The 71122-nt window shown below is 45.6% G+C and overlaps 3 protein-coding genes and 1 long non-coding RNA gene across 7 annotated transcripts; 2 read left to right on the forward strand and 2 right to left on the reverse strand.

Annotated features, from left to right (window-relative positions):
• Nucleotides 1–8783: 8783 nt before the first annotated feature.
• Nucleotides 8784–9272, reverse strand: LOC310647578 (small ribosomal subunit protein uS11-like; the record flags this gene model as incomplete). Its single annotated transcript, XM_083374907.1, has 1 exon — nucleotides 8784–9272. The coding sequence occupies exon 1, from the start codon at nucleotides 9237–9239 to the stop codon at nucleotides 8784–8786; it is 456 nt and encodes a 151-aa protein (XP_083231033.1). The 5' UTR covers nucleotides 9240–9272.
• Nucleotides 9273–20711: 11439 nt separating this feature from the next.
• On the reverse strand, nucleotides 20712–26354 carry LOC310647750. The gene is made up of 3 exons (XR_014493931.1): nucleotides 26287–26354; nucleotides 21882–21980; nucleotides 20712–20741 (listed from the first exon to the last, which is right to left on the reverse strand). It is a non-coding gene; the product is annotated as an uncharacterized lncRNA (long non-coding RNA).
• A 161-nt stretch (nucleotides 26355–26515) lies between these two features.
• LOC310647607 (mitochondrial-processing peptidase subunit alpha-like) lies at nucleotides 26516–28618 on the forward strand. 4 transcript variants are annotated; one of them, XM_083374952.1, is made up of 6 exons: nucleotides 26516–26588; nucleotides 26718–26914; nucleotides 27000–27079; nucleotides 27421–27503; nucleotides 27826–27912; nucleotides 28294–28618. In XM_083374952.1, the coding sequence occupies exons 1-5, from the start codon at nucleotides 26542–26544 to the stop codon at nucleotides 27884–27886; spliced, it is 468 nt and encodes a 155-aa protein (XP_083231078.1). In that variant the 5' UTR covers nucleotides 26516–26541; the 3' UTR covers nucleotides 27887–27912; nucleotides 28294–28618. The 4 variants fall into 4 exon arrangements, 3 of the variants coding, with proteins under 3 accessions (XP_083231078.1, XP_083231079.1, XP_083231080.1); XM_083374953.1 differs by having other exon boundaries at nucleotides 28349–28618; XR_014493897.1 differs by lacking the exon at nucleotides 27421–27503 and having other exon boundaries at nucleotides 28349–28618.
• Nucleotides 28619–42689: 14071 nt separating this feature from the next.
• LOC310647859 (small ribosomal subunit protein uS11) lies at nucleotides 42690–43191 on the forward strand. Its single transcript, XM_083375424.1, has one exon. The coding sequence runs from the start codon at nucleotides 42723–42725 to the stop codon at nucleotides 43176–43178; it is 456 nt and encodes a 151-aa protein (XP_083231550.1). The 5' UTR covers nucleotides 42690–42722; the 3' UTR covers nucleotides 43179–43191.
• The last annotated feature ends 27931 nt before the right edge of the window (nucleotides 43192–71122 follow it).

Raw genomic sequence — 71122 nt, forward strand, 5'->3', positions numbered from 1 at the left:
TCTTTTCCCCCTGAATGGATCCTTTGATGTACATAAAGGTTGCTCCTCCGACTGAAGCAATTTCCACACTACAGACATTTATGTGGTTTCTCTCCTGAGTGGATCCTTTGATGTGTATAAAGGCTTCCCCTCCAACTGAAGCTCTTTCCACACTCCAGGCATTTAAATGGTGTTTCTCCTGAGTGGATCCTTTGATGTGTATAAAGGCTTCCCCTCCGACTGAAGCTCTTTCCACACTCCAGGCATTTATGTGGTTTCTCTCCTGAGTGGATCCCTTGATGTGTATAAAGGCTTCCCCTCCGACTGAAGCTCTTTCCACACTCCAGGCATTTATGTGGTTTCTCTCCTGAGTGGATCCTTTGATGTCTATAAAGGCTTCCCCTCAGACTGAAGCTCTTTCCACACTCCAGGCATTTATGTGGTTTCTCTCCTGAGTGGATCCTTTGATGTGTATAAAGGCTTCCCCTCAGACTGAAGCTCTTTCCACACTCCAGGCATTTATGTGGTTTCTCTCCTGAGTGGATCCTTTGATGTGTATAAAGGCTTCCCCTCTGACTGAAGCTCTTTCCACACTCCAGGCATTTATGTGGTTTCTCTCCTGAGTGGATCCTTTGATGTATATAAAGGCTTTCCCTCCGACTGAAGCTCTTTCCACACTCCAGGCATTTATATGGTTTTTCTCCTGAGTGGATTCTTTGATGGCTATAAAGGTTTCCCCTCCGACTGAAGCTCTCTCCACACTCCAGGCATTTATGTTCCTTCTCTCCTGAGTGGATCCTTTGATGTCTATAAAGGTGTCCCCTCTGACTGAAGCTCTTTCCACACTCCAGGCATTTAAATGGTTTTTCTCCTGAGTGGATCCTTTGATGTGTATAAAGGCTTCCCCTCAGACTGAAGCTCTTTCCACACTCCAGGCATTTAAATGGTTTTTCTCCTGAGTGGATCCTTTGATGTCTATAAAGGCTTCCCCTCCGACTGAAGCTCTTTCCACACTCCAGGCATTTAAATGGTGTTTCTCCTGAGTGGATCCTTTGATGTGTATAAAGGCTTCCCCTCTGACTGAAGCTCTTTCCACACTCCAGGCATTTATGTGGTTTCTCTCCTGAGTGGATCCTTTGATGTCTATAAAGGCTTACCCTCCAACTGAAGCTCTTTCCACACTCCAGGCATTTATGTGGTTTCTCTCCTGAGTGGATCCTTTGATGTGTATAAAGGCTTCCCCTCTGACTGAAGCTCTTTCCACACTCCAGGCATTTATGTGGTTTCTCTCCTGAGTGGATCCTTTGATGTCTATAAAGTCTTCCCCTCAGACTGAAGCTCTTTCCACACTCCAGGCATTTATATGGTTTTTCTCCTGAGTGGATTCTTTGATGGCTATAAAGGTTTCCCCTCTGACTGAAGCTCTTTCCACACTCCAGGCATTTATGTGCCTTCTCTCCTGAGTGGATCCTTTGATGTTTATAAAGGTTTCCCCTCAGACTGAAGCTCTTTCCACACTCCGGGCATTCATACGGTCTCACTCCAGTATGGATTCTTAGATGCTTGTTAAGATCTCCATTTCTTTTGAAGGATGTTCCACATTCCGGGCACTGATATTTCTTTTCTCCCTCCTCGATTCTGTGGCGTTTCCCGAGTCTCCCGCCTCTTCTGAGGGACCCTCCGCCCTCCAGGCCCGTCTCGGGGTCTCCGCCCGTTTCCCGCTCCCCGCTCCTCCCTCCAGGCGGCCTCCTTCGGCTCATCCCTTCCGCGCCTCCCCGCAGTCTCCTCCCGGGGCTGCTCCGCGGGGCCTCCTTCCTTCCTTCCTCCGCCGGGCTCGCCCGAAGTCCTGCAGGGGCGAAGGGGGAGAGGCGGGTCAAGGCTTCGTCCCTTCCCCGGAGGGGAGTCCCAGCCCCGCCCGGGGAGGAAAGCCGAAGCCTCGGCCTCTCAGTGAGACTTTCCGGGCAGGCCTCCCTCTCAGCGCCCCTCCCGCCAGACCAGGCCTCGGGCTCCCCCTCCCCCCTTTCTCCGCCAGAGAAGAGCTCGGACTGCGACTCCCGGCATCCCTTGTGCCCTACCTGGCTCCGAGCCAGTCCGCGGCCGAGTCAATTAAACGCCTCAGTTCGGTTCGTTCCCGGAAGTGGAGGCGGGACTTCTCTGCGCGCCCTTTTGGTGGTTGCTCTTCCTCTTTCGCTTGAAGGGACCGCCCCTACGAGTCTTCTTGCCAATAGCCGCCCTCGCCAGAGCGACCAATCGGCGTCCTCCTTGCATCCATCAGCTACATGGCGCCTGCGTAGTAGCGAAGTCTCTCCCCAGGCAGGGCGGGGGGGAGTGGGGGGGCTCCGGCCAGGCCCCCCCGCGGCCCCCAGGCAGCCCCCCTCCCGCGCGGGGGTGGGAGCCGATGGGGAGAAGGGCGGGAGAGCAGCCTTCCCGTATCTGGGGGGCGCCCCGAGGAGGAGGGAGCCGGGCTCGTCCCCGAAGCCCCCCGAAGGCGGGAGAAGCAGCGACGGAGGGAAAGCGAGCGGGGAGGAGGGAGGAATTTCCTGACAGGGAGAAGAATTAAGCAGTGGAACTACCTGCCACCAGAAGCTGTCAATGCTCCAACACTGGAAGGTTTTAAGAAGAGACTCGACAGCCATTTGTCTGAAATGGTATAGGGTCTCCTTCCTGAGCAGGGGGCTGGACTAGAAGACCTCCAGGGTCCCTACCAGCTCTCATCATCATCATCATTTATTTATTAATTCATTTACATTAATTCTGTGATTCTGATCCTGATCTCATGGACGAATCTGCGTTTTGGCTCTCCAGAGCTTCTGCCCCTCCCTTCACTCGCTCTGCATTCACACTGGAACCTCTTCGTGCATGGGGGGGAGGGGGATATGCAATTATTGTTTGACTTTAAATATTTGTATTCATCTCATGATTTTCCCAAATGTTTTTCTTGGGTTTTTTTCTCACATCTTCTGCCCTGCCAAAGAAAAAAGGAGGAAAGTGGGGAGAAGAGATGGTCCCATAAACTGGCCTTGAGAACCACCTTTCCCATTGAAGTCCCAACTAACCCTAATCAAGATTACTTCCCAGGACAGCCAATGATGTCCAGGGCCAGGCTGAGAGTCCCCGGCTGGAGAAGGTTCCCAGTGGACACCCTTCGGGCGAGTCCCTGCAACAAGCCTCAATGCCAACATATGAGAGCAACCAAGAGCAACTTCTGTGGGTCCTCTTCCCACTGCTGCCCTGTTCAAGGCTGGAGAGCTGCAAACTTAGGCCCGGGACGATGAAGGCCACGCCAGCCCTCCAGCTCCGGTCCCCACAATCCGCGGGTCCTTCCTTGCACTTGCCCAGGAACTGCCAGTGGAAAGATCTTTGAGGGACCCGCTGAGGTCTTTGTTGAGGGGGGGGTGCGGAGCGCCATGGCTTTCCCAGCCCTGGAGATGAAGTACAGCTGAACAGCAACTCCCCCACTGGCCATCAGGGGCAGCCAAGGATGGGTCTTGGCGCCACCTGCTGGCCCTTGGGAGCACTGCAGCCCAGATACGCTCAGCCCAGTGTTTCCTTTGGAGGGCAGCTATTCCTCTCAAGGAGGTGGGGCACTGTCTGGCCCTAGATTAGAGCTCACAACAACCTGCCCAGGTAGGCTGGCAAATGCACTGTAGACGCTGAATGGCAAGAAAGTTGCGATTTTATACTTCAGCACAACGTCTTGTTTCAGTTCACACAACAACACAATTTCTTCCCTAGGATCTAACACCCCATTCACACATGCTAAGTGTGGCAGTGTTGACAAGGGCTGGATTTCTGGGGCTTTGCCTGTTGTCCAAGACCAGCCTTCCTTACTTCCTGCTTGAGTTCCAGCCGGCCTCTCAGCTGCCCCTTTTCTGGGCCATCCTGGCTGCAGCTGAGACCCTGAAGGAGGAGAAGGAGCCAGAAACTGTCCTCTCCTAAGAATTCAGATCAGGGCCATGAAACAGAGGCCAAGAATTGTTCTGATCGGTTCTGCTTTGCTCAACCTGCATCATAAATACTGTGCCCGGTTTCGGCCCCTCAAATTCTGTGCAGAAGAGTCAAGGACAAGGTGAATGGTCGAATCCTCCCATTGGAGCAAAAAGTATTTAGGGGTACCTTTTTACCAAATAATTTCAATTTACTGTGAAATCCATTGACACTGATGCAATTAAACAGTATTGACAGATCCTTCATAATGCATTGAGTGTAAATTTTGATTTATGACTTTCTTCTAAATAAAAAAATAGCATGGAAAATCAGGTGCTTCCTTTGATCAGGCAGCTTGGAAGGCACTAGAGCTGTGAATTTGGAACCCTGGTGTCAGAATCCATTTATATTCCATTCCTAACTCCCTATGTGTGCAACCCTAAATCTCACCCTGTTACTGGATTCTGCCATTCCCATTAATTGGCTATCCCTATCCATTAGATGGAAGGTTGTTTATTCAGCCTGCCTGGAGGCCATCATCAAAGACCAGGGAAGAAACTTTGAACTGAGAAGAACAAAGAAAGAGGGAGATGAGCAATTCTGGTTTATCTCTGATTGGAATTTGAAGGGGAGGAAGCAAAAGTTGAAAATGCATTGAAGTTCTCTTTTCCCAAGAAGGGTTTTGACACATGAAACTTAACTGAACCCGGATTGACCAAATGGACTGAAGGTAGAGGTTTTTACTCGGGGACACTTTAAACGTATCGATCTGCAACACATTTTCCAGATCCTGTCCAGTTGCCTTCCGGGTGAGATTCAAGGTACTAGTAATGGTGTTTAAAGCCCTACATGGCAGGGGTCCGGAGTACCTTAGGGAACACCTGCTGCCGGCATCGACTTCCCTCCGCCCTGTGCGTTCCCACAGAGGGGGCCTCCTCAGGGTGCCACCGGTCAGAGAATGTCGACTGGTGGCCCCCAGGGGGAGATCCTTCTCTGTGGGCGCCCTGGAGCTATGGAATCAGCTACCGGTTGAGCTCCGGACGGCGCCCAATCTTCGCTCCTTTCGCCGCGAGCTAAAAACATACTTTTTTGAACAAGCTGGCCTGGCCTGATGAGGGGATTGGGGGGGGTTGTTATTGTTATTTTATTGGGTTTTTAGATGTATTTTAGTATATGGGCATTTATTTATTTTTTTATTTAAAAAGTTTTACAATACATTTTGACTTTAATCCCCCCTCCCCCACCCCTCTCCCTCCCCCCCCACTCCCTCCTCCCCCCCCCGACTTCCCAGAGCTAAATACAGGGCATAAAATCAAAAAACAAACATAAACACCCCTATGTTATCAACAATAAACTATAAATTCTATCTCTCTCTAGCTCATATAAAATGAGTACAAACAATATTAATATTACAAATAAAGTAGAAAAGAAAAAGAGGAAAACAGAAAAATTTCTTTACTCAAAATAAATTTTCTTAATCCCAGTCCTTATTCATATTAATTTCAAAAAAAAAAGAAAAGAAAAAAAACTTTCACCTGCTATTTGCATTCTCCCACCTTTCTCTAATTTCCAAACAAATTCTCAGTTACGCACCAAAAGCGCTTATCTCTGTTAATCTTAATAATCTCCAACCAAACTAAACTATAATCAAAAATAGTTCTTGCATGTATCACGCCAAATGTCTCACAGTTCCAAATCATCCTTAAGTTCAAATAAAAGTTCAGATAAAAAGAGTATATATATAAAAAAATTTAGGCAATCTCTAAGACAACTTGTTGTTAATTAGGAGCTTACATACCCACTCTTAGTTCAACACATACTTTAAGTCCATAACCCTAATATACTTTTCTAGCAAGCAAATAACATCAATCTTAAATTGTGTAAAATATTAAAAAAAAGAAAAAAAACTTTCTTTCTCCTCTATAATAATTTTTCTCCGTTGACATTCTAATCTAAAAATTTAATCAGCAATCTTAACGCCCCAAAACTTTTGGAGCACCTCTGTCATGACCCCCAAAACTTCTTTAGACCGCTCTCCTCCTACATCTTCACTGTAAGCACACTTTGAAGATTCCATAACTTTCTGCTGGTCTTGCTCTCGCTCTCGTCTCGCTCTTCTTAGGGCGGCGCGCGTCATCTTCTGGCCTCCTGCAGCAACCGATGAAACTGTAACATAACATAAACATTTAAGACTTCCGGTGGCGACGCGACGTCGAAAGACAGCCGTTTTCGGGCTGCCCGCTCCGCAGCTGTGTTTTTCCATCGTAAACAGCACCGATCAGCTGTTTAGATGGATTTGAAGCCCCCTCCTCGGGAGAAGAGGAGGGGGTGAGGCCCCAGGTAGGGGTTGAGCTCTCCGGGGCTGCCTGAGCTGAGAGCTTGGGCGGCTGAAGGATGAGCCCCCCCGAAGCCTGGGTTGCTCCGAGCTGCGCAGCGCCTCTGCTCTGGGATTCTTGGAGCAGAGCCAGGCGTTAGCAACCACCCCTGCCAAAAGGAAATACTTTTGATTATCAAGATGCAGGCAGAGCGGTACAGGAGGTCAAGGTGAAGTGGACTCTTTATTTTTACTCTCTAGCTCAATGGATTTTATAGCTTTAAAGTGAAAGTGCGTAATAAGTGAAAGTGGGGGAAGATGGCGGCTAAAACTTCTAAAGCTCTTTGGAATGCGGGGGCTTCCCTGGTGCAAGAGACCTCACTGCAAGCTTTGCTTCCTCCTGCATCTCCCCCGGTATTGACGCTTAAGGATTTACAAGACGCTCTTGGAAAGCATGCACAACTGATGTCTGATATGATGGATGAAAAGTTGAAAAAGCTGGAGGAGAAATTGGAGGAGAAAATGGAGAAATTGGAGAAGAAGATGGAAGAGAAGCTGAGAGCAATGAGGGTGGACATCTTGTCTACGGTTGAATCCGTAGCTGAATGTGTGCTACAGCTGGATATAAAAGTGGAGGATCTCAGTCAAAAGAACTCTATATTAGAAGCAAAGGTATTAGAAAATGAAAATATAAGGGATAAAGTGGACGAAGAATTGAGCCTTGTTCAGTATAATCAGATGCAGTATGCTATTAGAATTAGGGGTTTAAAGGAGAATGGTAAAGAAGATTTAAAGCAGCTGATTTCTGAGGCTCTGGAAGGGGTACTGGGCCAGTCAGCATCTGAAATTGAGGGAAATATGGACAAAGTTTTTCGTGTAAATTCATGGATTGCAAGACAGAGGAAGTTACCCAGAGATGTGGTGGTCTATTTTACAAAGAGAGTAATTAGAGATGAAGTCATTCAAGCTGCTTATGATACTAATTTGGTAGTGGCTGAGCAAGAAGTTTTGGTTTTAAAAGAGATCCCTCCGAAGATCCTAAGGAGAAGGAAAGATTTTGCATTTCTAGTACAGGAACTTAAGAAACGTGATATTAAGTTCAGATGGGAGATTCCAGTTGGGTTGGTGGCGACGTACGAAGGTAAAAGACATCGTTTGGTTACTGTGGCTCAGGCACGTGATTTTTATAGTAATGTGTTAAAAGCAACCCCCCTATCATTTTTGGAAGCTGCAAAAGGATACGGTGTGGGAAAGTTTCAAGATGTTGCAGATAGACAGACAGAGGACAATGGTGTCGGAGGGGATCAAGTATATGGGCATTTATTTAATCTTGTTTTAACTTTTGTAATTCTGTATTTTTATTCTTGCCCTGTTCACTGCCCTGAGTCCTTCGGGAGAAGGGCGGTATAGAAATATTATTAAATTAAATTAAATTATCCACTGTCAACCATGTTTTAGTAAAAGTTCCTGTTTGGACAATCCTGTCTCCAAGAGTTCTTTCCTAAGATGTGGATTGGGGTGGGTCCTGACACCTGATCAGGTCAGCCAGGCTGTTGCTTGGAAGCTGCAGAGCAGGTTGGTGGAACTGGTTTCCTGGGTAAAGAAGGAACTTTTCCTGGGGTATCCAGCAGGGGTGGTGGTGGTGGAGAGCACTCTTGGATTTTTCTATATGAAAAAAGAAAAAAAACCCTCAGGTGTAGGAAACCTGTGATATTTCCACCTTAGGCTCACATAAAATGGCGCAGGTCGGACTCAGGGCAGAGATAAGTTTCGTTTCTGTTCATAAGTTGCAGTTTACCAGAAATCAGATGACCCTGCTACGTGCAGACGGACAATCCCGTTGGAACACGTACAAGAAAGTAACAGAAGAAAGTAACAGAAACAATGACATTCCATACATGGCTATAGCTGAAATGTAACCATTGGATAGCTGCTTGTTGCTTGTGTAGGATTGTATTTCAATAAAAGAGAGCTGAGGACTTCGGTCTGGGCCCTTATCCCGAGAACACTCAGAGAGACGTGTCCTCATTTATTGGCAAGTTCATGAGGAGCCCACCGGGTGCGAAAAACCCGCAACTGGTGACCCCGACGTGATCCACCGCGAGTGGATATGTCTCTTGACGGTCTCCATACTCATCGCCTGGAATAGGCTGTGCACCCGATCTCACCTCGTGAAGATGACGATCCATTCATGAGTATGGGGAACAAATTTTCTAAGCAACAGGCTGCGCATCTGAAAGAGCTTGAGGAAATAGTCAGAACTTCTAATATTTTACTTAAAAGTAGTGGCAAACAATTACCAGCAGTTTCAAAAAAGGATTTGAACAGCCTGGCGAGTCTTAATGGAAAGTTTGTTGATTCATGAAAAGGGAAAGAAGCCTTTTCAGTTTCTCCGGCTTCCCCTCCTTATGAGGAACTTGTTCATCTGGGAGAAACCGTGCAGGGCACCTCAGCTGCGGCTCCCAGTGCCCCTCAGGCTCAGCCAGAGTCTGTTAAATCATAACAAAAAGAAGGACTAGTGGCGGCTGCTTTTCGACAAGCTGCAAATACAACAGCCACTATTTTACAGATGACGACCACGGCGACCGCCCTTTCTACGAGTGCTGTCAGAAGGAATGGGGGTAACATCCTCAATGCGCCCAATCTTCATGCCAGACCGAGCCAAAGCCCGGAGAGCTGACTGAGCTCCAGGTCCAGGAGTTTTGGTTCTATTTCCACCCGTAGCCCGCAGTTTGATATGAAGGGCAGTGATTCCCAGCTCCTTGCATCTTTGTGCTACGTCTTGGGCAGCCAGCATAGCGGCATAAGGAGAAGACTCATCCCTGTCGGCCTTCACTTTCATGCCACCAGTTACTCGGCAGATAGTTTCCTTGCCAGACAGGTCAGTTACATGGACAAATGTATCATTGAAGGAAGCAAAGATGTGGCAAACTCCAAACACATTTTCTCCTTCAGCAACCTGTGGTCCCAAACTTATAACCTGCTCTTCCTTCTTTTCCTTACCCTTACGGGGAGCCATTTTCGAACGTCTCTGCAGGCGGCAGCCAGCACCGGAAAGCGACAAGCTGCACAGACAGGACAATTGAACATGGAAGATTTGTCACCTTGTTATCCTGTCAATTTTTTGCCAGCACCAGCAGCCGGAGGTCAACCAATCCAAGAGTATACAGCCTTGCACTATGAATTGATCAAAGAAATAAAAGAAAGCTGTTTCTAGTTATGGCATTCAATCTAACTATGTGCAAGGATTTTTAATAAGTATAGGTAGCGCTTATACCATGTGTTTAATTGACTGGAAATCTATAGCTAACATGGTTTTGACTCCATCATAATATGTTGTTTGGGAATCTGAAAAAAAAGGTAGAAAAAAAGATTCTTGCTGGGCTACCTCAAGGAGTCAACAGAGATCAATTATTTGGAACAGGGCAATTTGTAGCAGCCACAGAACAGGCAGATTCTCCTAGAGACGCTTTTCCTGTCATAAAAGAAGCTGCATTGTCTGCCTTTTAAAAAGTGGATGATAGCACTTCAAAACCAAAATTATCTTTTTCAAGAATTTTTCAGGGCCCTAATCAGCCCTATGCGGAGTTCGTAGACCAACTCCAGCAAGAAATTGCAAGACAAATTGACAATGAATATGCTCAAACTGAATTGATAATGAAATTGGCTTATGAAAATGCTAACGAGGACTGCAAAAAATTATTAAAACCAATCATTTCTATGCCAAATGCCACTCTTGCTGACTATTTAAAAGCATGTCGCATAGTAGGCACAACGGCTTATTCCATGGATGCCTTGGCTATGGCCCTTAATAACGGAGGCAATAGACCCAAGGGAAATTGTTTTAATTGTGGCAAACCTGGACATTTTAAAGCGCAATGTCGGGCGCCTGGAGAAGGAGCAAAGAAAAATCAAAATAGCTCCTCTATTAAGCCAAAAACCAATGGGAGCATTGCAGCTAGGACTCCCAAATCCAAATTTAATTCCTCAAAATTATGATTTAATGATCATTGATTTAAAGGATGCATTTTTTTCGATCCCATTGTGTAAAGAAGAAAGACAACTTTTTGCTTTTACATTGCCAGTTTTTAACAATTCAGAACCTGCCCAAAGATATCAATGGAAAGTTCTGCCTCAAGGCATGCTTAATAGCACCACCATGTGTCAATGGTACGTGGCAAAGGTGTTGCAGCCATATCGTGATAAGCATCCACATTTTTTGGTTTATCATTACATGGACGATATTTTAATTGCAGCACCAGGGCCCAAAGGAACTGTCATGGCCACTTTTGATTTTTTAACAAGGATTTTAAATCAGTTTGGTTTTTTTGTCAGTCCACAAAAGGTTCAACATATGTTACCCTATTCCTACTTAGGCCATAAGCTTTTATCCACAGCGGCTTATCCCCATATTCCAAAATTATTTTTGCCATCAGAACCAACATTGGTACAATTGCAGCAATATCTGGGAACCATTAATTGGGCAAGACCATATTTGTCATTGACAACATCAGACCTATCTCCATTGTTTAATGCCTTGACCTTAGGAAAGCATCCAGCAGACAAAATTTGTTTGTCAGAACAACATATTAAAACTTTGCAGTTAGTAAATGATGCCTTAAAAAAGGTCTGGGTAGATCGTATGGTTATTGATGTTCCTTTTGCTGCTAATATTTTAAACACGCCTGGACTATTTACTGCTGATATCGTTCAATGTGCTAACCAATTGAAAATTTTGGAGTGGATTCATTTATCCCATACGCCCAAAGTTTCTATTTTAACCAGAGAAGCCCAATTGGCTCAATTGATTTTTAAAATTCATCACCGAACGAAAGCCTTGATTGGGCTGGAGATAGACACTCTTTTTGTGCCTATGTCTTTGCAAATTTGGGAATCATTTTTTCAAACCTCAAGTGAATTGCAATTTTCCTTAGCTGATTGGCATGGCAACGTTTCTTGTCACCCACCACCCGATTATCGTTTGCAAATTGTTCGCACTGTACACATTGACTGGTTGTCACCCTTGTCTCCTCATCCCCTACATTCGGCTGTCACAGTTTTTGCAGATGGGAGCAAGGAGTGTGGCGCCTGTGCCTGGTTGGAGCATGGTCAATGGATAACCAAGCAAACGACACCCCAGCGGTCAGCTCAAAAAGCTGAATTAGCTGCTTCAATTTTGGCCTGTGAAATTTTTTCATTTCAGCCTTTGAATCTTATTGTGGATAGCCTTTATGTTTATCACACAATTCAAGTGATTTATGGCTCTTATTTATCCCCATCCATTCAACCAGATTTGTTACAACTTTTTTTAACCTTGCAAAATTTGCTTTCTGAACGCCAACATCCTGTTTTTGTTACTCACATTCGTAGACATCAGCCTTTCCCAGGTTTTTTGCAAGAGGGAAACAATGTTGCAGATCAGGCTGCCTCCGGACCTTCGGCCTGTTCTTTGCAACCCCTTACCCCCTGGGAAAGTCATTTTTTGTCAGTCCACAAAAGGTTCAACATATGTTACCCTATTCCTACTTAGGCCATAAGCTTTTATCCACAGCGGCTTATCCCCATATTCCAAAATTATTTTTGCCATCAGAACCAACATTGGTACAATTGCAGCAATATCTGGGAACCATTAATTGGGCAAGACCATATTTGTCATTGACAACATCAGACCTATCTCCATTGTTTAATGCTTTGACCTTAGGAAAGCATTCAGCAGACAAAATTTGTTTGTCAGAACAACATATTAAAACTTTGCAGTTAGTAAATGATGCCTTAAAAAAGGTCTGGGTAGATCGTATGGTTATTGATGTTCCTTTTGCTGCTATTATTTTAAACACGCCTGGACTATTTACTACTGCTTTTAGTGGCGTCAGTCAGTGGTGTTAGAACAAAGCTGAAAAAAGTCACAAACCATGCTGTCATCTTTAATGGGTGCTGCAGTTGTGTTTGTGGAGGCATGATACGGACGAACATGACGACCGGGGATCCACAGCACTTTGTCTGGCAGTTGAACAGCTGCGTAGCCTCTGCCCCAGGTGATAAGGTCAGCGGGGCCTTTCCAAGTTAGGTCTGGAAGTTGGCGATACCACACTTTGGGTTTAGGCTGATCTGCAACTTGAGATGAAAAATGCCGCTCTGCAGCTGTGGTTAAGGGATGGCCAGTCAGGTTTGAAAAGTTCAGAGTGTAGAGGCAAAGGTTAAGAGTTTCTTGCACTGCTGGGAGGTTGGGGTTTCGTTTTCCCCTGTTCTGATTTATATAGCGATCTAAAGCATGTTTCAAGGTTTGGTTAGCTCTTTCCACCAAGGCTTGGCCTTGGCTATTATATGGAATTCCAGATGTGTGTGTTATTTGCCAATGATGACAAAATACTGCCATGGCTTGACTGCTATAGGCAGGGCCATTATCTGTTTTGAGTTCTTTTGGACATCCCAGCACTGCAAAGGTCCGAATACAATAAAAGCATCAATTGAAACATGCAAATACTTCCATGGGGCAAATGGTGCATATTGTGTGACATCCATTTGCCAAATTTGGCAAGGCTCCAATCCCCTTGGATTAACACCCATAGGGATTGCAGTTGCTTGTTGGCTGCAGTTTGGACACTGCTGGCGAATTGCCATGGCTTGACTGCTATAGGCAGGGCCATTATCTGTTTTGAGTTCTTTTGGACATCCTAGCACTGCAAAGGTCCGAATACAATGATTAATGACATGTTTGGTGGCTTCTCCCCTTTGGGGGGTGGCCATGATGAATCCTGAAAAGGTATCAATTGAAACATGCAAATACTTCCATGGGGCAAATGGTGCATATTGTGTGACATCCATTTGCCAAATTTGGCAAGGCTCCAATCCCCTTGGATTGACACCCATAGGGATTGCAGTTGCTTGTTGGCTGCAGGTTGGACATTGCTGGCGAATAGCAGTAGCTTCTGCAGCGGTGATGCCAAACTGCCTCTGCAAAGCTTTGGAATTTTGATGAAAATATGAATGACTTTCCCAGGGGGTGAGGGGTTGCAAAGAACAGGCTGAAGGTCCGGAGGCAGCCTGATCGGCAACATTGTTTCCCTCTTGCAAAAAACCTGGAAAAGGCTGATGACTACGAATGTGAGCAACAAAAATAGGATGTTGCCGTTCAAAAAGCAAATTTTGCAAGGTTAAAAAAAGTTGTAACAAATCTGGTTGAACGGATGGGGATAAATAAGATCCATAAATCACTTGAATTGTGTGATAAACATAAAAGCTATCCACAATAAGATTCAAAGGTTGAAATGAAAAAATTTGACAGGCCAAAATTGAAGCTGCCAATTCAGCTTTTTGAGCTGACCGCTGGGGTGTTGTTTGCTTGGTTATCCACTGACCATGCTCCAACCAGGCACAGGCGCCACACTCCTTGCTGCCATCTGCAAAAACTGTGACAGCCGAATGTAGGTGGTGAGGAGACAAGGGTGACAACCAGTCGATGGGTACAGTGCGAACAATTTGCAAACGATAATCGGGTGGTGGGTGGCAAGAAACCTTGCCATGCCAATCAGCTAAGGAAAATTGCAATTCACTTGAGGTTTGAAAAAATGATTCCCAAATTTGCAAAGACATAGGCACAAAAAGAGTGTCTATCTCCAGCCCAATCAAGGCTTTCGTTCGGTGACGAATTTTAAAAATCAGTTGGGCCATTTGGGCTTCTCTGGTTAAAATAGAAACTTTGGGCGTATGGGATAAATGAATCCACTCCAAAATTTTCAATTGGTTAGCACATTGAACGATAGCAGCAGTAAATAGTCCAGGCGTGTTTAAAATAATAGCAGCAAAAGGAACATCAATAACCATACGATCTACCCAGACCTTTTTTAATGCATCATTTACTAACTGCAAAGTTTTAATATGTTGTTCTGACAAACAAATTTTGTCTGCTGGATGCTTTCCTAACGTTAAAGCAGTAAACAAAGGAGACAAATCTGATGTTGTTAAGGACAGATATGGTCTTGCCCAATTAATGGTTCCCAGATATTTCTGCAATTGTACCAATGTTGGTTCTGATGGCAAAAATAATTTTGGAATATGGGGATAAGCCGCTGTGGATAAAAGCTTATGGCCTAAGTAGGAATAAGGTGACGTGTTGAACTTTTTGTGGACTGACAAAAAAACCAAATTGATTCAAAATTTTTGTTAAAAAAATCAAACGTGGCCATGACAGTTCCTTTGGGGCCTGGTGCTGCAATTAAAATATCGTCCATGTAATGATAAACCAAAAAATGTGGATGCTTATCACGATATGGCTGCAACACCTTTGCCACGTACCATTGACACATGGTGGGGCTATTAAGCATGCCTTGAGGCAGCACTTTCCATTGATATCTTTGGGCAGGTTCTAAATTATTAAAAACAGGCAATGTAAAAGCAAAAAATTGTCTGTCTTCTTTACACAATGGATAGAAAAAAATGCATCTTTTAAATCAATGATCATTAAATCATAATTTTGAGGAATTAAATTTGGATTTGGGAGTCCTAGCTGCAATGCTCCCATTGGTTTTTGGCTTAATACAGGAGCTATTTTGATTTTTGTTTGCTCCTTCTCCAGGCGCCCGACATTGCGCTTTAAAATGTCCAGGTTTGCCACAATTAAAACAATTTCCCTTGGGTCTATTGCCTCCGTTATTAAGGGCCATAGCCAAGGCATCCATGGAATAAGCCGTTGTGCCTACTATGCGACATGCTTTTAAATAGTCAGCAAGAGTGGCATTTGGCATGGCAATAATTGATTTTAACAGTTTTTACAGTCTTCATTAGCATTTTCATAAGCCAATTTCAACAGGAGTTCATTTCGGGCATATTCGTTGTCTATTTGCCTTGTTATTTCTTCCTGCAGTCTATCCACAAATTCTGAATAAGCCTGAGTGGAACCTTGATAAAGTTTTGCAAAAGACATTATAGCTTTTCCGTGAGGATCATCTATCTTGCGGAAAGCTGCTAAAGCCCCTTACTGTATCAAATTAAAAGCCTCCCTTGGGCTTGGAGCCTGTTGGTCATTCGTAATGAATTGTCCCGTGCTAAATAATTGATCCCTATTTACCCCTTGGCGTAATCCAGCAAGAATTTTTTTCTCTATTTCTTTTTTATACTCAGATTCCCAAACTACATATTGTGTGCAATGGACTTCCAGTCTACCAAGGCCATCACATAAGTAGCGGCCATGGAAACAAAAAGTCCTTGTACAAAAGGCGATTGAATGCCATATGAAGCAACGGCTTTTTAAAGATCTTTCACTACATTCCATTGCAGTCCTTCATATGTGTGAACAGCATTTCCTCCAGCTGCCGGAGCTGGCTGGATGTTTACTGGATAGCAAGACAAATCTTCCAATGTTAGCTGTCCTGATCGGGCGGCCTGTCTAATAGCATTTGCCACCATTCCTTCTTTAGGATAATTGTTAATTACTTCTGGCTGAGCCTGAGGAGCACTGGGAGCCGCAGCTGAGGTGCCCGGCTGAGTTTCTCCCGGCTGAATAGGTTCCTCATAAGGAGGGGGAGCCGGAGAAACGGAAAAGGCTTCTTTAAGTCCCTTTTCGTGGATCAACAAACTTTCCATTAAGACTCGCCAGGCTGTTAGTATTTTTGGAAGTGCTCGAGGAGGTTTGTGGAGCCATTCTCCAATTTTTCTCCAAGTCCCTGTTTTCAACGAGCCCTTTTCCGGATAAGCCGGAGTATTTTCCCAAATATATTCCATCAAGGCAATCAAATCCTTTTTTGAAACTGCTGGTAATTGTTTGCCACTACTTTTAAGTAAAATATTAGAAGTTCTGACTATTTCCTCAAGCTCTTTCAGATGCGCTGTCTGTTGCTTAGAAAATTTGTTCCCCATACTCACGAATGGATCGTCGTCTTCACGAGGTGAGATCGGGTGCACAGCCTATTCCAGGCGATGAGTATGGAGACCGTCAAGAGACATATCCACTCGCGGTGGATCACGTCGGGGTCACCAGTTGCGGGTTTTTCGCACCCGGCGGGCTCCTCATGAACTTGCCAATAAATGAGGACATGTCTCTCTGAGCGTTCTCGGGATGAGGGCCAAGACTGAAGTCCCAAGCTCTCTTTTATTGAGATACAAGCAAGGCACAAGCAACAAGCAGTTATCTAATGGTTACATTTCAGCTATGCAATGGTTACATTTCAGCTATAGCCCTGTATGGAATGTCTTTGTTCCTGTAACTTTCTTGTATGTGTTACTTTCTTGTACGTGTTCCAACGGGATTGTCCGTCTGCACGTAGCAAGGTTATCTGATTTCTGGTAAACTGTAACTTACGAACAGAAACGAAACTTGTCTCTGTCCTGAGCCAGACCTGCACCATTTTATGTGAGCCTAAGGTGGAAATATCACAGGTTTCCTACAGCTTTCCACACTCCAGGCATTTATATGGTTTTTCTCCAGTGTGGATTCTTAGATGGTTTTTAAGATCTCCATTTCTTTGGAAGGATTTTCCACAGTCCGGGCATTTATACGGTTTCTCTGCTGTATGGATTCTTTGATGTGCATAAAGGTTTTCCATCAAACTGAACCTCTTTCCACATTCTGGGCATTCATACAGTTTCTCTGCTGAGTGGATTCTTTGATGTGTATAAAGGTGTCCAGCCTGACTAAAGCTCTTTCCACACTCCAGGCATTTATACGGTTTTTCTCCAGTGAGGATTCTTTGATGATTATGAAGGCTTCCCCTCTGACTGAAGCTCTTTCCACACTCCAGGCATTTAAATGGTTTTTCTCCAGTGTGGGTTCTTAGATGCACTTTAAGGTTTCCATTTATTTTAAAGAATTTTCCACATTCCGGGCACTGATATTTCTTTCCTCCCTCCTGGATTCATTGGTGTTTCCCAAGTCTCCCGCCTCTTCTGAGGGACCCTCCGCCCTCCAGGCCCGTCTCGGCATCTCCGCCTGTTTCCTGCTCCACTTTTCATTAAAAATCCTACAATGTGATTTCCTGGATTCTTTCCCCCCATTTTGTCTCTCATAGTTGAGGTATATCTATGATGAAAATTACAGGCCTCTCTTATCTTTTTAAGTGAGAGAACTTGCACAACTGCTGGCTGACTAGATACTTTTTTGTCCCACTGTATGTTGTTAAGTGAGGAACTTGTGACTTTTGCCCCATTTTACGACTTGCCTTGCCGTATTTGTCAGCTGAATCAGTGAAGTAGTTAAGTTACTAACATGGTTGTCAAGTGAATCTGGCTTCCCCATTGACTTTGCTTGCCAAGGTTGCAAAAGGGGACCACATGATCCCCCCATGCTACGACTGTCATAAATATGAACCGGTTGTCAAGCATCTGAATGTAAATCACATGAGTAGGGATGGTGCAATGGTCATAAGTGTGAAAAATGGTCATAAGTCACTTCTTTCAGTGCCATTGTAACTTCAAACAGTCACTAAAAGAACTCTTGTAACTCGAGGACTGCCTGTACTTCCACGTAAAGTAAAATCAATCTTGCAATATTTTTTATGCTTTTTCATAACCAATGAAACCAATATTAGAAACCAGTTGAGCATTTCCAGGGCAGACGATTCTTCAGTGGGGTGAGATGCTTTATTTTGGATTCAACAGTTCCCACATTTATCTCCCGAGTTTGCAAGACTTTAGCAGACTGAATATAACTTTAGTGTGAACCAGAAACACAACAGTGGGCTAGTTTTGGAGATTGGATGCAGGACAATTTTGATTTTAGTGGGTTCCATTTGGGGGGCTATTATGGGCTATTTTTAAAGGGCTGTAGAGAGAGTCCTTGACTTGCAACCCTTTGTTTAGTGACTGAAGTTACAGCAGTTCTGAAAAAAGTGACCTGATCGGTTTGGACAATTGTGAGCGTTGCGGATCCCCATGGTCACGTGACCAAAATTCAGGCAACTGGCGTGTATTCCCGACAGTCGCACAGTGCCAGGCTGACGTGTTCTCCCTTTATATAGGGTCTCCTGCTTCAGCTGGGCATTGGACTAGAAGACCTCCAAGACCCCTTCTACCTCTATTCTAAATTTGAATTTCCCTTCACTGATAACCTGTGTCGGCTCTGAACTGTTCCCAGGAGCTAATTCCAGCTGAAGCATCAAACTGTGAAGAACAGCCCAAGTTATCAGCAAAAATATGATCGTTGTTGCATCCCGAGCATTTCACTATCACGACTCCATGATGATAAGCCACCCTAGAAATAGTTTTCATGGATCGTATCCCGCATACCTAACAGAGAAGCCAGGATCCACTCAGGGATGTTCAGAAGTGGCTCTCTGGGATATCCAAGGGCAGGGAATTTGGGGGACGTGCCCATTTATTTAGGTATGACTTATTTTGCTACATTTGGTGGATTGCCCATCTCCCAATGACAGAGTGGCTTACAAAAGAGAAAAATTACATAGGAAAAATTCATGTATTATAAACCACAGGTACTATAAACCAAACACATCATGTATTATAAATCAAAGCTCTCTATGATTCAGCCAACAGCCTAATCCCCCCGCCAGGAGGAAATCTCCTCTTCAAAGACCTACAGAATATATCAAGCAGCCATCGCTTCCTTTCCAATTCCAGTCCCTGCCATGCTCCAAGTGCTAAAGAGGCTGGACCTCAATTAACCTTTTTCCAGACCAGCCATTAGTCAATTGAGCAGGCAACCCATCCTCGGGTCAATCCCAGACACCTTCAAAGCATTTTCTGGGCTGCAACAGATGGGGCTGCTTCTTTTTTAAACTTTCCATTGCTAGACATCATCTCTTGTGTTTCCTGGTGGTCCCCCATCCAAGCCTAAGCAACCTTTCCTTCCCAAGTCAGCCAAGGCTGCCCAGGTACAGACTGAGAGTCACCTGCCTGGAGAGGTTCCCCGGTGGAGTCCCTGCAATAAGCCACAGTGGCAAGGGAAGCCCTCACACATGCAGGGTCTGCTCAGTTTGCCAGGTTAAATCGGCATGCACTGAGCCTGTTAAACAACGCCAGGGGTCTGGATGTGCAAAGCCAGGAGTGGGGAAGCAGGTCATGTGAACAGAACCTTGGGTACCGCTGCGTCCCCCTTCAGGTTGCTGTATGTCAGAGGTGAGGAACGACGGTTTTTTTATTATTTGTGGACTTCCGCTCGCAGAATTCCTGAGCCAGCATGGACAGTATTTGGCTGGCTCAGGATTTCGGGAAGTTGAAGTCCACAAGTCAAAAATTGGCCATCGTTTTAATCTAGGGGATCGCCCAGTTCGTCCCTTCCCTTTTCCCACTGACCGCCTGCAGAGGGCGCCAGGAGTCTCGCTCTGTTCCGACACTTGCAAAGAATGCGACAGCGAGCTCAGTTAACTTTTCCTTCCGCCTGCTGGAAAGATGGTGCCTTCAGCCTGCAGCACTTCCGCCCGGCACAAATATGGTGCCTTCCAGGACTTCCACTCACAGGTCTTCTCCGCTGCGGTCATGGATGATGAAGGCCACACCACTTGCCCTTGTCCGCCCGGACAGCCTTCTAGCTCCAGCCCCCACGATCCCTGGGCTGCAGGAAGCGCCAACGAAGGAATCTTTGAGAGAGCCACTGAGCTCTTTGTTGGGGGGGGGCGCCGTGGCCTTTCCCGGCCCTCGAGATGAAGTACAGCCGAGCGGCAACCCCCCTACCGGCCATGAGGGGACAGCAAAGGACAACTGTTGGCGCCACCTGCTGGCCTTTATGCTCGGTGATAGGAGGGGACGGGGAGATTGCCAATGCTATCGGTCTCCATGCTGCCACTGCCCGTCGCTATGCCTCGTGGGTGGGCAGGGCTGGTCCTGGTGAAAGGGAAGCCTCGTGGCTGCAAGGCTATTTCAGCAAGGGGACCGTGGAGGTGCTGGTGGGGGTTGCCCTGATCTACAATCTGGTTGCGTCCATCAAAGCCAGAACCTGCTCAGCCTTAGATCCACGGGACAGCCCTAGAACCAGGAAGCCGCCCCACCACCAGGGTGTGCGCACAGGAGATGGCCAGTACCCTGGGTGAAGTCAGCCTGTGGGGCAAGATAGCCAGGAGACTCCACTTGCGTGTGCACCCAGTAAGCAGGGCAGGGAACGTTGCTGGTTTCAGGGCTGCCCTGTGGATCTAAAGCTGAGCACGTTCTAGTTTTGATGGACGCAACCAGGTTGTAGATCAATGTCTGGTTGGCCTGGGGTGGTCTTTTGTTGTTCCAGAGCAGGTCCCCGGGACAGACGGATAACATTGCAGGCTGGATGTGGCCCGTGGGCCTTGTGTTTGACATGTCTGCTCCAGAGCTTGAGATATCGTGGCCAGACCAGTAAATTTTGATTTGATTCACGCAACACTACTCTCTCCATAGCATCTAACACCCACATTCACATTTGCTAAGTGTGGCAGTGTTGAGAAGAGTTGGATTTCTGGCTGTTGTCCAAGTCCAGCCTTCATTACTTCCTGGCTGAGTTCAAGCTGGCCTATCAGTTGCCCCGTCTCGGTGGCAATCCTGGTTCGAGCTGGACCTGCAAGGTCCCTTCCAAGTTTCAGAGAAGGACAAGGTGAATGGTCGAGTCCCCCTGTAGAAGCAAAAAGTTAGGGGTACCTTTTTATCAAATCTCAATCTACTGTGAAATCAGTTGAAACTGATGCAATTAAACAGCACTGATAGTTCCTTGCATAATACATTGGCTGTGAATTTTGATTTATGACTAACATTCTTCTAAATAAAACAAAATGGCATGGACAAAATCACTGCATGAAGCCTTTGTAGATTTTAAACCAACATTTGAGAGAAATCTTGATGAACATGGCGAATACAGTACAAAGGGATGTTACTTTTTCTCATTCAGCATTTGTATGAAATGTGCTAATCAACCTGGTACCTCTTCAGTCTCCCAGGGCTGTATTTAGACCTCCACGCTCTTTACGTAGCAACTCCGCTGCTCAACAGCTCATCTGATCATTCTCCTGCTTACACCTGTGTCAATCCCTGGGCCCTACTTCTCCTCCTATATGCTGAGGATATGGATCGTATCTCACAAAGCTTTGTTGGCCTTAGAGTCTCTTGTTTCTGCTAAAAAGCTTTATAAAGATAAGGGAACTACTGAGAGCATCCAATTTACAAGAGTTTCAGATATCTGGGGATGGTCTTACATGGTGCTGACATTTGGAAAACCCATTTAGATTATATCAAACAATGACATCCCCAACCATGAAGGCCAAATTAGCTCTAGAGTCAGTTCCTGCCATGTGGACGGGCATTGGGGGTGGGGTGGGGTGTGGACAAAGGGAAAATTTGTACCTGATGGGACACTTGTTCCAATTAGAAGTTCATTTAAAGGCAACTTATTAATCTCACAAGGAGGTTTCCCTTAATGAAAAGAGGAGCACAGGACACATACAGTAGAAAAAGTACAAAAGAATATGTAGCATGTTTCCTGAGTCCATCTTGAAGTACACATTCTGTATGTTCCTTTTTGGATGGCAAAGCTCAGACAGGGACTGCAAAGGATGTGTACAGAGTGGGCTTGAGATAACATGCAAAAAACAAGATCTTAAATTAGAAAGATAAGCTTATGGAATGCAGGAAACTGGATCATATATTATTCCTTGTGTTAATTGAAAAGGATAAGCAATAGATAAGGAAAAACAACCAATTTCGGGATGGCATGTAAACTGTTAATGTTTAACTGCTAAAGCTATTGTTTAAGACATACATATATGAGTGAATGTTAACCAATAAAGAACACAGCTGCTCAAGATTCGTGTGAGTCTCCTTTCATACTACAAGAATAGTTGATTGGATGGAAGAAATCCTGTTAATCAGAAACGTGGACAGTAAGTTAAACATCCCATAATAACCATTTCAAACCATTGTATTAAAAGGAGAACGTTCACATGGGAAAAGGCATCCAGAGCATGAGCCACAGAAATCTATTGTGAAAAGGGACATTTTTAGGCAGCTGAATCTTCTAGCATGTACAACTGAAAAAGTCCTGTGCTATTCAGCCTGAGAGAGTGCCTTGTTTTGCAGTTAGAAAGTTACAAGCACCTAGATGCTAAGGCAGAAACCTTCTATATTACAAGGTTATCACAAAAACATTAAAGTTACAAGAAAGTGCAACCAAGTGCAAGAAACCCGTTGCTTGGCCCTCAGCAAGGACTATATTCCTGCAACACAGAGGTCTTCACATGAGGCAATGGTTATGGCCCGCATAAGGAGAGAAAAGGGTAAATAGACTCATTAATTGATTCAGTAATAACCAAGAGTGCAGTTTGTCCTCTGTGTTGAAGGAGGGAGTGTGCCAAAAAGTACGGAACTATTTCAAGGGGAAAATTAACCCAGGAGAGAGCGCTCTGATTTCTAGGCCCATGGGAAGAACATTTCAGTAGTAGCTTCTGAATCTCAAAATGAAATCTCAGCAATGAGAAGAAATTGTGATATGAGTTTGTGGAATTGAATACACTTCTACTCATAAGATTTTGTACTCCTTGAAAAGTGTGTAAGATTCAAATTCAACTATTAGGCATCACAGAATAGCAGAATCATTAAACAGAGAGTAGCAATAAAGGGAGCAGTAAAATGTTGTCACACAAAGGATGAGATGGCAATGAACAGTAAGTGTTCACACCTTCCAAACTCTAGACAAATGGTTTTTCTCCTGTGTGAATTCTTTGATGTTTACGAAGACCACTATTTTCAGTAAAGATCTTTCCACACTGGAGGCATTTATACGCTTTCTCCCCTGAATGGATCCTTTGATGTACATAAAGGTTTCCCCTTAGACTGAAGCTCTTTCTACACTTCAGGAATTTATGCTGTGTCTCTCCTGAGTGGATTCTTTGATGAATGGAAAAGGTGCTCTTTCCACACTCAAAGCCCTCCAGGCATTTATACATTTTTTCTCCTGTGCTGATCCTTTGATGTCTTCGGAGGTGTCCAGCCACAGTAAAGCTCTTCCCACACACCAGGCATTCATATGGTTTTTCTCCAGTGTGGATCCTTTGATGGATATAAAGGTGTCCTATCCGAGTGAAACTCTTTCCACACTCCAGGCATTTAAATGGTTTCTCTCCTGTGTGAATTCTTTGATGATTAGAGAGATCTCCCCTCTGACTGAAGCTTTTTCCACATTCCAGGCATTTATATGGTTTTTCTCCTGTGTGGATCCTTTGATGATTACTGAGTTTTTCACCATTAATAAATCTCTTTCCACATTCGAAACATTCATATGGTTTCTCTCCAGTGTGAATTTTTTGATGTTTATAAAGGTTTCCTCTCTGACTAAAGCTCTTTCCACACTCCAGGCATTTATGCTGTTTTTCTCCAGTGTGAATTTTTTGATGTTTATAAAGGTTTCCCCTCACATTGAAGCTTTTCCCACATTCAAGGCATTTATACGGCTTTTCTCCTGTGTGGATCCTTTGATGTATATAAAGGGTGCCCCTCCGACTGAAGCTTTTTCCACAGTCAGAGCATTTATGCGGTTTCTCTCTTGTGTGGATCCTTTGATGGATACGAAGGTGTCCCGTCCGAGTGAAGCTCTTTCCACACTCCAGGCATTCATATGGTTTTTCTCCTGTGTGGATTCTTAGATGCCTTTCAAGATCTCCATTTCTTTCAAGGGATTTTCCAAACTCCGGGCATTTAATTGGTTTTTCTCCAGTGTGGATTCTTAGATGATTTTTAAGATCTCCATTTCTCTTAAAGGATTTTCCACATTCCGGGCACTGATATTTCTCTCCTCCCTCCTGGATTCTGTGGTGTTTCCCGAGTTTCCCGCCTCTTCTGAGGGACCCTCCGCCCTCCAGGCCCGTCTCGGGGTCTCCGCCCGTTTCCTGCTCCCCGCTCCTCCCTCCAGGCGGCCTCCTTTCCCGGAGTCCACGTCGGCTCATCCCTTTCGGGCCTTCCCCGACGTCTCCTCCCGGGGCTGCTCCGCGGGGCCTCCTTCCTTCCTTCCTCCGCCGGGTCGCCCGAAGTCCTGCAGGGGCGAAGGGGGAGAGGCGGGTCACAGCTTCGTCCCTTCCCCAGAGGGGAGTCCCAGCCCCGCCCGGGGAGGAAAGCCGAAGCCTCGGCCTCTCAGTGAGACTTTCCGGGCAGGGCTCCCTCCCAGCGCCCCTCCCGCCAGACCAGGCCTCGGCCTCCACCCTCCCCCTTTTCTCCACCAGAGAAGAGCTCGGACTGCGACTCCCAGCATCCCTTGCGCCCCACCTGGCTCCGAGCCCGTCCGTGACCGAGTCAATTAGGCGCCTCAGTTCTATTCGTTCCCGGAAGTGGAGGCGGGACTTCTCTGCGCACCCTTTTCCTGGTAGCTGTTTCTCTTTCGCTTGAAGGGACCGCCCCGAAGAGTCTTTTTGTTAATCGCCGCTCTCGCCAGAGTGACCAATCCGCGTCGCCCTTCCTCAGCCAGCCAGGTGGCGCCTGCGCAGTAGCGAAGTCTGTGGATTTGGGGGTGCCGTATAACGTCTTAACGCTGCTGCCCCTTTGGGGGCTCCATCCCCCCCCCCCCGAGGGTGGTAGCTATGTCTCTTCCTCAATCCTGACTCGTCCATCGCAGGGCAGGGAGACTGAAGCTTCTGCGCCGGATCTTGGCCCTTCCTAGCACTGCCTTCCTCTGGGCAGAGGGAGCTCAGAGTCGGCTCCTGGGGTGCCAAGAAGCCCCTCGCCCAGCTTGGGACTCCCCGCCCTGAGTGCTCTGATTGTGACTACTTCCACATATAGTAAAATCAATCTTTTACTTTTGCAATAGTTCTTATGCTTTTTCATACACCTAACTCTACCCTTCTCTCTTTGACCCTAATAAAGCTTTGATTAGAAACCAGCTGAGTATTTCCAGGGCAGAAGACTCTTCAGTGGGGTGAGATGCTTTATTTTGGATTCAACCATTCCCACATTTATCTCCTGAGTTTGCAAAGCTTTAGCAGACCAAATTTAACTGTAGGGTGTACCAAAAGTACAACAGTGTCATTTTCTTCCCTTGAAAAGCCAAACTGTGTCCATGAGGTGGAAGTTTGGGGACTGAGTTGGAATACTGGCTGGGAACAGAGAGTGGAGCAGTTTTTCTACCCAACTGGGCTAGTTTTGGAGATTGGTTGCAGGACAGTTCTGTTTTGGGGGGTATTATGGGGTGTTTTTCAAGGGCTGTAGAGAGAGTCCTCGACTTAACACCATTTGTTTAGTGATTGATGTTACAGCAACTCTGAATAAAAGTGACATGATCAATTTGCACAATTGTGAGCATTGCAGATCCCCATGGTCACGTGACCAAAATTCAGGCAACTGGCGTGTATTCCCGACAGTCGCACAGTGCCAGGCTCACGTGCTCACACTTTATAACCTCTGCAGCTGCCGTCTGACAAGCAAAGTCAGCGAAGGAAGCCAGATTCGCTTAACAATGGTGTGAGTCACTTAGCAGCTGCACTAACTGGCTTAAAAACTGGGGAGATGACCTCAAAACTATAGCAAAAAAAGGTAGTAAAATGGAGCGCAACTCACTTAACAACGGTCAGCAACAGAAACCTTTGGTTCAATTGTGGTCATAGGTGTACAGTTTCGGGTCAATATATCAATCTGTCATGAACGATAACTGCAAATTACATCAGGGGCAGCAAAATTATTGTGTCAGTCAGCCCCCTCGCCTCTAGTTGCAACCCTAGCCCCTCCCTGCCCAGATCCAGCTTCTCTCTGGCCCCTTCTCTCCCCAGGACCCCTTTGCAAAACTGCAGCTGAGGGAAGGGAAATCCCTCCAACGCCTCTCCCCTTAACACTTGGATTTTTCAACCTCTATTGCCCACACAGGCAATATCCTCCCTATCTCCCATTTTCCTCCCTATCTCCCCTTCGGAAGGGGCTCCTGTTGCTGCCGTGGCCAGCGTGTCCTGAGACACAGCCCTCCAACCCTGGGCTGGCACCTGTCTCATATTGCTAAGCACATTTGATTTGTGCTTAGATTGTAAGCCACCCTGAGTCTTCGGAGAAGGGCGGGATATAAATGGGATTAAAATAAATAAAATAAAATTTCCTCTTCTTCCTGCAGCTGACTGGCAAAACAGTGCACCTGCTTGTCTGCCAGCACATTTGCAAGTTAACCCCCCTCCCTCCACTCGAACTCCTTTCGTCACCGGAACGTTTTCCAGGCCATTCCGGGCGGCTCCAAGGGCCACTCTGGGGCCTCCTCAGCCGTCCCTCCCCCGCCCGACCAGGCCTCGCGCTCCGCCCACCGCCACTCCCGGCATCCCCCGGGGTTCACCTGCCTCCAGGCACTTCCGGCCCAATGCCGGAAGCGGGGGCGGGACCCTCACCTCCTTCCCGCCAATCGCCGGCGCCGTCACCCCAGCAACCAATCGGCGTCCTCCTCCTCCTCCTCGGCGAGTGAGATGGCGGCCAGCGCGGTGCGGAGGGGCTTTTTGGGCCCGGCGCGGAGGTGAGTCGAGGCCTCGGCCTCGATTTTCGCGTCCCCCGGCCGAGGGGACTCCTGTGGGGAACGGCCTCCCTGCCCCCGGGGCTTCCTTTCGCCCTCCCTCGCCTCAGCCTCCCCCTCCTCCCGTTGCAGGCTGGCCGGCTCGCGGCGGTTCAGCAGCGGGGGCGGCTACCCGGGCACGCCGCTGACGGCCCCTCTGCCGGGGCTGCCCAAGCCCGCCTTCGCCGGCCTGGACGGGCCGGAGGGCTTCGAGACGGAGGTCAGCGCCCTGGAGGGCGGGCTGCGCGTGGCCTCCCAGCGGAGGTTCGGGCCCTTCTGCACCCTGGGCGGTAAGGGGTGTGGGGGGCGGCGGCGGGGGGCAGCGGGGCCAAAGCGAGGCCGAGAGCTGACCGTCTCCCCCGCCCGTCTGCCCAGTGCTGATCAACTCCGGCTCGAGGCACGAAGCCAAGTACACCGGCGGCGTTTCCCACTTCCTGGAGAAGCTGGCCTTTTCCGTGAGTGCCTTTCCCGGAGGGGGGTGGGGAGGCGAAAGGGTCGGGCTTATGGCCAGCCTGCCGGACGGTCAGCGAGGCCCCCAGGCAGGCCACCTGTCCCCCGCCCCTGCCCCTGCCTGCTGGGCTCTTGGCCCGAGTTCTGCTCCAAAAGCTGCCAGCCAGCCTCGGATGCGTGAGGGCAGGGGTAGGCCGCCTTGGCTCTTTCGTGGCTTCCACGCCCAGAATTGCTGAGCCGGCTCAGAAAAGAGCCAAGGCTGCCTAGCCCTGTACTAGGGCTGAGTTGCCTTTTATTTTTGCCTCCTTGACCCGGTTCCTGCTTTCTCCCTCCCTTCTCCGTTTAGTCTACGGCCCGGTTTAGCAGCAAGGATGAGATCCTTCTCACGTTGGAGAAGCACGGAGGCATCTGTGATTGCCAGGTGTCAAGGTCTGTTTCCTGTCGGGCATCCTTCGACAAAGCCGAGCCGAGCTATGTGTGGCTTTTGACTGGAACCTGTTTGACGTATGGCGTCCTTTTTCCTAACTCTGTCTATGTGGAGATTCTCAAATTATCCACGTCGTAGTTACTGAAAAAGCATCTTTGGGACTTTTCCCGGCTCCCGTTTTAGCATGTGATCTGTCCTTCACAGGGAGGCTAAGGGGAAATTCTGTCATTCGAGTTTGCTTTGAGTGATGCCATTTTTCACACCCTGGGTGGAGGCGACCATGCCACCCCAGTAGAACATAAAACCAATTTGCTCTTCTTTCAGGGATACCACAATGTACGCTGTTTCTGCAGATAGCAGGGGCCTGGACCCCATGGTCAGCTGATGTGGTTCTCCAGCCCAGACTGTCAGGTAATAATCTAGTTCAGATATATATGTATGTACAGAAGATGCCGTGACAATCTCACTTGGCCATGTGTGTGTGTGTATGTATATATAGAGAGAGTGAATATGTGTGTATGTGTATGTATGTATCTATATAGAGAATACATATGTGTATATCTGTATGTATGTATATCCCCTCCCCCAACACACACACACTCTCTCTCTCTCTCTCTCTCTCTCTCTCTCTCATATATATATATATATATATATATATATATATACAGTATATATATATATATATATATATATATATATATATATATATATATATATATACAGTATATATATATATATATATATATATATATATATATATATACACACACACACAAAATTTAAATAGTATAGTTAAAAAAGTAGATTGCCAGGTGAGATTGTCATGGCGTCTTCTGTGCTTCAAAAGAGAGCCAGACAGGATTTCGCTGTCCCACCTGAACGCAAATTGCGTTGCCATAAAGATGTTTGTGATTTCTGCCAGAGGAGAATGGAAGATCCCTCTTTCCCATGGAAGGGTTTGACACCTGAATTTTCATTGATCCGGGACTGACCAGATGGTTTGAGGGGAGGGGTTTGACTTGGGGACTCTTTAAAAGTACCAATCTGTAACACAGTTTCAGATCCTGTCTAGTATTCCATTACCAATCATGTTTTAGTAAAAGCTCCTTTTGGATAATTCCTGTTTCAAGAGTTCTTTCTTTCCTAAGATGTCGATTGGGGTGGGTCCTAACAAGAGCTCCAAGACGCCTTCCACCTCTATTCTAAATTTGAATTTGCCTTCACTAATAACCTGTCGGCTCTGAACTGTTCCCAGGAACTAATTCCAGCTGAAGTAGCAAACCGTGAAGAACAGCCCAAGTTATCAGCAAACATATGATCGTTGTTGCATCCCGAGCATTTCACTACCACTGTGGGATTCAAAGACCAGTCAAGCAAGGTGTCCCAAATATGTCTGTCTGCCTACGCAGTGTTTATTGTATTTATACAGTGTTAACCAGCAGGAAATTACGCACAGCAAAAGCATTATCTATTGTTCTACTCCCTAGTCAATCTTAGAGAACATCCCGAATCTCCCAAGCCAGGGAAGAAGCCTTCCTTATCTAGCTAGTTCTTATCTGGCTGGCTCTTGCAATCCTTGGCAAGGCTAATTAGAATGAGCTCATAGAACATGGGAATAAGATACTAAGACAGGCAGTTTGCTGCGCACGTCCCTTCATATCCTTGACCTCCATCTCTACATAACACGACTCCATGATGATAAGCCACCCTAGAAATAGTTTTCACAGATTGTATCTTGCATACCTAACAGAGAAGCCAGGATCCACTCAGGGATGTTCAAAAGTGGCTTTCTGGGATATCCAAGGGCAGGGAATTTGGGGGATGTGCCCATTTATTTAGGTATGACTCCTTTTGTTACACTCGGAGGATTACCCATCTCCCAAAATTACATGGGAAAAATTCGCCTACACATGTATTATAAACCAAACACATCATGTATTATAAATCAGTTTTCTATACACACACACACACACACCGTTAAACAATGCCAGGGGTCTGGGTATGCAAAGCCAGGAGTGGGGAAGCAGGTCATGTGAACAGAACCTTGGGTACTGCTACATCCCGCTTCAGGTTGCTGTATGTCAGAGGTGAGGAACGATCCTCTATTATTTGTGGACTTCCGCTCGCAGAATTCCTGAGCCAGCATGGACAGTATTTGGCTGGCTGAGGAATTCTGGGACTTGAAGTCCACAAGTCAAAAAAGGGCCATAGTTCTAATCTAGGCGATTGCCCAGTTCATCCCTTTCCTTTTCCCGCTGACCGCCTGCAGAGGGTACCAGGAGCCTCACTCTGTTCCGGCAGCTGCAAATGCGACAGCGAGCTCAGTTAACTTTTGCTTCCTCCTGCTGCAAAGATGGCACTTGCAGTGCTTCCGCCAGGTACAAAGATGGTGCCTTCCAGCACTTTCATTCACAGGTCTTCTCCACTGCGGTCGTGGATGATGAAGGCAGCTCCACTTGCCCTCGCCGCCCGGGCAGCCTTCCAGCTCCGGCCCACAGGCTGCAGGAAGCACCAACGAAGAGATCTTTGAGGGACCCACTGAGGTCTTTGCTGCAACTACCCTACCGGCCATCAGGGGGCAGCAAAGGACAGATGTTGGCACCACCTATCGGCCCTCGGGAGCCCAGCAGCCCAGATATGCTCGGTGATAGGAGGAGACAGAGACATTGGCAGTGCTAGCGGTCTCCATGCTGCCACTGGCCGTCGCTATGCCTCGTGGGTGGGCGGGGCTGGTCCTGGTGAAAGGGAAGCCTCGTGGCTGCAAGGCTAGTTCAGCGAGGGGACCATGGAGATGGGGGGTGGCGCTGATCTGCAACCTGGTTGCGTCCATCAAAGCCAGAACAAGCTGAGCCTCGGATTCACGGGGCAGCCCTGGAACCAGCAAGACCACCCCACCACCAGGCTGTGCACACAGGAGACGGCCAGCACCCTGGGTGAAGTCAGCCTGCAGGGCAAGATAGTCAGCAGGGTCACCAGACTCCACTGCACCCAGGGACTCACGTTGCTTGTTCCAGGGCTGCCCTGTGGATCTAAGGCGGGTTCTGACTTTGATGGACGCAAACAGGTTGTACATCAGTGTCTGGTTGGCCTGGGCTGGGCCGAGATGCCTTGGGCTGGTGGTTTCTTGTTCCAGAGCAGGTCCCTGGGACAGACGGACAACATGGGCTGGATGTGGCCTTGTGTTTGACATATCTGCTCCAGAGCTAGAGATATCCTGGCCAGCCCAGTAAATTTTGATTTAATTCACGCAACACTATTCTCTCCATAGGATCTAATACCTGCATTTGCTAAGCGTGGCAGTGTTGAGCTGGATTTGTGGGGCTTTACCTGTTGTCCATGTCCAGCCTTCATTACTTCCTGGCTGAGTTCAAGTCGGTCTCTCAGTTGCCCCATCTCGGTAGCAATCCTGGTTCCAGCTGAAACCTTTCCTGAAGGAGAGATAAGGAGCCAGAAACTGCCCCCTCATAAAAATACAGATTGCAGACACAAAACAGAGACCAAGAATTCTTCCACCTGGTTCTGCTCCAGCCAACCACCAGCATAAATACTTTGCCCAGTTTGAGTCCCTCAAATACTTTACACAGCCATTTGTCTGAAATGGTATAGGGTTTCCTGGCTGAGCAGGGGGTTGGACTAGGTGACCTATTACTATTATTAAGTTTCAGAGGACAAGGTGAATGGTCGAGTCCACCTGTTGAAGCAAAAAGTAGGGGTAACTTTTTATCAAATCTCAATCTTCTGTGAAATCAGTTGAAACTGATGCAATGAAACAACATTGATATTTCCTTGCATAATGCATCGGGTGTAAATTTTGATTTATCACTAACATTCTTCCCAGTAAAACAAAATGGCACGGACAAAATCACTGCATGAAGACTTTGTAGATTTTAAACCTACATTTGAGAAAAATCTGGATGAACATGGAGAATACAGTACAAAGGGATGTTACTTTTTCTCATTCAGCATTTGTATGAAACGTGCTAATCAACCTGGTACCTCTTCAGTCTCCCAGGGCTGTATTTAGACAAATGGAAAATATGTTTCTACATGATGGGAAACAGGAAAGTGGGAAATGACAGGTGACAAAGACCACAGAAGCCCAGAACTGGTTTCTACCAGAGGCACCTTTTGCTTTAATCTGATGAAGTTGAGGATCTTTCCTTCGTAAGGGTCCAAGCTGGGGTAGGTCAGACACCTAGATTGTGACACGGCACACTTGTTCAAATTAGAAGATCATTTAAAGGCAACTTATTAATCTCACAAGGTTTCTCTTAATGAAAAGAGCACAGTACACATACAGTAGAAAAAGTACAAAAGAACAGTTGATTGGACGGAAGAAATCCTGTTAATCAGAAACATGGAGAGTAAGTTAAATATCCCATAACATAACCATTTAAAACCAATGTATTAAAAGGAGAACATTCGCATGGGAAAAGGCATCATGAGCATCATGAGCCACAGAAATCTGTGGTGAAAAGTTACCATTTCGGCCAGCTGAAACTTTAGCATGTACAAATGAAAAAGTCCTTTGCTATTCAGCCTGAGAGAGTGCCTTGTTTTGCAGTTAGAAAGTTACAGGCACCTATAATATTACAAGGTTATCATAAAAATATTAAAGTTACAAGAAAGCACAACCAAGTTCAAGAAACCCGTTGCTTGGCCTTCAGCAAGGACTGTATTCCTGCAACACAGAGGTCTTCAGAGGAGGCAAAGGTTATGGCCCGCATAAGGAGAGACAAGGGTAAATTGACTCATTAATTGATTCAGTAATAATTAACTGATTCAGTAATAAGAGTGGTTTGTTCTCTGTGTAGAAGGAGGGAGTGTGCCAAAAGGTACTGAAGAGGCGAGAGTTCTATTTTAAGGGGAAAATCAACCCAGGAGAGAACGCTGATTTCCAGGCCCATGGAAAGAACCGTGGGCACAATGGAAATTGCTAAGTTTCTTCAGAACATTCCAGTAGCAGCTTCTGAATCTCAAAATGAAATCTCACCAATGAGAAGAAATTGTGATACGGGTTTGTGGAATTGAATAGACTTCTACTCATAAGATTACGTACCCCTTTGAAAAGTGTGTAAGATTCAAATTCAACTATTAGACATCGCAGAATAGCAAAATCATTAAACAGAGTAGCAATAAAGGGAACAGTAAAATGGTGAAACACAAAGGATGAGGTGGCAATGAAGGGTAAGTGTTCACACCTTCCAAACTCTAGACATATGGTTTCTCTCCTGTGTGAATTCTTTGATGTCTACGAAGACCCCTATTTTCAGTAAAGCTCTTTTCCCCCTGAATGGATCCTTTGATGTACATAAAGGTTGCTCCTCCGACTGAAGCAATTTCCACACTACAGACATTTATGTGGTTTCTCTCCAGTGTGGATCCTTTGATGTACATAAAGGCTTCCCCTCTGACTGAAGCTCTTTCCACATTCCAGGCATTTATGTGGTTTCTCTCCTGAGTGGATCCTTTGATGTACATAAAGGTGTCCCCTCTGACTGAAGCTCTTTCCACACTCCAGGCATTTATGTGGTTTCTCTCCTGAGTGGATCCTTTGATGTGTATAAAGTTTTCCCCTCTGACTGAAGCTCTTTCCACACTCCAGGCATTTAAATGGTTTCTCTCCTGAGTGGATCCTTTGATGTCTATAAAGGTGTCCCCTCAGACTGAAGCTCTTTCCACACTCCAGGCATTCATGTGGTTTTTCTCCTGAGTGGATCCTTTGATGTACATAAAAGTTTCCCCTCTGACTGAAACTCTTTCCACACTCTAGGCATTTAAATGGTTTTTCTCCTGTGTGGATGCTTTGATGTCTGTACAGAGTTCCCCTCCGACTGAAGCTCTTTCCACACTCCAGGCATTCATGTGGTTTCTCTCCTGAGTGGATCCTTTGATGTACATAAAGGTTTCCCCTCCGACTGAAGCTCTTTCCACAGTCCAGGCATTCATGTGGTTTCTCTCCTGAGTGGATCCTTTGATGTAAATAAAGGTTTCCCCTCTGACTGAAGCTCTTTCCACACTCCAGGCATTCATGTGGTTTTTCTCCTGAGTGGATCCTTTGATGTACATAAAGGTTTCCCCTCTGACTGAAAGTCTTTCCACACTCTAGGCATTTATGTGGTTTCTCTCCTGAGTGGATCCTTTGATGTACATAAAGGCTTCCCCTCCGACTGAAGCTCTTTCCACAGTCCAGGCATTCATGTGGTTTCTCTCCTGAGTGGATCCTTTGATGTAAATAAAGGTTTCCCGTCTGACTGAAGGTCTTTCCACACTCCAGGCATTTATGTGGTTTCTCTCCTGAGTGGATCCTTTGATGTACATAAAGGTTTCCCATCTGAATGAAGGTCTTTCCAGACTCTAGGCCAGGGGTGTCAAACTCAATTTCATTGAGGGCCGCATCAGCATGGCGGTTGCCCTCAGGGGGCCGGGTGGGTGTGGCCTGGGTGGGCGTGGCCTACTGGGTGGGCGTGGCCAGCTCTACATCGTTGGCATCAAGGGTTCCTATGGGGGGCCTGGGCAGGAGTGGGACAGATCTGAGGGTCTCTGGCAGGAGGAGGGTCTCTGGGCCATGGCCAAGGCAGTGGGGGCCGTTCCCAAACTGTTTCCAGGATGGCTTCATGGGCCGCATGAAACCACTTCGCGGGCCGGATCTGGCCCCCGGGCCTTGTGTTTGACATGTCTGCTCTAGGCATTTATATGGCTTCTCTCCAGTGTGGGTTCTTAGATGCCTTTCAAGATCTCTATTTCTTTTAAAGGATTTTCCACATTCCAGGCACTGATATTTCTTTCCTCCCTCCTGGATTCTGTGGCGTTTCCCGAGTCTCCCGCCTCTTCTGAGGGACCCTCCGCCCTCCAGGGCCGTCTCAGGATCTCTGCCCGTTTCCTGTTCCCCGCTTCGCCCTCCAGGTGGCCTCCTTTCCCGGAGTCCCCTTCGGCTCATCCCTTCCACGCCTTCCCCGCAGTCTCCTCCAGGGGCTGCTCCACGTGTCCTCCTTCCTTCCTTCCTCCGCCGGGCTCGCCCGAACTCCTGCAGGGGCGAAGGGGGAGAGGCGGGTCACGGCTTCGTCCCTTCCCCAGAGGGAAGTCCCAGTCCCGCCCGGGAACCAAGGCCGAAGCCTCGGCCTCTCAGTGAGACTTTCCGGGCAGGCCTCCCTCCCAGCGCCCCTCCCGCCAGACCAGGCCTCGGGCTCCCCCCTCCCCCCTTTCTCCGCCAGAGAAGAACTCGGACTGCGACTCCCGGCATCCCTTGCGCCCTACCTGGCTCCGAGCCAGTCCGCGGCCGAGTCAATTAAGCGCCTCAGTTCGATTCGTTCCCGGAAGTGGAGGCGACAGTTCCCTGCGAGCCCTTTTGCTGGTTGCTTTTCCTCTTTCGCTTGAAGGGACCGCCCCTACGAGTCTTTCCGCCAATAGCCGCCCTCGCCAGAGCGACCAATCGGCGTCCTCCTTGCATCCATCAGCTACATGGCGCCTGCGTAGTAGCGAAGTCTCTCCCCAGGCAGGGCGGGGGGCAGTTGGGGGGCGCTTCCTCCCTTCTTCCTCCGGGGGGGCTCCGGCCAGGCCCCCCACGGCCCCCAGGCAGCCCCCCTCCCGCGCGGGGGTGGGAGCAGAAGGGGAGAAGGGCGGGGGAGGCGGGAGAGCAGCCTTCCCGTATCTGGGGGGCGCCCCGAGGAGGAGGGAGCCGGGCTCGTCCCCGAAGCCCCCCGAAGGCGGGAGAAGCAGCGACGGAGGGAAACAGCGGGGAGGAAGGAGGAATTTCCTGACAGGGAGAAGAATTAAGCAGTGGAACTACCTGCCACCAGAAGCTGAACGTGCTCCAACACTGGAAGGTTTTAAGAAGAGACTCGACAGCCATTTGTCTGATATGGTATAGGGTCTCCTTCCTGAGCAGGGGGCTGGACTAGAAGACCTCCAGGGTTTCTTCCAACTCTCATCATCATCATCATCATTTATTTGTTAATTCATTTACATTAATTCTGTGATTCTGATCCTGATCTCATGGACGAATCTGCCTGTTTCGGTGTTTTGGCTCTCCAGAGCTTCTGCCCCTCCCTTCACTCGCTCTGCATTCACACTGGAACCTCTTCGTGCATAGGGGGGCGGGAAGGAGGATATGCAATTATTGTTTGACTTTAAATATTTGTATTCATCTCATGATTTTCCCAAATGTTTTTCTTGGGTTTTTTTCTCACATCTTCTGCCCTGCCAAAGAGAAAGGAGGAAAGTGGGGAGAAGAGATGGTCCCGTAAACTGGCCTTGAGAACCACCTTTCCCGTTGAAGTCCCAACTAACCCTAATCAAGCTTTACTTCCCAGGACAGCCAATGATGTCCAGGGCCAGGCTGAGAGTCCCCGGCTGGAGAAGGTTCCCAGTGGACACCCTTCGGGTGAGTCCCTGCAATAAGCCTCAATGGCAACATATGAGAGCAACCAAGAGCAACTTCTGTGGGTCCTCTTCCCACTGCTGCCCTGTTCAAGGCTGGAGAGCTGCAAACTTAGGCCCGGGACGATGAAGGCCACGCCAGCCCTCCAGCTCCGTCCCCCACAATCCGCGGGTCCTTCCTTGCACTTGCCCAGGAACTGCCAGTGGAAAGATCTTTGAGGGACCCGCTGAGGTCTTTGTTGAGGGGGGGGCGCGGAGCGCCATGGCTTTCCCAGCCCTGGAGATGAAGTACAGCTGAACAGCAACTCCCCCACTGGCCATCAGGGGCAGCCAAGGATGGGTCTTGGCGCCACCTGCTGGCCCTTGGGACCACTGCAGCCCAGATACGCTCGGCCCAGTGTTTCCTTTGGAGGGCAGCTATTCCTCTCAAGGAGGCGGGGCACTGTCTGGCCCTAGATTAGAGCTCACAACAACCTACCCAGGTAGGCTGGCAAACGCACTGTAGAGGCTGAATGGCAAGAAAGTTGCGATTTTGTACTTCAGCACAACGTCTTGTTTCAGTTCACACAACACAACACAATTTCTTCCCTAGAATCTAACACCCCATTCACACATGCTAAGTGTGGCAGTGTTGACAAGGGCTGGATTTCTGGGGCTTTGCCTGTTGTCCAAGACCAGCCTTCCTTACTTCCTGCTTGAGTTCCAGCCGGCCTCTCAGCTGCCCCTTTTCTGGGCCATCCTGGCTGCAGCTGAGACCCTGAAGGAGGAGAAGGAGCCAGAAACTGTCCTAAGAATTCAGATCAGGGCCATGAAACAGAGGCCAAGAATTGTTCTGATCGGTTCTGCTTTGCTCAACCTGCATCATAAATACTGTGCCCAGTTTCGGCCCCTCAAATTCTGTGCAGAAGAGTCAAGGACAAGGTGAATGGTCGAATCCTCCCATTGGAGCAAAAAGTATTTAGGGGTACCTTTTTACCAAATAATTTCAATTTACTGTGAAATCCATTGACACTGATGCAATTAAACAGTATTGACAGATCCTTCATAATGCATTGAGTGTAAATTTTGATTTATGACTTTCTTCTAAATAAAAAAATAGCATGGAAAATCAGGTGCTTCCTTTGATCAGGCAGTTTGGAAGGCACTAGAGCTGTGAATTTGGAACCCTGGTGTCAGAATCCATTTATATTCCATTCCTAACTCCCTATCTGTGCAACCCTAAATCTCACCCTGTTACTGGATTCTGCCATTCCCATTAATTGGCTATCCCTATCCATTAGATGGAAGGTTGTTTATTCAGCCTGCCTGGAGGCCATCATCAAAGACCAGGGAAGAAACTTTGAACTGAGAAGAACAAAGAAAGAGGGGGATGAGGAATTCTTCTGCCCTGCCAAAGAGAAAGAAGGAAAATGGGGAGAAGAGATGGTCCCGTAAACTGGCCTTGAGAACCACCTTTCCCATTGAAGTCCCAACTAACCCTAATCAAGATTACTTCCCAGGACAGCCAATGATGTCCAGGGCCAGGCTGAGAGTCCCCGGCTGGAGAAGGTTCCCAGTGGACACCCTTTGGGCGAGTCCCTGCAATAAGCCTCAATGGCAACATATTATTTATTTATTTATTTATTTGTTTATTTATTTTATTTGTATACCGCCCTTCTCCCGAAGGACTCAGGGCGGTGAACAGGGCAATACATATTAAAAAACAAGATACAAAAATTAAAAACGATTAAACAACAATGCCCATGAATAAGTTAGAACACATTAAAAAAGGTTAAAACAGATTAATAAAACCCAACCCCATCCCATCAGGCCAGGCCAGCTTGTTCGAAAAGGTAGGTTTTGAGATCGTGCCGGAAGGAGCGAAGGTCGGGCGCCATCCAGAGCTCGACCGGAAGATGGTTCCATAAATTCCATGAGAGCAACCAAGAGCAATTTCTGTGGGTCCTCTTCCCACTGCTGCCCTGTTCAAGGCTGGAGAGCTGCAAACCTAGGCCCGGGACGATGGATTCTGCCATTCCCATTAATTGGCTATCCCTATCCATTAGATGGAAGGTTGTTTATTCAGCCTGCCTGGAGGCCATCATCAAAGACCAGGGAAGAAACTTTGAACTGAGAAGAACAAAGAAAGAGGGGGATGAGGAATTCTGGTTTATCTCTGATTGGAATTTGAAGGGGAGGAAGCAAAAGTTGAAAATGCATTGAAGTTCTCTTTTCCCAAGAAGGGTTTTGACACATGAAACTTAACTGAACCCGGATTGACCAAATGGACTGAAGGTAGAGGTTTTTACTCGGGGACACTTTAAAAGTATCGATCTGCAACACATTTTCCAGATCCTGTCTAGATTATCCACTGTCAACCATGTTTTAGTAAAAGTTCCTGTTTGGACAATCCTGTCTCCAAGAGTTCTTTCCTAAGATGTGGATTGGGGTGGGTCCTGACACCTGATCAGGTCAGCCAGGCTGTTGCTTGGAAGCTGCAGAACAGGTTGGTGGAACTGGTTTCCTGGGTAAAGAAGGAACTTTTCCTGGGGTATCCAGCAGGGGTGGTGGTGGTGGAGAGCACTATTGGATTTTTCTATATGAAAAAAGAAAAAAAAACCCTCAGGTGTAGGAAACCTGTGATATTTCCACCTTAGGCTCACATAAAATGGCGCAGGTCTGACTCAGGGCAGAGATAAGTTTCGTTTCTGTTCATAAGTTGCAGTTTACCAGAAATCAGATGACCCTGCTACATGCAGATGGACAATCCCGTTGGAACACGTACAAGAAAGTAACAGAAGAAAGTAACAGAAACAATGACATTCCATACATGGCTATAGCTGAAATGTAACCATTGGATAGCTGAAATGTAACCATTGGATAGCTGCTTGTTGCTTGTGCAGGAGTGTATCTTAATAAAAGAGAGCTTGGCCTGACTCCGAGAACGCTTCAGAGAGACCTGTCCTCATGTATTGGCAAGTTCATGAGGAGCCCGCCGGGTGCGAAAAACCCGCACACTGCACCCAGGGACACACGTTGCTGGTTCCAGGGCTGCCCTGTGGATCTAAGGCGGGTTCTGACTTTCATGGACGCAACCAGGTTGTACATCAGTGTCTGGTTGACCTGACCAGTCAAATTAACAAAGTTCAAAGTATAAAGACAAAGATTTAAAATATTTTGCACTGCCGGGAGGTTGGGGCTTCGTTTTCCCCCGTTCTGATTTTTATAGCGATCTAAAGCATGTTTCAAGGTTTGGTTAGCCCTTTCCACCAAGGCTTGGCCTTGGCTATTATATGGAATTCCAAATTTGTGTGTTATTTGACAATGATGACAAAATTCTGCCATGGCTTGACTGCTATAGGCAGGGCCATTATCTGTTTTGAGTTCTTTTGGACATCCCAGCACTGCAAAGGTCCGAATACAATAAAAGCATCAATTGAAACATGCAAATACTCCCATGGGGCAAATGGTGCATATTGTGTGACATCCATTTGCCAAATTTGGCAAGGCTCCAATCCCCTTGGATTAACACCCATAGGGATTGCAGTTGCTTGTTGGCTGCAGGTTGGACACTGCTGGCGAATTGCAATAGCTTCTGCAGCGGTGATGCCAAACTGCTTCTGCAATGCTTTGGAATTTTGATGAAAATACGAATGACTTTCCCAGGGGGTAAGGGGTTGCAAAGAACAGGCCGAAGGTCCGGAGGCAGCCTGATCTGCAACATTGTTTCCCTCTTGCAAAAAACCTGGGAAAGGCTGATGACTACGAATGTGAGTAACAAAAACAGGATGTTGGCGTTCAGAAAGCAAATTTTGCAAGGTTAAAAAAAGTTGTAACAAATCTGGTTGAATGGATGAGGATAAATAAGAGCCATAAATCACTTGAATTGTGTGATAAACATAACGGCTATCCACAATAAGATTCAAAGGCTGAAATGAAAAAATTTCACAGGCCAAAATTGAAGCAGCTAATTCAGCTTTTTGAGCTGACCGCTGGGGTGTCATTTGCTTGGTTATCCATTGACCATGCTCCAACCAGGCACAGGTGCCACACTCCTTGCTCCCATCTGCAAAAACTGTGACAGCCGAATGTAGGGGGTGAGGAGACAAGGGTGACAACCAGTCAATGTGTACAGTGCGAACAATTTGCAAACGATAATCGGGTGGTGGGTGACAAGAAACGTTGCCATGCCAATCAGCTAAGGAAAATTGCAATTCACTTGAGGTTTGAAAAAATGATTCCCAAATTTGCAAAGACATAGGCATAAAAAGAGTGTCTATCTCGTATTCAAGTAGGGGAGGTGGGAAAACATTTGGGTGTAGACGCAATATATTTTTATATTTGGTGGTTCTGTGGAAAGGGTGAGCTTTTTTGGATTAAAGTTTGGGGGAATATACAGAAGATTTTCAAATGGAGGTTCAAGTTTTGTTTGCAATCTTTTTTTTCTTTTTTTTGTGTTTGGAATAACTATAGATGTGGTACTGGAAGAGGAACGGCCGATTACAGAAGAGTTGACTTTAAAGTTTTTTGATTTGGGATTCTTGGTTAATTTGAAAAATTATTTGTAAGAATGTTATATCATGGAATGGATAAAATGGATGGAGTTTATTTAGGATAAGTATAGGGTTGAGAAGGGTTTTTTTTTTACTTTTTTTTTGTCTTTAATATATATTTAATACTATTAAGGTTTGTTCCATTCTATATAAGCTAGAGAGTGTCCTTTTCTTATTCTAGTTTTTTTTTTAATATATATATTTAATATTGTTAAGGTTTGTTTTATCCTATATAAGCTAGAGAGTGATGGATTTTAGAATTTATAGTTGGTAGTATATGGTTGCTTAGGTTTGTTTTTTTTTATATATATACCTTGTATTCAGCTCTGGGAAGTAGGGGGGGAGGGGGGGAGGGAGGGGGGGAGGAGGGAGGGGGGAGGAGGGGAGGTAGGGGGGGAGGAGGGAGGGGGAAGGGGGGTTCTTTAAAGGAAAATTGTATTTTAAAACTTTTCAATAAAAAAAAAAAGAGTGTCTATCTCCAGCCCAATCAAAGCTTTCGTTCGGTGACGAATTTTAAAAATCAATTGAGCCAATTGGGCTTCTCTGGTTAAAATAGAAACTTTGGGCGTATGGGATAAATGAATCCACTCCAAAATTTTCAGTTGGTTAGCACATTGAACGATAGCAGCAGTAAATAGTCCAGGCGTGTTTAAAATAATAGCAGCAAAAGGAACATCAATAACCATACGATCTACCCAGACCTTTTTAAAGGCATCATTTACTAACTGCAAAGTTTTAATATGTTGTTCTGACAAACAAATTTTGTCTGCTGGATGCTTTCCTAAGGTCAAAGCATTAAACAATGGAGATAGGTCTGATGTTGTCAATGACAAATATGGTCTTGCCCAATTAATGGTTCCCAGATATTGCTGCAATTGTACCAATGTTGGTTCTGATGGCAAAAATAATTTTGGAATATGGGGATAAGCCGCTGTGGATAAAAGCTTATGGCCTAAGTAGGAATAGGGTAACATATTTTGAACCTTTTGTGGACTGACAAAAAAACCAAACTGATTTAAAATCCTTGTTAAAAAATCAAAAGTGGCCATGACAGTTCCTTTGGGGCCTGGTGCTGCAATTAAAATATCGTCCATGTAATGATAAACCAAAAAATGTGGATGCTTATCACGATATGGTTGCAACACCTTTGCCACGTACCATTGACACATGGTGGGGCTATTAAGCATGCCTTGAGGCAGCACTTTCCATTGATATCTTTGGGCAGGTTCTGAATTGTTAAAAACTGGCAATGTAAAAGCAAAAAGTTGTCTTTCTTCTTTACACAATGGGAGCGAAAAAAATGCATCCTTTAAATCAATGATCATTAAATCATAATTTTGAGGAATTAAATTTGGATTTGGGAGTCCTAGCTGCAATGCTCCCATTGGTTTTTGGCTTAATAGAGGAGCTATTTTGATTTTTCTTTGCTCCTTCTCCAGGCGCCCGACATTGCGCTTTAAAATGTCCAGGTTTGCCACAATTAAAACAATTTCCCTTGGGTCTATTGCCTCCGTTATTAAGGGCCATAGCCAAGGCATCCATGGAATAAGCCGTTGTGCCCACTATGCGACATGCTTTTAAATAGTCAGCAAGAGTGGCATTTGGCATAGAAATGATTGGTTTTAATAATTTTTTGCAGTCCTCGTTAGCATTTTCATAAGCCAATTTCATTATCAATTCAGTTTGAGCATATTCATTGTCAATTTGTCTTGCAATTTCTTGCTGGAGTTGGTCTACGAACTCCGCATAGGGCTGATTAGGGCCCTGAAAAATTCTTGAAAAAGATAATTTTGGTTTTGAAGTGCTATCATCCACTTTTTAAAAGGCAGACAATGCAGCTTCTTTTATGACAGGAAAAGCGTCTCTAGGAGAATCTGCCTGTTCTGTGGCTGCTACAAATTGCCCTGTTCCAAATAATTGATCTCTGTTGACTCCTTGAGGTAGCCCAACAAGAATCTTTTTTTCTACCTTTTTTTTTCAGATTCCCAAACAACATATTGTGATGGAGTCAAAACCATGTTAGCTATAGATTTCCAGTCAATTAAACACATGGTATAAGCGCTACCTATACTTATTAAAAATCCTTGCACATAGTTAGATTGAATGCCATAACTAGAAACAGCTTTCTTTTATTTCTTTGATCAAGTCATAGTGCAAGGCTGTATACTCTTGGATTGGTTGACCTCCGGCTGCTGGTGCTGGCAAAAAATTGACAGGATAACAAGGTGACAAATCTTCCATGTTCAATTGTCCTGTCTGTGCAGCTTGTCGCTTTCCGGTGCTGGCTGCCGCCTGCAGAGACGTTCGAAAATGGCTCCCCGTAAGGGTAAGGAAAAGAAGGAAGAGCAGGTTATAAGTTTGGGACCACAGGTTGCTGAAGGAGAAAATGTGTTTGGAGTTTGCCACATCTTTGCTTCCTTCAATGATACATTTGTCCATGTAACTGACCTGTCTGGCAAGGAAACTATCTGCCGAGTAACTGGTGGCATGAAAGTGAAGGCCGACAGGGATGAGTCTTCTCCTTATGCCGCTATGCTGGCTGCCCAAGACGTAGCACAAAGATGCAAGGAGCTGGGAATCACTGCCCTTCATATCAAACTGCGGGCTACGGGTGGAAATAGAACCAAAACTCCTGGACCTGGAGCTCAGTCAGCTCTCCGGGCTTTGGCTCGGTCTGGCATGAAGATTGGGCGCATTGAGGATGTTACCCCCATTCCTTCTGACAGCACTCGTAGAAAGGGCGGTCGCCGTGGTCGTCGTCTGTAAAATAGTGGCTGTTGTATTTGCAGCTTGTCGAAAAGCAGCCGCCACTAGTCCTTCTTTTCGTTATGATTTAACAGACTCTGGCTGAGCCTGAGGGGCACTGGGAGCCGCAGCTGAGGTGCCCTGCACGGTTTCTCCTGGCTGAACAAGTTCCTCATAAGGAGGGGGAGCCGGAGAAACTGAAAAGGCTTCTTTCCCTTTACATGAATCAACAAACTTTCCATTAAGACTCGCCAGGCTGTTCAAATCCTTTTTTGAAACTGCTGGTAATTGTTTGCCACTACTTTTAAGTAAAATATTACAAGTTCTGACTATTTCCTCAAGCTCTTTCAGATGCGCAGCCTGTTGCTTAGAAAATTTGTTCCCCATACTCATGAATGGATCGTCATCTTCACGAGGTGAGATCGGGTGCACAGCCTATTCCAGGCGATGAGTATGGAGACCGTCAAGAGACATATCCACTCGCGGTGGATCACGTCGGGGTCACCAGTTCCGGGTTTTTCGCACCCGGTGGGCTCCTCATGAACTTGCCAATAAATGAGGACACGTCTCTCTGAGTGTTCTCGGGATAAGGGCCCAGACCGAAGTCCTCAGCTCTCTTTTATTGAAATACAATCCTACACAAGCAACAAGCAGCTATCCAATGGTTACATTTCAGCTCTAGCCATGTATGGAATGTCATTGTTTCTGTTACTTTCTTCTGTTACTTTCTTGTACGTGTTCCAACGGGATTGTCCGTCTGCACGTAGCAGGGTCATCTGATTTCTGGTAAACTGCAACTTATGAACAGAAACGAAACTTATCTCTGCCCTGAGTCAGACCTGCGCCATTTTATGTGAGCCTAAGGTGGAAATATCACAGGTTTCCTACACCTGAGGTTTTTTTTTCTTTTTTCATATAGAAAAATCCAAGAGTGCTCTCCACCACCACCACCCCTGCTGGATACCCCAGGAAAAGTTCCTTCTTTACCCAGGAAACCAGTTCCACCAACCTGTTCTGCAGCTTCCAAGCAACAGCCTGGCTGACCTGACCAGCTGTCAGGACCCACCCCAATCCACATCTTAGGAAAGAACTCTTGGAGACAGGATTGTCCAGACAGGAACTTTTACTAAAACATGGTTGACAGTGGATAATCTAGACAGGATCTGGAAAATGTGTTGCAGATCGATACTTTTAAAGTGTCCCCGAGTAAAAACCTCTACCTTCAGTCCATTTGGTCAATCCGGGTTCAGTTAAGTTTCATGTGTCAAAACCCTTCTTGGGAAAAGAGAACTTCAATGCATTTTCAACTTTTGCTTCCTCCCCTTCAAATTCCAATCAGAGATAAACCAGAATTCCTCATCCCCCTCTTTCTTTGTTCTTCTCAGTTCAAAGTTTCTTCCCTGGTCTTTGATGATGGCCTCCAGGCAGGCTGAATAAACAACCTTCCATCTAATGGATAGGGATAGCCAATTAATGGGAATGGCAGAATCCAGTAACAGGGTGAGATTTAGGGTTGCACAGATAGGGAGTTAGGAATGGAATATAAATGGATTCTGACACCAGGGTTCCAAATTCACAGCTCTAGTGCCTTCCAAGCTGCCTGATCAAAGGAAGCACCTGATTTTCCATGCTATTTTTTTATTTAGAAGAAAGTCATAAATCAAAATTTACACTCAATGCATTATGAAGGATCTGTCAATACTGTTTAATTGCATCAGTGTCAATGGATTTCACAGTAAATTGAAATTATTTGGTAAAAAGGTACCCCTAAATACTTTTTGCTCCAATGGGAGGATTCGGCCATTCACCTTGTCCTTGACTCTTCTGCACAGAATTTGAGGGGCCGAAACCGGGCACAGTATTTATGATGCAGGTTGAGCAAAGCAGAACCGATCAGAACAATTCTTGGCCTCTGTTTCATGGCCCTGATCTGAATTCTTAGGAGAGGACAGTTTCTGGCTCCTTCTCCTCCTTCAGGGTCTCAGCTGCAGCCAGGATGGCCCAGAAAAGGGGCAGCTGAGAGGCCGGCTGGAACTCAAGCAGGAAGTAAGGAAGGCTGGTCTTGGACAACAGGCAAAGCCCCAGAAATCCAGCCCTTGTCAACACTGCCACACTTAGCATGTGTGAATGGGGTGTTAGATCCTAGGGAAGAAATTGTGTTGTGTTGTGTGAACTGAAACAAGACGTTGTGCTGAAGTATAAAATCGCAACTTTCTTGCCATTCAGCCTCTACAGTGCGTTTGCCAGCCTACCTGGGCAGGTTGTTGTGAGCTCTAATCTAGGGCCAGACAGTGCCCCGCCTCCTTGAGAGGAATAGCTGCCCTCCAAAGGAAACATTGGCCGAGCGTATCTGGGCTGCAGTGCTCCCAAGGGCCAGCAGGTGGCGCCAAGACCCATCCTTGGCTGCCCCTGATGGCCAGTGGGGGAGTTGCTGTTCAGCTGTACTTCATCTCCAGGGCTGGGAAAGCCATGGCGCTCCGCGCCCCCCCCCTCAACAAAGACCTCAGTGGGTCCCTCAAAGATCTTTCCACTGGCAGTTCCTGGGCAAGTGCAAGGAAGGACCCGCGGATTGTGGGGGCCGGAGCTGGAGGGCTGGCGTGGCCTTCATCGTCCCGGGCCTAAGTTTGCAGCTCTCCAGCCTTGAACAGGGCAGCAGTGGGAAGAGGACCCACAGAAGTTGCTCTTGGTTGCTCTCATATGTTGCCATTGAGGCTTATTGCAGGGACTCGCCTGAAGGGTGTCCACTGGGAACCTTCTCCAGCTGGGGACTCTCAGCCTGGCCCTGGACATCATTGGCTGTCCTGGGAAGTAAAGCTTGATTAGGCTTAGTTGGGACTTCAATGGGAAAGGTGGTTCTCAAGGCCAGTTTATGGGACCATCTCTTCTCCCCACTTTCCTCCTTTCTCTTTGGCAGGGCAGAAGATGTGAGAAAAAAACCCAAGAAAAACATTTGGGAAAATCATGAGATGAATACAAATATTTAAAGTCAAACAATAATTGCATATCCTCCTTCCCGCCCCCCTATGCACGAAGAGGTTCCAGTGTGAATGCAGAGCGAGTGAAGGGAGGGGCAGAAGCTCTGGAGAGCCAAAAGACCGAAACAGGCAGATTCGTCCATGAGATAAGGATCAGAATCACAGAATTAATGTAAATGAATTAATAAATAAATGATGATGATGATGAGAGCTGGTAGGGACCCTGGAGGTCTTCTAGTCCAGCCCCCTGCTCAGGAAGGAGACCCTATACCATTTCAGACAAATGGCTGTCGAGTCTCTTCTTAAAACCTTCCAGTGTTGGAGCATTGACAGCTTCTGGTGGCAGGTAGTTCCACTGCTTAATTCTTCTCCCTGTCAGGAAATTCCTCCCTCCTCCCCGCTCGCTTTCCCTCCGTCGCTGCTTCTCCCGCCTTCGGGGGGCTTCGGGGACGAGCCCGGCTCCCTCCTCCTCGGGGCGCCCCCCAGATACGGGAAGGCTGCTCTCCCGCCTCCCCCGCCCTTCTCCCCATCTGCTCCCACCCCCGCGCGGGAGGGGGGCTGCCTGGGGGCCGCGGGGGGGCCTGGCCGGAGCCCCCCCAACTCCCCCCCGCCCTGCCTGGGGAGAGACTTCGCTACTACGCAGGCGCCATGTAGCTGATGGATGCAAGGAGGACGCCGATTGCTCGCTCTGGCGAGGGCGGCTATTGGCAGGAGGACTCGTAGGGGCGGTCCCTTCAAACGAAAGAGGAAGAGCAACCAGGAAAAGGGCGCGCCGGGAACTGTCGCCTCCACTTCCGGGAACGAATCGAACTGAGGCGCTTAATTGACTCGGCCGCGGACTGGCTCGGAGCCAGGTAGGGCGCAAGGGATGCCGGGAGTCGCAGTCCGAGTTCTTCTCTGGCGGAGAAAGGGGGGAGGGGGGAGCCCGAGGCCTGGTCTGGCGGGAGGGGCGCTGGGAGGGAGGCCTGCCCGGAAAGTCTCACTGAGAGGCCGAGGCTTCGGCTTTCCTCCCCGGGCGGGGCTGGGACTCCCCTCCGGGGAAGGGACGAAGCCGTGACCCGCCTCTCCCCCTTCGCCCCTGCAGGACTTCGGGCGAGCCCGGCGGAGGAAGGAAGGAAGGAGGCCCCGCGGAGCAGCCCCGGGAGGAGACGGCGGGGAAGGCGCGGAAGGGATGGGCCGAAGGGGACTCCGCGAAAGGAGGCCGCCTAGAGGGCGAAGCGGCGAGCGGGAAACTGGCGGAGACCCCGAGACGGGCCTGGAGGGCGGAGGGTCCCTCAGAAGAGGCGGGCAACTCGGGAAACGCCACAGAATCCAGAAGGGAGGAGAGAAATATCAGTGCCCAGAATGTGGAAAATCCTTTAAAAGAAATGGAGATCTTAAAAACCATCTAAGAATCCACACTGGAGAAAAACCACATAAATGCCTGGAATGTGGAAAGAGCTTCAGTCTGAGGGGAAGCCTTTATGTACATCAAAGGATCCACACTGGAGAAAAACCATTTAAATGCCTGGAGTGTGGAAAGAGCTTCAGTCAGAGGGGACACCTTTATGTACATCAAACAATCCACTCAGGAGAGAAACCACATAAATGCCTGGAGTGTGGAAAGACCTTCAGTCGGAGGGGAACCCTTTATAGCCATCAAAGGATCCACTCAGGAGAAACACCATTTAAATGCCTGGAGTGTGGAAAGAGCTTCAGTCGGAGGGAACACCTTTATGCACATCAAAGGATCCACTCAGGAGAGAAACCATTTAAATGTTCTGAGTGTGGAAAGAGCTTCAGTCGGACGGGAAAACTTTATAGACATCAAAGGATCCACTCAGGAGAAACACCATTTAAATGCCTGGAGTGTGGAAAGAGCTTCAGTCGGAGGGAACACCTTTATAGACATCAAAGGATCCACTCAGGAGAAAAACCATTTAAATGCCTGGACTGTGGAAAGACCTTCACTCAGAAGGAAAACCTTTATGTACATCAAAGGATCCACTCAGGAGAGAAACCACATAAATGCCTGGAGTGTGGAAAGACCTTCAGTCGGAGGAGCAACCTTTATGTACATCAAAGGATCCATTCAGGGGGAAAAGAGCTTTACTGAAAATAGGGGTCTTCGTAGACATCAAAGAATTCACACAGGAGAGAAACCATATGTCTAGAGTTTGGAAGGTGTGAACACTTACCCTTCATTGCCACCTCATCCTTTGTGTTTCACCATTTTACTGTTCCCTTTATTGCTACTCTGTTTAATGATTTTGCTTTTCTGCGATGTCTAATAGTTGAATTTGAATCTTACACACTTTTCAAAGGGGTACTTAATCTTATGAGTAGAAGTCTATTCAATTCCACAAACCTGTATCACAATTTCTTCTCATTGGTGAGATTTCATTTTGAGATTCAGAAGCTGCTACTGGAATGTTCTGAAGAAACTTAGCAATTTCCATTGTGCCCACGGTTCTTTCCATGGGCCTGGAAATCAGACCCTTCTGGGTTAATTTTCCCCTTGAAATAGGACTCTCGCCTCTTCTGTACCTTTTGGCACACTCCCTCCTTCCACACAGAGAACAAACCACTCTTATTACTGAATCAGTTAATTATTACTGAATCAATTAATGAGTCAATTTACCCTTGTCTCTCCTTATGCGGGCCATAACCTTTGCCTCCTCTGAAGACCTCTGTGTTGCAGGAATACAGTCCTTGCTGAAGGCCAAGCAACGGGTTTCTTGAACTTGGTTGTGCTTTCTTGTAACTTTAATATTTTTATGATAACCTTGTAATATTCTAGGTGCCTGTAACTTTCTAACTGCAAAACAAGGCACTCTCTCAGGCTGAATAGCAAAGGACTTTTTCATTTGTACATGCTAAAGTTTCAGCTGGCCGAAATGGTAACTTTTCACAACAGATTTCTGTGGCTCATGATGCTCATGATCCCTTTTCCCATGCGAACGTTCTCCTTTTAATACATTGGTTTTAAATGGTTATGTTATGTTATGGGATATTTAACTTACTGTCCACGTTTCTGATTAACAGGATTTCTTCTGTCCAATCAACTGTTCTTTTGTATTTTTTCTACTGTTTGTGTCCTGTGCTCTTTTCATTAAGAGAAACCTCCTTGTGAGATTAATGTTGCCTTTAAATGATCTTCTAATTTGAACAAGTGTGCCGTGTCACAATCTAGGTGTCTGACCTACCCCAACTTGGACCCTTACGAAGGAAAGACCCTCAACTTCATCAGATTGAAGTAAAAGGTGCCTCTGCTGGAAAAGAGTTCTGGGCTTCTGTGGTCTTTGTCACCTGTCATTTCCCACCTTCCTGTTTCCCATCACGTAGAAACATATTTTCCATTTGTCTAAATACAGCCCTGGGAGACACTAGATTGAGATTTGATAAAAAGTTACCCCTACTTTTTGCTTCAACAGGTGGACTCGACCATTCACCTTGTCCTCTGAAACTTAATAATAGTAATAAAGTTGGAAGGGACCTTGCAGGCCCCCTGCTCAGACAGGAAACCCTATACCATTTCAGACAAATGGCTGTGTAAAGTATTTGAGGGACTCAAACTGGGCAAAGTATTTATGCTGGTGGTTGACTGGAGCAGAACCAGGTGGAAGAATTGTTGGTCTGTTTTGTGTCTGCCATCTGTATTTTTATGAGGGGGCAGTTTCTGGCTCCTTATCTCTCCTTCAGGAAAGGTTTCAGCTGGAACCAGGATTGCCACCGAGATGGCAGCCCAAGGCATCTCGGCTCAGTCCAGGTCAACCAGACACTGATGTACAACCTGGTTGCGTCCATCAAAGTCAGAACCCGCCTTAGATCCACAGGGCAGCCCTGGAACCAGCAACGTTTCTCCCTGGGTGCAGTGGAGTCTGGTGACCCTGCTGACTATCTTGCCCCACAGGCTTACTTCACCCAGGGTGCTGGCCATCTCCTGTGTGCACAGCCTGTTGGCGGGGTGGCTCGCTGGTTCCAGGGCTGCCCCGTGAATCCAAGGCTGAGCTTGTTCTGGCTTTGATGGACGCAACCAGGTTGCAGATCAGCGCCACCCCCCACCAGCACCTCCATGGTCCCCTCGCTGAACTAGCCTTGCAGCCACGAGGCTTCCCTTTCACCAGGACCAGCCCCGCCCACCCACGAGGCATAGCGACGGCCAGTGGCAGCATGGAGACCGGTAGCACTGCCAATTTCTCTGTCCCCTCCTATCACCAAGCATATCTGGGCTGCTGGGTTCCCGAGGGCCGGCAGGTGGCGCCAACAGCTGTCCTTTGCTACCGCCTGATGGCCGGTGGGGTAGTTACACCAAAGACCTCAGTGGGTCCCTCAATCTTCGTTGGCGCTTCCTGCAGCCCGGGCGTTGTGGGGGCCGGAGCTGGAAGGCCGCCGGGGCGGCGAGGGCAAGTGGAGCTGCCTTCATCGTCCACGACTGCAGTGGAGAAGACCTGTGAATGGAAGTGCTGGAAGGCACCATCTTTGTGCCGGGCGGAAGCACTGCAAGTGCCATCTTTGCAGCAGGCGGAAGCAAAAGTTAACTGAGCTCGCTGTCGCATTGTTTGCAGCTGGCGGAACAGAGCAAGGCTCCTGGTACCCTCTGCAGGCGGTCAGCGGGAAAAGGAAAGGGATGATGAACTGGGCAATTGCCTAGATTAGAACTATGGCCCTTTTTGACTTGTGGACTTCAAGTCCCAGAATTCCTCAGCCAGCCAAATACTGTCCATGCTGGCTCAGGAATTCTGCGAGGGGAAGTCCACAAATAATAAAAAGAGCATCGTTCCTCACCTCTGACATACAGCAACCTAAAGGGGGACGCAGCAGTACCCAAGGTTCTGTTCACGTGACCTGCTTCCTCACTCCTGGCTTTGCACATCCAGACCCCTGGCATTGTTTAACAGGCTTTGTTTGTTTGTGTGTGTGTGTGTAGAAAACGTTGATTTAGAATACATGATGTGTTTGGTTTATAATACATGTGTAGGTGAATTTTTCCCATGTAATTTTGGAAGATGGGCAATCTGGGTGTAACAAAAGAAGTCATACCTAAATAAATGGGCACATCCCCCAAATTCCCTGCCCTTGGATATCCCAGAAAGCTACTTTTGAACATCCCTGAGTGGATCCTGGCTTCTCTGTTAGGTATGCGGGATACAATCTGTGAAAACTATTTCTAGGGTGGCTTATCATCATGGAGTCGTGGTATGTAGAGATGGAGGTCAAGAATATGAAGGGACGTGCGCAGCAAACTGCCTGTCTTAGTATCTTATTCCCATGTTCTAATGCCTCCTTAAGTATCACCAGCTGCCTGCAATTAGTGCAGGTTCGCATCCCACCAGGCTCAAGGTTGACTCAGCCTTCCATCCTTTTGCTGTGCTTAATTTCCTGTTTGTTAACACTGTATAAATACAATAAACTCTGCGTAGGCAGAGTTGGGACACCCTGCTTGACTGGTCTTTGAATCCCACATTTTGGCACCCTGAACAGGGACCTATAAATCTTTAAAAACAAACAAAAAGAGATTTGGAATAGGAACCTCCCTCCGGGGGAGCAACTTTCAACGTATTTACCTTCATCTGGAATAGAACCCAAAGGTACCTTCGTCCTACGGGACCCCTCCGAGGTAAGTATGGGTTGCAATCTATCTCTCCAACAGCAGCAGCAAGTAGAGGAACTTACCTTCCTGCTACCAAAGTCAGGCCTTAAAACACCCGTGGCAGAGTTAAAGAAACTCATAGGAGAGAGAGGGAAACATTGTCCTTGGTATCCGGAGCGCGGGACGCTCCATTTACAGGACTGGGTAAAGATAGGGCATACTTTACATCTTGAACCCCGGGCTCCAGTTGAGATATTACATCTATGGCTTCAATGCCGTCAAGCAGTGGAAAAATTTGGCTCTGATGCTTTGGCAGAACAGCAATTGACCACAACACCTCCACCTAATTATGATCAAATAAAATTTTTTCCTCCAGTGTTGTCTTTAATTGGACCTTCAGCTCCTCATGAAGAGGTTAATTCTTCTGCTTCTTCACAGTCATTGTATACCCCCAAGAGGCAAATTTTAAAGGAACAATTAGCAAAAGGGGGGGGGAAATGTAGAAGAAATTGCTGATGGGTCTGGTCCCTTTGTTCCAGTTCATGTTGCAGTTCTTTTACCAGCTGCTACTTTACAAATTTCTTACCAAGCATTTGGAAAAGTATCTGTTTCTGGCAAACCTCAACAAGCCTTCTCTAACATCAGGCAGAAGGCTACTGAGCCGTATCCTGATTTTGTTATCAGATTACAGGATATCGGAACAGCCTTTTATCAAACCAATTTATTGGCAGCCGCTTTATCACAAGGCAGCAAGCCCCAAGGAAAGTGTTATAACTGTCTTCTGTCTTAACCTGGCTCTTTGGACTATTTGATTCTTTTGTCGGAGGTGAGGACACCTCCCACTTCACACCTACAAAAGATCCCAGGTTCAATTTTCCTTTTAGTCTTTCCCCACTGTCTTTTGAAGTTGGTGGGATAAATTGTAAGTAACCATAAATGTTCCTCTCCTTTTAATAAAAAGGGGAGGCCTGTTTTGGCCTCAAACTCCAAATTGATGTGTGTTTTGTTTTGTTATATATATCTCTGTACATTTGGAACATTAAGCTTGGACTTGGAATGGTGAGAAAAATGGGGGATGGTTAAAGGGCCCTATAATCACTTCCTGATTTTCTCAATTCTGGCAGGACAAGCCATATGTCTAAATGAATGTTGTTTTACTAGTATCTGTGTATGTATGTCTGTTTATGTTGTTCTGTGTTATTCCAAGACTTGGAAGAGGGTCTAAATCCCCTCTGATAACAATAAACAAAAAGGCCTTATTAACAATAAACAAAGAAACAAAAAGATTTGGAACAAGGAGCTCATTGGCTTGTAAACAGCTCCCTGAAATTATAATAAGTGATTGGTTTGCCTGGAGAAAGTATGAAGTGTTTGCATGAGAAGATGCCGGCAGTTGGAAAGGACGCGAGTGAGTTAATTTGTTGATGTGTAAATGTTTGTGTGTTAGCCACCTCCCTCCCAGGCTGTGAAAGGAACAGTAAATTGCTGATTTTATTGTTGTGTTTGCATGTGAAGAGTTTTATGGGGGATCTGTGAGTGAAATTCCTTTTAACTTTTCTTTCCCCCCTCCAGTCTCTTTCTCCCCCCCTCCCCACTGTGTTACTCTAAGAATGAGAGAGAGACACACACACGGAGGAGAAAGGGGGGGCTGGTCGTTTTAACTGTTTTTTTCTCTCTGCTTGGAATTCTGGTCTGAGAAAGGGAGGGTGGATGTGAAATTAAAACCCATTCTTGCAGTTTCAGCTTGCAGTTTTGTTTTGTTTTGTTTTTTTCCTGGAAGAAGGAGACAGTACTTGTTGGACAATTCTGTGAGATTTAAAAGCCCAAAATCTGATACTCACAACTCAAAGACAAGTCTGGTTAACAAAAACAAAGATTTATTGAAAAGAAATTGAAAATAATAAAGAAAATAAAGAAAGAAAGAAAGCGTTTGCAAACGCGGCCTCTTAGACCCTTCCCAAGTTGGATTGGGTTCAAAGAGCAAGTTTCAAACTAGGCATTTATACTTTCTTTTCTTTAGGTTTACAACAACAACTACAACAATTGCCCAGCTTCTTTGAGAGTTTTCCTGATTATGGTTCCCTGAGGTTCTCGATTTTATGGCCACTCAAAATTTTCAACACCAGTTTGCTTCCCTTCAGGCTGTCCTTTCCCCTCGCGGGTTAAGGAAATGCAACCTTTCAGGTCTGCACTCGCTTTGGACTTACCAGTGTTCCCAGAACACAGCCCATCACACTCACAAAGCCATTATCGCAGAAACTTCCCACAATCGCTCTCCTGACCACCCAGGTACAATTGCGTGCTTCCCTCCTTCAGGGCAAAAGTTTCTTACCTGGGCCAGTACACTGGGTTACCTGGTCCTAGGCCTCAGTTGTTGACTCTCTTCCTTTTTCCTATTCTTTGGTTTTGTAAACCAGAATTGTTAATTTAGTTTGGCTCGGAGCCTGCAATGCGAAGCTAGATCTCAGACAATTCCAGGCAGTTGAAATCAACAGGCGCGCCCCTGGGCTTTCCTGAGAACAGCTCCTCCCTAGAGGCTCTTTCAAGCCCCACGTTGGGCGCCAAGATTGTGAGATTTAAAAGCCCAAAATCTGATACTCACAACTCAAAGACAAGTCTGGTTAACAAAAACAAAGATTTATTGAAAAGAAATTGAAAATAATAAAGAAAAGAAAGAAAGAAAGAAAGCGTTTGCAAACGCGGCCTCTTAGACCCTTCCCAAGTTGGATTGGGTTCAAAGAGCGCGCTGAGCAAGTTTCAAACTAGGCATTTATACTTTCTTTTCTCGATACGTGCCCCCCTAAGAAACTTAAGTTAGTCTTTGAAGTCATTTACATTTCTAAAAGATCTTCTTTGAACTTTTACATCCAAAAGACTTATTGTAACAACTTCCTTACATCTGTCACTACACTATCTTGTTTTACTCACCACCTTGAGGTGTTCCTATCCTTTTTAACATTTCAAAAGAACTTTGTTGATTACCATGTGTGAATTCTCTAAGCAGGAAATAGATAGCCCCACATCTTAGTGTTACATTTTATACAATTTATAAAAGAATAACCTTTATTTATTTTCCTTTAATTCTTTTTGAAATCTTTTGAGTTTTAAAAGAAATTACTCTGCATTGTTTTGTTTAGATTTGTAAGTTTTAACCTACTTGACAGAAGTTTTTTTCCATCTGGAATCTGGAATCTGATTTTCAATTTTATTTTCAGAATAAGCTATCTCTTCAGTGTGCTTTAACTGACTATGTGGGCTGTATTACATATCATTTGCCTAAAGAACCTAGGCTTGCGTGTTTAATGACTTTAATAATAATAATAATAATAATAATAATAATAATAATAATAATAATAATAATAATAATAATAATAATACGTTGGAAGGGACCTTGGAGGTCATCTAGTTCAACCCCCTGCTAAGGCAGGAAACCCTATACCATTTCAGACAAATGGCTGTCCAGTCTCTTCTTAAAAACTTCCAGTGTTGGAGCATTCACCACTTCTGGAGGCAGGTTGTTCCACTGGTTAGTTGTTCTAACTGTCAGGAAGTTTCTCCTTAGTTCTAGGTTGCTTCTCTCCTTGACTAGTTTCCATCCATCGCTTCTCGTCCTGCCTTCAGGCGCTTTGGAGAATAGCTTGGCTCCCTCTTCTTTGTGGCAGCCCCTGAGATATTGGAACACTGCTATCATGTCACCCCTCACCCTTCTCTTCATTAAACTACACATACCCAATTCCAGCAACCGTTCCCTATAGGCTTTTGTCACGGTAGACAGCAATAAACAAAAGGGTCCTAACTTCCTTTTTCCCACGAGATGGATGATACGAGAGGAAGGATGGGGGGACTGACCAAATGGGGATTAAGGGGGGTTAAACCGGGAACTCTTTATAAGGATTTACATCGTGGAACCATTAAGCCCTGTCTCATTTCCTACAACCGAGCATGTCATAGTAAAGATTTCTTTTGGACTAAAAACCTGGCTCCAAGAGTTTTTGTCTTCCTAAGACGTGGTTTGGGGTGGGTCCTGACATTAGACAGGGCTTGCAACAAAAGTCAACCCGGGAAGAAGAACCTTACCGGGGGACTTTGCAAATAAATATGATGTCTGACGATGAAGCAAGAAGGGAAGGAAGCCCCACGGAGAAGGAGCCTTCCTCCCAGCCGAACTCCCAGAAACATTGGGAAACTGAAGCATCATATTCCTCCTGGGAGGAAACGGCGGAGCAGCACAAACAAAAACCCCGGTGGTCGATGGGCGTTGGAAGGAAAAGTGAGTGGGAAAAGGCTTCGAGAGAAGTGACCCTGAGACGGAGCGACCACCAACCGGAATGGAAACAAGAGATGGAGAACTCCCTGCACGCCAGTGAGGAAGAGCGGATTCTGGAAAAAGCTATTGACTTGATGAAAACAACCCTGAGCTCACTAAGGGAGGAGAGAGCTGGAAACCACAACACCTGGGGTCGCAACTGGAGGGGTAACGGAAGGGATCCAACACCTGAAACCCCAGGGCTGTCCAATGGAACAGGAGCCGCTGACTCAGCGGTACCCACCCCCCCCCCAGACCCACAGATGGGGATCGAGATGAGGAGCGATACACTCTGCGGCGCAGACAACGATCCAGCCAAAGATTCCCACCCCTGGAAGCAAAATTCAAGGGGGAGCCATCACGACTGGGATTTTTCCTAACCCAAGTCCTCAGCTACATGGAAGAGTACGGACGGGACATCCCCAGTGACAAAACACGCATCCGAATTGTGCAATCTGCCCTGGACGGGACGGCCGCAGAGTGGGTGGTGAACCTGCATGACTCCAATGCCCCAGAACTCAACGACTTCAACCGATTCATGTCATCCTTGAGGCGATGATTCGAGGACCCTTTGGCTGACCGGAAGGCCCGGGAGAGAATCAAGACGGTGAGGCAGGGCAGGAGAACAGTGGCCGAATATACCCAAGAATTCCGAGCCATCGCCAGCAAGCTGAACTGGCCAGAAGACATCCTCCTCAGCCATTTCAAAGACGGTCTAAACTACGACCTGTATGACGCTTGCCTGCCTCGGGGAGACCCCTACCATCTCGATGACTGGTATGTCCTGGCAGAGGAAGTGGAAATAGACCTATTGAAAAGACAACGCAGAGGAAAACCATGGGGCCGCCCGCCACTCGAGCAAACACGTGAGGGGGAAAACCCACCGGCCACGGCTAAAAAATCAAAGGGATGTTTCAATTGCGGGAGAGAGGGCCACCGTGCTGCAGAATGTCGTTCGAAAGCCCCTCCACGCAAAACAGAGGCACCATCTTCCAAAAAGCTGGGGAAGTCTCAAGGCAACCCAAAAGAATCTTCCATGAAGGGTACAGAGGCTGTAGAGTCCACAATTTCTGCCAAAACCTGGGATTGGACTCCGGCCTACACTGCAGGGGCGGTGGACACCTCGGAAGACAGCTCACCTTTGGTAAGTGGACCTCTTCCACCCATACTTAAGACAGTAACTATATTAGCTTCCTCTGCACCAAAAGCCAATGAAATAAAAGCTTTGATAGACTCTGGCTGCATCCGCTGCCTCATCAGCCCAACGCTGGTGGAGGAACTGAGCATCCCAGTGAGGAGGCTAAAACAACCAATCTCCTTCAGTCAATTAGACGGGTCTATAGCAGGGGGGGACCAGCTACCCTAGCCACTCTACCACTCCACATGTCCCTGGGGTCCCATGAGGAAGACATAACATTTATAGTGGCCCCAGGCATGGCATGCCCAATGATTTTAGGACTGGAATGGCTGAAGAAATGGAACCCCGGGATAAACTGGAGGACTGCAGAACTCAACTTCCCAAAAGGGGAACAGGAAAACGTAAAACCCCCAAACACCCCCCAACCCAGAGGGAGGAAAAAGCAGCAGTGGGGGAAGAGAAGGGGCTAACAGAGATACCGGAGGAATACAGGGACCTGGCTGAGGTTTTCAGTGAGGAAAGAGCACATGAGCTTCCCCCCCACCGCCCCACAGACTGCACCATAGAATTCAAACCTGGGGCAAAACTCCCAAAACCCAGGATGTATGCCATGAGCCCAAGGGAAATGGCAGAAATGGAAAGATTCATAAAGAAAAACTTAGAAAGAGGATTTATTGAGCCCGCCAAACCCAAAGTAGCCGCCCCGGTTCTGTTCAGGGAGAAGAAGGATGGTTCCTTTCGTTTGGTTGTGGATTACCGGAACCTAAATACAATTAGTGAATGTAATCTATACCCCCTTCCCCTAATGAAGGATATGCTATCCCACCTATCGAAAGGAAAGATTTTTACCAAACTAGACCTGAGGGAAGCATACTACCGTATTAGGATTAAGGAAGGAGACGAATGGAAAACTGCATTCAACTGCCCAATGGGGTGCTATCAATTCAAAGTATTGCCATTTGGACTGCAAGGGGCCCCCGCAGTCTTTATGCAATTAATCAATGACGTACTGAGAGAGCACCTATATAAGGGGGTCCTGGTTTACCTCGATGACATCCTTATCTTCACAGAAACCAAAGAGGAACATATCAAACTAGTCAGAGCAGTCCTGAAGAAATTGCGAGCTGCCCATTTATATGCTAAATTATCGAAGTGTGAATTTCATCAGGAAAAAATCGACTACCTGGGATATCGCATATCCCCAGAGGGCATCGAAATGGACCCAGAGAAGGTCAGGGCAGTACTAGAGTGGGCACCCCCCCACACACGGAAGCAATTGCAAAGTTTCCTGGGGTTTGCAAATTTCTACCGCCAATTCATCCCTGCATTTGGCCAAATAGCCATGCCCCTCACAAATTTGTTGAAAACGAAGGGGGGTCACCCGTGAAACCCAGCCAGCCTCTGAAATGGTCAATGGAATGTCAAGCAGCATTTGAGAGGCTAAAGAGACTCTTTTCTGCGGAACCTGTACTTAAACACCCAGATCCCAACAAACCTTTTGTAATACAGGCAGATGCGAGCGACGTAGCAGTCGGAGCCGTATTACTACAGGAAAATGATGAGGGGGCGTTGCAACCTTGCGCATATACATCCAGGAAACTTACAGAAACTGAACAACGATGGCCAATATGGGAGAAGGAAGCATTCTCATTAAGGTGGTCATTATTAACTTGGCGTCAATTTTTGGAAGGAAATAAAATACCTTTCCAAGTCTGGACTGACCACAAAAATTTAGAAGCACTAAAAACGCCCAGGAAGCTCACTCCTAAGCAAGCCCGCTGGTCCCAACACTTTCACCGATTCAATTTCACTCTCAAACACTTACCGGGGGGAAAGAACTTCCTGGCAGATGCATTATCCCGCATGCCCCAATATAACAGCACAAGAGTTACTGACTTTAAACCACTTGTGCCGGAACAACAACTGGCAGCACCAGTCACCACCAGGGCACAAGAAAAAATGAAGCCGAAGGTAGATAGCCAAACTGGAATAGAATTCAGGAAATCTTTGGAAAGTGATGAATGGTTCCAGAAAAATAAACATGTGTGCACAATTAAAGATGGACTGCCGTGGGTGGGGGAGAAGCTATATATACCTGCCACACAGAGAATCAATTTCATGCAACTGTGCCATGATACAAAATCAGCAGGACACTTTGGCTTTGTAAAAACCTTACACTTAACTAAAAGGCAATTTTGGTGGCCATCTATGAAAAAGGACATAGAAAGCTATCTGGGTAGCTGTCAAATTTGCGCAATGGCCAAAAGACTGCAAGGGAAACCGCCAGGTCTGTTACAACCGGTGGCGAATCCCTCAGCCCCATGGAAAGAAATAGCCATGGATTTTATTGTGGAACTACCAGAAAGCAACGGAAACACCGTTATCTGGACTGTTACTGATCTGTTCTCTAAGCAAGTCCATTTCATACCTTGCCCAAAAATTCCTACTGCAAAAGCATTAGCAAAACTTTTTGTACAACATATTTACAGATTGCATGGGGCACCACAACGCATCATATCTGACAGGGGGGTGCAATTTACCTCAGCATTCTGGAAGGAATTTTTATCTCTGTTAGGAACCACCCAAGGACTGACATCTAGTCATCACCCTCAGGGTAATGGGCAATTGGAAAGGGCTAACTCTGTACTTGAACAATATTTAAGATGTTATGTACATTTTCAGCAGAACAATTGGACAGACCTGCTGCCTTTCGCAGAAGTGGCATATAACAACGCAATTCACTCCAGCACAGGTTACACTCCTTTTCAAGTAGCCACAGGCCAGAGCTTCAACCCCATACCTGATCTAACTCCAAAAGAACCGGTAATTCCAGAACTAAAGGAATGGATTGCTCAGTTACAATACACCTGGCCTATTGTCAGAAAAGCATTAACAGAGGCTAGATTAGCACACAAGACACAGGCAGACAAGAAAAGATCTGATCCCACACCGTTCAAGGTGGGAGAGATGGTATATCTGTCTACAAAATACCTTAAGTCTCTCCAACCCTGTAAAAAACTAGGACCAAAATACATTGGACCTTTTCCAATTAAAAGAATCATAAACCCAGTAACAGTTGAATTAGAACTACCTAAAAATCTTAGACGAATACACCCAATCTTTCACTGCAGTCTAATAAAGAGAGAACAACAATCTCCCCTACGAACAAAAATTCCACCACCACCACCTCCCATCATGGTGGAAGGAGAACAACATTTCGAGGTGAAGGAAATTCTGGATTCCAGGAGACATCATGGAACAACTCAATATCTAGTGGCTTGGAAACACCTCCCCTCCTCAGAAAATGAATGGGTCAGCAAACACCACGTTAAAGCACCAAAGCTGCTTAAGAGATTTCATACAGAATATCCAAACAAACTGAGTTAACATTTACACATGTTTTTTTTCCTTCTCTTTTCTTTTCTCCCCCTACAGATGGACACATCTTTCTTCTAAGGAGAGCGGACTGTCAGAATCCATTTATATCATATTCATAAATGGAATGTTTCAAACATATCCTATGGATTCTGCCATCTCCCGAAGAGAAGAGGATAGATGTGTATTGAACCGGCAATAGGCATTTCAAAGGAAAGGAGAAGCCTTTTGAACTGGGGAAACAAAAGGGGGGGCTAGCATCTGGCTTTTGTCACGGTAGACAGCAATAAACAAAAGGGTCCTAACTTCCTTTTTCCCACGAGATGGATGATACGAGAGGAAGGATGGGGGGACTGACCAAATGGGGATTAAGGGGGGTTAAACCGGGAACTCTTTATAAGGATTTACATCGTGGAACCATTAAGCCCTGTCTCATTTCCTACAACCGAGCATGTCATAGTAAAGATTTCTTTTGGACTAAAAACCTGGCTCCAAGAGTTTTTGTTTTAGAAGAGTTAATGGGATTTGAAATTGTTAAAAGGCATAAATATTTGGGGATATATTTGTCACTCTCAAATGTAAAGTTATATGAAAATAATTATGAAAAGTTATGGGGAAAAGTTTAAAAAGATTTGGATAGTTGGAAAAAACTACAATTATCTTTATTGGGAAGAATTGCAGTAGTGAAAATGAATGTCTTGCTGAAATTTTTATTTTTATGTCAAATGATACCTATTGTTAAAAAGGATTCAAATTTGGAGGAATGGCAAAAGGGTATTAATAAATTTGTTTGGGTAGGGAAAAGGCCACGAGTTAAATTTAAGATTATGCAGGATATGTGTGAGAGAGGTGGTCTTAAAACGCTTAATTTTAAACTATATTATGAAGCTGCTGCCTTGTTAGTGATAAGTGATTGGATTAATTTAACATAAATGAGATTATTAAATTTTGAAGGTCGTGATTTGTTATTTGCTTGGTATGCATATTTATTGTATGATAAGAAGGTGGATAATGTATTTAAGGTACATATTTTAAGACATGCTCTGTTGCGAGTTTGGGAAAAGTATAGACATAAGTTAAATTGTAAGATACCTATATGGGCAATATCGAAACACACAATAGAAAATATAAGTGTTGGGGTTAAATATGATGTGATTATATATATAATATTTTAAGAGAAGAAAAGATTGTAAGATCTCAGCGTACTTGAAAGGCCGTTCGCAACAGAGATATAATGGATGGACAAAATGGATTGATTATATTCTAAATATGGGACTAAAAAGTTTCATCTAGCATTTGAATAAGTACTGATGTGATATTTATACTGCTTGTAGTTATTTTATAAGAGTTAAAGTGTGATAGATTTAATAGTTTATTGTTATTTGCATAAGGTTGATTATGATTGTTTGTATTTTTATACCCTGTATTTAGCTCTGGGAAGTCGGGGAGGGGGGAGGGGGAGGGAAGGGAGGGGTTGGGGAGGGTTGGGGAGTGGGGAGGGGGTTGGGAGGGGTTGTGTTTTGTTAAAAATAAAATGTATTGTAAAACTTTTTAATAAAAAAAAAGAGAAACTAGTGGAGGCCACACTTGGGCTGAAGGCTGCTGTGCTCCATCTGAGACAGGAACCTGGATAGTAGCAGTATTAATAGGCATTCTAGCTGACGCTCCCAATGAATGAGGAGGTGTGGCAGCTTGGAGCGATGCCTGATGAAGAGACATCTGTGAAAATGCATTCGGCATTCTTTGAAATGCATCTTGTAAAACAGGCTCACCAGCAGATGGTGCTATAACATTAGATTCAGGCACCATTGTATCCTCGCATGTCATTTGACACAGCAGGCAGTCAGGCTCCCATTTGTCTGACATAACACTCAATGGGTGTGCCTTTGTCTTTGAGGAAGAAGGCAAAATGGCTGACCCTTGTGGGTGTGGCAATGCTTGTGAAGAGGGAGGCAATATGGCTTCTTCTGAAAACTGAATGCCAGCAGAGGCTCTCCCTTGCTTTTTATACCATGCTGCACACAACTTTGCGTTTTGCAGCTCTCTCTCAAAAACTTCAATTTGTTCATAATAACTTTGCAAAGCCTTCTCCTGCACAGTTTGCTGAGAACTTGGAGGATAATCCATCACTTCCTTCCCTAGTGAAGCCTTAGGTCTAGCACCAAATCTCTCATAATCAGCCTGATCCCCATGAGCCTAGGTTACTACTGGGGCATCAGCTTGAGAGTCTGCAAAAACAGAAAACGGTGAAACTGACCTTGGCTCAGAGGCTGCTTCTCCAAGACGTGTAGCCGATGCCAACGGAATCTGTAAACATGAAGGGAGATGTCTCTGTGAAACGGCTGCCTCCTTCTCAGCAGACTGATAACCGGCCTTCTTCCTTCTCTTTTTCTTCGGCATATTAGCAGCAATTAATCACAGCCTCCTCAGTGCCGGACTAACTGCCTGGCTAATTGCCTATCAATAAATCTTGAAAATAAAAACAAACCATCCTCTGGTACCAAAATGTGGTGGAACAATTAACATTCCGACCAGAGGAGGATGGACCGTGGTTCATTTTCATGATGAATAAAAATCCGAGGCATATTCTATGGTAAAACTTTTAATGAGAAAACAAAAGACCTAAACTGACTACATTCTCTCAGAAGAAGTAACTGTAGTAACTGTGAGAAACTTCTTTAAGGCATGCCCACAAAACAGTCTAAAACCAAAACATAGCTGGACATGTGAGAATCACTATGGCTACATGATAAGAGAGTAACACAGGTGCAAAGAGCAGGGGAAAATGTACAGATGGAAATGAGCGAAGCTGGCAAAGTTAAAAACCACGCAGTGACACTAACTAACATTAACCAACTATGTAAGTAACCAAGTTCTTAATGTGCTTTAACTCCCTTTAAACCAAAAATACAAACCAAATTAGAATATACATACAGTAACATAAACAAATAACATCCTTATTATTGAACTAATCAAAAATTTCACTATAATAAACTACTAATAAAAATAACAATTTAAAATCTATTCATAAGCTAAATGAAACTTTTTAGTCCCATATTTATTCTGAATATAATCTATCCATCTTCTCCAAATCGAAATGTATCTTTCTGGTGAATGATCCTTCAAGTAAGCAGAAATCTTAGCCATTTCTGCTAAATTTGACACTTTAAGCGTCCATTCTTCAATAGTGGGCAAACTATCCTTCTTCCAATATTGCCCTATCAATAACCTTGCAGCTGTTATCAAGTTCAACATCAAATTAGTTTCTTTAGTATCACAATCTACAATAATACCCAATAAGAACAATTGTGGAGAAAATTTTATCTTTCTCTTTAAAATCTTTTGAACATTCCACCAAATTTTGATCCAAAAAGCTTTCACATTTCTACAAGTCCACCATATATGATAATAGGTAGTGTCCAAACTACCACATCTCCAACATTTGCGCTGTAAATTAGGATACATGCAAGACAATTTTTTGGGATCCAAATGCCATCTATAAAACATTTTATAAAAGTTTTCCCTTAAATTCTGACCCAGGGTAAATTTTACATTTCTAACCCAAATTACCTCCCATGTATCCAATAAGATTGGTTCTTGAATATTTTGAGCCCACTTCACCATACAATCTTTAACTAATTCCATTTCAGAATCCAATTCTACTAAAACATTGTATACTCTATTGGTGCTATTCTCCAAAGCACCTGAAAGCAGGACAAGAAGCAACGGATGGAAACTAGTCAAGGAGAGAAGCAACCTAGAACTAAGGAGAAACTTCCTGACAGTTAGAACAACTAACCAGTGGAACAACCTGCCTCCAGAAGTGGTGAATGCTCCAACACTGGAAGTTTTTAAGAAGAGACTGGACAGCCATGTTAAGGTATAAATCACCTTAGTAGAGGGCGAAGGACCGTGCTTCAGAGAATGCATGATGTGCATGAAGGAAGGAAATAAAACACGACGCATAATCTTACTAAATACCTTTTAATTACAAAAATATAAAAAACTAAAATATAAAAACTAATATATTATAAAGAGAGCTAGCTGACTACATCCTAACGTAACAGACAGTAACAGCAAAGTGAAAGACAATAAAGAAAACACTGTGAGAACTTTTTTCTAGACATGCGCACTAAACAGACTGAAACCATAACATAACTAGTCATATGGGATTCATTATGGTTACCAGATAAGTTATCACAACAGGTGCAGAGAGCAGGGGAAATGTACAGTTAGAAATGAACTTTCAGACGAACAAAAAAAAAAACGTGCAGTGACATTCCCCTTCTTTCGTCAGCAAAGTGAAGACTCAAGTAAGGCACATCTTCTCACGCAGATACTCATGCTGGGCTGTAGGAAGTGGTTTGTTCAGCATATCAGCAATTTGATCACGTGTAGGCACATACTGTAATGTCACAAAACCTTGTTTAACCAGTTGCCTTATGTTTTGATATCGGATGTCAATGTGTCTGGACCTTGAACCTGTAAAACGTGTTTCAGAAATATAAACCACAGATTCATTATCTTCCATCACAGTGATCGGTCGAATCGGATGTGTCCAGATATCTGTGACTAAAGCATCAAACCAGGTTAAAGAATTGCATGCATCAGACACACAAGCATACTCAGCTTCTGTAGAGGAACAAGAAACAAAAGTCTGTTTACGCACATGCCAGTAAACAGGACATCCATTTAAGAACATCATGTAACCTGAAGTACTTTTCCGTGACTTCTTATCACTTGCCCAATCTGAATCTGCAGAACAACATAACTGCATAGTCAGTATGTGTTGGTTCCAACAACAACTTCATGTCTTTGGTGTGTTTTAGATACCTCAATAACTTTTTAACACATGTCCAATGAAACTGTTTTGCCTTGCCTACATGTCGTGATAAAAGATTAACACTAAGTGCAATGTCGGGTCTAGTCCAACTACTAATATACAGCAGCAACCCAATAACTGACCGATATAGTGTTTGATCTTCGAACTCAGGACTTGGTTCATGTGCCAAAATGTGAAAATCGGTTTGCATGGGTATACTCACAGGCTTAGCGTCCTCCATGTTGCAGTGATGTAACAGTTGTTCAATCTTATCTTCTTGTGTGAGACTAAACCCCTTCTGAGTTTTGGCAATTTGAACACCTAAATAAGTGTTAATACATCCTAAAGACTTCAATGTGAAAAACTTTTGTAAAGGTTTAGCAAAAACCTCACTCATCTGCTTATTTGGACCAATATAAACAATATCATCGACATAAACAAGAATTATCTCATACCTATTACCGGATCTTTTAGTAAACACGCATTCATCAGTTTCGGACTTAATAAAGCCCATTGAATTTAGTTTGTCAGAAAGACATAAGTACCACATTAAACCAGACTGTTTCAGACCATAAAGACTTGTGTAGAAACCAGGTATCCCCTTCTTGCTGTCGGAAACCTGGAGGACCTTTCACGTAGATGTCCTCGTCAAGATCAGCATGTAGATAAGCCGTTTCAACGTCGAACTGGAAAACCTCTAGGCCAAGGATAGTTGCAGTGGCTAAAGCAATTTTCACACTTTCAGTCCGCACTGTGGGTGAGTATGTATTCGTATAGTCCTCAGGATAACGTTGAGCGAAACCCTGGGCTACGAGTCTGGCCTTGTACAACGACTCACCATTTGGCTTCTTTTTGATCCTGTAGACCCATCGAGTACCAATAACTTTCTTGTTTGCTGGAGGGCTTGCAGACGTAAACACTTGAAATTTTTTTAGACTGTCCATTTCAGCCTGTATTGCCTCAAACCATTTATCTTGTTCTGATTCAGGAAGATGTTTGATCTGTGTGAACTACTCAGGTGGAAGTGTAACATTACAAATCAAAGGTACAGGTGTTTTTGTTACTTGCCACGAATAACGTTTTGGAGGAATTCCCTTTGTGGACCTCTTGGAACGTCTCGGGCCAACCGTCCATTCTTCTTCCGTGTCGTCCTCGTCTTCATCATTGTCGCCAGCAGCAACATCGGCGGCTTGCGAAGACGGAACAGTAGGTTGAGAAGAACTCGTGGAAGGAACATTATCCTGTGAATCTTGATCATCAGGTTGCAACATCATCTCTAGGAAAATAAACTCCAGGAATGAATTCTGGACCAGTCAGCATCTTCCTCAAAAGTAGCAGATTGTGAAACCACAATAACATGATGAAAGTCAATGTATTTGCTCCATTTTGATTTATCATCAATGCCCATAAATCTCATCCTTTTTGCTGCAGGACCCCCTTTCTTTCTTTGGGCTAAAGGAATATTGACCATAGCATAGGAACCAAAAACATGGAGATGTGAGAGATCAGGCTTGTGTCCATACAACATGAAATAAGGGGTCTGATTTATCACACTACTCCAAGTGCGGTTGATGATATGGTTAGCATATTTGATAGCTTCACCCCAGTATGGAAGACCAAGGTTGGCATCTTCAAGAAGGCAACGCATCATGGTTTGCAAAACCCCATTTCTGCATTCTGCCACTCCATTTTCAGCTGGAGTATAAGGAGCAGATGTCTGATGTACTATCCCATTCTCACGCATCCAGTCCTGGAAACGCTGAGACATGAATTCAGCACCACGATCACTCTGGATTCTGGCAATGTTGACCTCGAATTGGGTATAGACAAGACTAGCAAAGTCTTTAAAGATCTGAAAGGTCTCAGATTTTTCTTTCATAGGATATACATATCCATATCTAGAATAATTATCAACGATTGTCAAGAAATATCTTTTACCACCAAGTGTTGGTGCAAAAGGACCAACTATGTCAGTGTGTACCAAATCAAAAATGCGTGTTGACAGGCGTGTAGCGCGTTTTGGAATTGCTGCTGCCTTGGATTTGGCTTTCTTGCAGACAGCACAGTCCAAGAACACCTTACACCCCTTTAGATCCAAACCTCTTGCGAACTCTGGCATCTTCTTCAGAACACGGAAACTGGCATGACCCAATCTTCTATGCCACTTATGGATACACCTGTAATGCAAAGGTTTACCTGTTAGTGAATTCTCAACAATAGCATTTTTATTAGGAACCCCAGGCTTGCTGTGAGCAACCTGTGTCTTTTTTGTATTTTTATCATTATTAGGAACCTTTGGAGTAGCAACAGGATCTCTCTCTGGGACGTCTCTCTCTGGTCCTGTGCTTTTTGGAGCGTGTATACTTGCCTGCTCTTGCTGCTTAGACTTTGGTTTTAAGTAATAAACACCACCAATCAACATGGTTTCAGCAACAATATCTCCATCTTTGACTATATAACTTGCTTTTTCAAGATGGTGGACCTGAAAATGAGAAGACCTAGACAAATGACTCTGACTAAGCAAATTACTACTGGCAGACGGAACGTAGTAAACATCTGGAATGAGAGCACCGAGCTCTTCAATATAAACAGTTCCTTTTCCCATGACCTGAACAGGATGATTGGAAAAAGAGTAAAGTTCACGAAGTTCAGGCTCGTGCATCTCTGTGTAAAGCTCTTTTCTGTAGGTAACATGTAACGCTGCTCCGCTGTCCAAAGTCCAAAGTAGGCGTCTGTCATACTCTGGTTGAGGCTGTGGATCGTTGGTCACAACCAATGTGACAAGTGGAGCTTGTGGATCACGCCTGGAACCACGACCACGACCTTGTCGTCTGACTCTACCTCTGCCTCCTCTGGAATCTGTTCCTCTGGGCTGGTATGTGACGGGCGCTGGAACTCGTTGGGAACAATCCCGGGTGGCATGTCCCACACGATTGCAGATGTAGCATCTTGGCATCCTTGGAACGTAGGTCCTTCCACGGAAGGCACGCCTCGCTGAAGCTCTTGATGCAGGTGGTTCCCTTAAATGTGGCGCAGCTTGCATAAGTGCCTCTTCTTCAGTTAAAATTCTGCATACATGATCCACTGTGCGTTGAGCAATAGGCACTTGATTAATCTTGGAAATAGCATCTTTCCACTCATGATTCAAAGAATTGATGATAATGCTGATCATTTGAAAATCATCAATAGGATAGCCTTTTTCATCCAGTTCTTTTCTAATACCTTTCATTTTAGTCAAATGTGCTCCAATATGTTCACCAGGTTTTAATCTGGAACCATGGAACTCAGACAAAAGTAAACATGTAGACTCAATTGATGTAGGCCGATAACATGTCTCTAACTGACTCCAAATCTGTTGGGCAGTTGCATCTTGTGAAAACGTGAGCTGCAATTCAGTGTCCATTGACATCAATAATGTTGTGCATGCTCTATTATCCAAGTCCCATGTGTCAGGAGTTCATGGCTGGGCAGGAGGATTAAACACCATCATGTGAGTACCTTCTCTGCGTAGCAAAAGTCCAACCTCACTGACCCATGCCCTGTAATTCTGTCCTGACTTCTTTAATTTTGAATCACCAGCCAGTGGTACAATGGAAGGTGTTTGATGAGGAATATACAATTGAGGTAGTGGCTGTGCAGGTTGTGCAATCCGACCATAACCTGCAGGGGGCACCAGTGGCGTATGTGCCTGTGCCTGGACATGCGGCAGTTGCATTGAAGCTGCCGGTAGTCTTGGAGCTGGCTGTGACTGTCTTTGAGCTGCTATTCCACCCTGGCCAGCAGGAGGCGCTGGCGCTGGGGCTGGTGCAGTAGCATAACCTGCAGATGACACTGGCCTTCGCATATAAGAACCTGGTGGCAATTGCATGTGGGCTAAATATGGCTGTGCTCTGCCAGGTAGAGGGGCTTGCATAGAAGCAATATTAACAGGAGAAGCAATAGTAACAGGAACCCTAGCACCATCAGGGGCTGGAGCCTCAGATAATGGCAGAAATCTTGTATCTCTGAGCAAAGATTCCTGCATGGACAGTTGTGAGAGTGAGAGCTCCAATTCATGTCTTAATGCAGCTTCACCAGTAGATGGTGCTATAACATTTGCTTTAGGCATCACTGTGGCTCTGTATGTCCTTTGGGACAGCCCATAATCATGTGACATAGGAGCCTCCGGTTCCCATTCGTCTGGCATGACACTCAATGATGGGCGTGACTTTGGCTTTGGGAAAGAAGGAGGCAATATGGCTTCTTCTTGTGGGTTGGCAATATGGCCGGTTCTTGCTCATAACACCTCTCATTTTGCTGAACCATTGACACATATTCCTTTGCCTGCTGCAAACGCTTTTCAAAAACCCCAATTTGTTCACAGTAGCCTTGCATAGCTCTATCTCGCATAGTTTGCTTGGGGCTTGAAGGAGCAGAAGGAATTTTCTTCGGCTGAACTTTAGGTTTCGCTCCAAGCCTTTGAAATTCATCTTGAGCCCCTGGAGTGTGAACATTTTCAAAAGCAGCTGCCAGGGAGCTTGGAAAAGTAGAAAAAGGAGTGACTGACCTTGCATCGGCGACAGGAGCAGGTGCGTCTTCTCCAAGGCGTGTGGCTGAAGCGATCGGAGTTTTTAAAGGTGAAGGGAGATGCCCCACAGACAGACTCCTTTTCAGCCGTGACTTCCTTCCTGACATGTTTCAGCAGTTAATCACCGCTGCCTCAGTAGCACTAACTAACTGATAACAGCCGCAGAAACATGCATCTCTAAAAACATAAATCAAACCATCCTCGATACCAAAATGTTAAGGTATAAATCACCTTAGTAGAGGGCGAAGGACCGTGCTTCAGAGAATGCATGATATGCATGAAGGAAGGAAATAAAACACGACGCATAATCTTACTAAATACCTTTTAATTACAAAAATATAAAAAACTAAAATATAAAAACTAAGTATATATTATAAAGAGAGCTAGCTGACTACATCCTAACGTAACAGACAGTAACAGCAAAGTGAAAGACAATAAAGAAAACACTGTGAGAACTTTTTTCTAGACATGCGCACTAAACAGACTGAAACCATAACATAACTAGTCATATGGTTACCAGATAAGTTATCACCACAGGTGCAGAGAGCAGGGGAAATGTACAGTTAGAAATGAACTTTCAGACGAACAAAAAAAAAACGTGCAGTGACAAGCCATTTGTCTGAAATGGTTTAGGGTTTCCTGCCTTAGCAGGGGGTTGGACTAGATGACCTCCAAGGTCCCTTCCAACTTATTATTATTATTATTATTACTCTCTTTATATGTGCTCTATTTTGGTCTTTAATTTGTTTTACCAAATTTTCATCAGTTAATGTAATCCCAGTTTTCTGATCTTTCATCCACCTCGTTTGCAATTGAGTATATTGAAACCAAGACTGTATGATATTTTCTTGTTTTAACTCATCTAATGACTTCAATTGCCAACCATTCCCTATCAATCTAAGTAATTCCTTATATGAAGTCGTGTCCAAGCTCACGCCCATAGATACCCCTTCTATCGCATGTCCAGGAATCCCCCAAATTGGTATTTTATAATTTAACTTATAATAATATTTTTTTCCAGACACGCAATAAAGCACTTCTTAAGATATGAGATTTGAAAGCCTTATCAACTTTTTTTATCATAAATTAAATACGCATGCCACCCATATAATCCCTCCAGATAAAGTATTCTTTTATTAGTTAAATTAAGCCAATCACTAACCAGTGTTAGAACCACCGCATCATAATATAATTTCAAGTTAGGCACCTT

This window comes from Vipera ursinii (genome assembly GCF_947247035.1).
Source record: "Vipera ursinii genome assembly, chromosome: 16".
Lineage (NCBI taxonomy): Eukaryota > Metazoa > Chordata > Lepidosauria > Squamata > Viperidae > Vipera > Vipera ursinii.

What these genes read in the sequence shown, in the direction of transcription:
- LOC310647859 (XM_083375424.1), top strand. Translation starts at nt 42,723, where the DNA reads ATGGCTCCCCGTAAGGGTAAGGAAAAGAAGGAAGAGCAGGTTATAAGT.
- LOC310647607 (XM_083374952.1), top strand. Translation starts at nt 26,542, where the DNA reads ATGGCGGCCAGCGCGGTGCGGAGGGGCTTTTTGGGCCCGGCGCGGAG. An exon ending in TTTTTGGGCCCGGCGCGGAG is followed by an intron (nt 26,589 to 26,717) that starts GTGAGTCGAGGC and finishes CTCCCGTTGCAG; the next exon opens with GCTGGCCGGCTCGCGGCGGT. An exon ending in TGGAGAAGCTGGCCTTTTCC is followed by an intron (nt 27,080 to 27,420) that starts GTGAGTGCCTTT and finishes TTCTCCGTTTAG; the next exon opens with TCTACGGCCCGGTTTAGCAG.